Below are 72,089 nucleotides of genomic sequence, written 5' to 3' on the forward strand. Positions count from 1 at the left end.
AGGATGACCTATTGTCTTGGGCAATTTGACACAACTGGTTTGTGTACAGTATATCTTGACAAGGTATAACAACAATTTGTTATTACATTACCTTCATATGTTTAGGACACCTGAGATGTTCTTACTAAATTAAAATGTTCTAATTGATTGATCATGTATGTTCGTGTAATCCCCTGTGTGATAAGTCACACACTCACACCAATGTGCTCTGGACATGTGACTGTAATGGACATGAGAGCAGCAAATGATAACGGCTTTGGAAGAGGAGGGACTGTGAGGGAGAGGAGCCTGTAAATAAGGGGGGTGGTTATGTTTTGTTAGATCTGCACGGACTTGAGTGCTATCAGGTACAGTCGAGGTTTGCAGGGAGTGCACGTGTGCACTTTGCAGCAGAGCAGAGAGCTACAGTACCAGACGTAGAAGAGAGTTCAAGCGCCGTCGGAGGGGACCTTCAACAGTTATAAAGCACCATGGTACCGAAGCACAGGCCTACAAGAGTTAGTACACAACGAGCTCCCACGGTGTGCCGGCACCATCACAAGGCCAACATACCCAGGATTGGGTTGGCTAATACACTAATGATGCTGATTCAGACGCAGCGTTATTGTGGATTGTGTAGTAACCTGTATACTGTGTGTAGTGATCCTCGGCAGATACTAGTTGTATCGCCCATACTGTGTCTTTTTTCTTCCTTCCATCTGACCGTAGGCCACGTGTGGCCCTGTAAGTTAGTAATGGGGACTCAGGCCCCCGCCTCAGCTACAGTTAGATGTCTGACAGCTGAAAGTAGAAGGGTTACACTTGTGACACTTGATGTATAGTCGTAGAGCCCGAATTTGGTCTTGACGTGGTTAGCTCATTTTCTATATTGATGGGCATGCATTTACGTCCACATAGTCTACCTATTCTTGATTTTCTGGCATTGATTTTGACCCATAGCTATCTTTTTAATAGCAATGTCTACCTTCAGGTGAGAGGAATGGTGAGGCGGGCAGCTTTGCTCCAACTTACACAAGTATCTACTGTACCTGGGATTGTGGGAAAGTTGTTTTGTGTTCTTGGAGGATTTATCAATGTACATTGAGCCAGTTATGTGGGTCAGATTCACTGATGATATCATACCATAATGGAAAGGGTGATTTGGCCATATTATCACAGTCTGTTAAAGCTTTAAATAATATTGATTTAAATGTCAGTGGGAACTGACTATATACTGTATATATTTTTTCAATCCAATAATCCTGCAGGAAGCAGATGGAAGCATGCTACCAGCCACCATCCTCCTCATCAAATCTCATGTCATCCAGTAGGTCAGTTCCTACAAATTAAACACAACTGCTCAAACTATCAGTTGTTTAAAGGTGACGTTAATAAAATGAAAGAGGGATTCTCCAGTTGTGGGTATAGTAAAAGATCTATTAATAGAGCCTATAAAAGAGCAAAGATTACCCAAAGGGAGGATTTACTGAGTAACAAGGAGTGATTCATTCAAGATGATGTTGTGCAGGTTATTGGCACACATATTGGCCAATGGCATAAGCTTAAAAACATGTTTTCTAAATATATGTTTATTTTCACAGAGGACTCCAATTTGAGACCTGTCGTAGGAATAAGATCTGAATATTTGGGTGATATTCTTGTCCACGGCCATTATTTTACACATAAACTTACCTGTACAGCCAAGGGCAGAGTCGTAAGGCCATGGACATTGCAAAGTCTAGGAATTTATATCACTACTAATAAATTTTCACATTCCACTGGAATTACAGAACTAGTTGTGTTAGCTCATATTGCATGTACATATAATTATGTAGCTATGTGGAGAAGACTCACCGGGAACACAGATTGACCTGTCCATATAGTGTGTGACATTAAAAAGAGAATAAGAATAACACATCAGTTTCAAGATATGCCCAGAAATATGCCACAGCCTGATGGGACCCCCCCAAGAACTGCTCCCCTCTGCACAGGACCAGCGTGCTAAGGGTTAACATGTGCTTGTCCTTTGTTGAATGGGCAACCCCACCCACTGGAATGTTAATGAGCCATGGGGACACAAAGAAAATATCTTTTTGTTCACTCCAGCGTACATCTGCGTTGCCCCAAAGGCGCACAGCCTTTGGCGCAGCCGAAGGGCAGCCAAAGGGCGTGAGCCGTTTGCTGCCGTTCGCTGATGTTAGTTGATGTTAAAGCTGCTCTATTTCTATCTGAAACTCACAAGCCCTCTATCCCCTGTAACCAATTTTCCTACTCTATCTGTCCATGAAATGTTTGTTAAGTGACTGTTTGACCTCTGTTCTTTTATTGTAACCATGTATTTTTTATAACTCTGTGCCCAGGACATACTTGAAAACGAGAGGTATCTCTCAATGTATTACTTCCTGGTAAAATATTTTTATAAATAAATAAGTGTTAGAATAAACTTGGTCGGTACTGTACAGGTGCGCTGACGAGTATTCTAAACTTGCCTTAAACGGGACTGGGAAAATCTGGGGCTATCACCAACATGACTCAGGTACATGCTGGGTACATGCTGCAACATTTCTGTGACATTTCTGCAGAGATTAATGGCCCATCGGATTAACACAGCAGGTGTCCCTGACAGTCCCATTTAGCTTGAATGGGACTGCCAGGGACCCCCGCTGTTAATGGGCCATTAGTCTCTGCAGAAATGTCACTGAAATGTTGCAGCATGTACCCAGCATGTACCCAGCATGTACCCAGCATGTACCTGGGTCTTGTTGGTGATTGCCCCAGATTTGTTTTAGAATACTCGTCGGCACTACAGTATGATACCTTTTATTGGACCAACAAGTATTTAATTAACAATAAAAGGTATAATACCCCTACTCCCTCTCCCTCCTTTGTTACTACATGGAAGAAAGGACCAACACAGCGACGCACCCTTCTTTGCTCTCTTTTTGTAAGTATTGTGGTGTTCAGAGTAGGGCATTCGCAGAGGGGACATAGATTAAACCTCATTAACACCAGAAGCTAAATGCATTTAGGACTTATGAACCTTGAGCAAATGGGGTCTGAATGAAAGTTTTTTATTCTGCCTTTTTAGAATGATTGTATTTCATTGTGATGCAGGGAATATATTTATTTTCCTTTCCTGGGATTAAGATGAGAGACACGGCGAGCCTGGGGAGGGAGAGGCGTTATATTTATTTATTTTATTTATAAAATGTTTTACCAGGAACAAATGTTGAGCCCCCACAAAATATATATGTATATAAGTGTCAAAAAGGAGAGCTATTGAGCATGGCAAATGTATACAACAAGCGACAGAGAAGCCCAATGCTACATCCAATATGACAAAAATACACAGTAAATTACTTATATATTCTCTTGAAAAAGGGTCATTTAGTTTAAACCTTTGGCCAAAGCATTGTAAGCCTGTGAGCCACGACAAGGCAAACCCTGCTCACACAGATTGTGAATTGCCTGATTTTTCTCACAAAATGTGAGTATAACCATTGGAGTTATATCAGTCAATTTCCTAACGTCAGTATTTGCATACTACTCTATTGGTGTTTTTTTTCACACTTTCTTACATAACATATTGGACGTCCCCCGCTCCCTCATTTCTCTGGAGCCAACGTATCTGAAGAAACTGGGAAACCGTTTTTCTGTTGAAAGTTGAGTGGAGGACTCCATTTCACTTAATTTTGTGATTATTCAATTTCAATGTGAAAATCCCACAGCACTAGAACTATTGATGTTCACTATTTTCCTCTGTCACCATCCACGTTGAGTTCACGGCGCTTTGGTTACACAATGTCCAGACCTAGTGGAACTGGACATACAGTATGATGTTTTAATTTTATTTTCACAAAAATTTAACCACAAATTATCATCACTTGTCACTGTTTGTTGGACAGCACCATTCTAGCTCTTTGTGTATTTACCAGGAAGTAATACATTGAGAGTTACCTCTCGTTTTCAAGTATGTCCTAGTCACAGAGTTAAGATGACAGATACATGGTTACATATACATGGTTACATATACATTGTTATATTAAGTGACCAGGGCTATACATTATGTATAAAGACATTGCATGAACAGTTACAGATATTTTATCTTTTAGGCGTATGAAACAGTTACAGACCAGATTAAAATGTGAGACAGCTTTAGTTTTGAAAGAATTTAGACTGGTGGCGGCTGTGAGAGTCTCTGGTAGATTGTTCCAGTTTTGGGGTGCACGGTAAGAGGAGGTGCAGCCGGATACTTTGTTGAACCTTGGGACCGCGAACAGTCGTTTGGAGTCAGATCTCAGGTGATAAGTGCTGCATGTGGTAGGGGTGAGGAGCTTGTTCAGATAGGCGGGTAGCTTGCCCATAAAATATTTGAAGGCAAGGCAGGAAGATGAACTTTGCGGCTAGACTCAAGTCCCCATAGTCTATAATTGACATCTGCTGTGCAATACGCTTTGTGACCAGTGGGCTTAGGGAGGTTTTGTTCCTATAAAGTACACCTAGTTTGGCATAAGTTTTGGATGTCAGGGTATCATTGTGCAACCCAAATGTTAAATAGGAGTCAAACAAATGTCCAGATACTTAAATCTAGTAACAGGGGCTAGGCTGGTATTGTTCTGATCTGAAGCTCTGTCATTGGTAGCTTTAGAAATTTAGCCTTGGTCCGAAATACCATTGTTACAGTCTTGTCAGTGTTGAAGAGTGTATTGATATACACCTTAGCATAGTTCCTGACACTATTTCGGGGGGCAGCAGTGGAGAGGGGCATTGGGGAAATGAGCGGCTAGCTTGTATCAAGCTGTTTGTGTTTCCTTATTCTACTAGGACACCGACTTGTACCCATCTACAGGTTCTTCCCACCTGCTTCACTCACTACGGTGAGGTGTTACTGTGATGGGAAGGAACATTTGCTTGCTTATGTTTGGGGCTCTTGTATTTTCAGTGCTTTATTTCTGCTCTCAGCTTTCATTCTACAGTACTTGTATAATTACAGATAATCACTGGTTTGTATCCCATTTTTGTGTGTGGATTTTAACCCCTGCACCTCCTACACACTGAAGGGTTTCTGAGATATCTTTAGAGCTGGAGATGTGAATTAGGCATTGCATCTGTTTTCCCTGAAATAACCATGTCCAGGCCTGTATGATCTAGCTCCAATAAATTGCCGATCATTCGAAAGCTCTGTACACGATAATTGCACCTATGTGGAACGGTAATATTGATCTTGTAAACAGTATTACCCCCAAACAACAAATCTGAAGAAGCTGACCATATACGGGCGGTCCTCGGTTATCCGCCGGAATCCGTCCCGCAAACCGCCGTCGGATAGCAGAACGTCGGATGTTAATCTGTGGCAGCGAGTGTCGGATAACCCTTTCCGACGACGGACAATGCGTTCAGCGGAATGCATTATCCGGCGTCGGATAAGCCGTTCGAAGGATAACGCACCGTCATATAGCGAAGACGCCCTGCAACGAGGACGGGGTATTCAAAGCATCAGTCCACACTGACGGATTTATCGTCATTTGTTTTTCTCGTTTCTTTGGACTTATTCAATCTGCTGGACTTCCTGAGCTGCAAACAAAGAGCCATTTGAAAGTAAAGTAGAAATCCCCGAAGTTAAAAGGTTTAAACTAATATGAAAAATGTGAACTTTTGTTTTGATGGTAAATAAATGTTTTGAAGGTTTTAGAACCGTTAACCACCTGTTTTGGGGATAAGACGGTTTGGCAATTTAGAATGGTTTATTTGTTGGTACTTTGCAAAGCAACCCTAATGTGAACATTAGCAAAACCGGTAATAACTGAGATACGTGGGAATTCAGTAACACTGGAATTTCAAGTGGAGTGAAATAAACACATTTGGCAGGTTGGGTTAGAATAGGCCGGTGAGGTGAATCATATAGGAGAGTTCACTAATAAGATGCAGTGGGAGTTTGGGAAGGAAGGACTTGTCTGGAATCAACACCCTGATAGTCATCCCTGCATCAGCACACGCTGCAGCTGGGCGTGAAGGTGACCTACTGTACATTAGAGCCTTCACTAACAAGACAGGGAGGAGATTCTAAGAGCATATAGTATGTGAACAGGCATGCACAGACTTGGTAAAGGCAAGGGCAGAGAAAGACTTCCCCGTGTAATGTCTGAGTACTGAAGATCAGACGGATGTTGTAATGCACACACAGTACACGCGTGTTATTGCAGTATTTTAGGGGGAACACGGAATATAATTTGGCAGCTCACATTACAAGTGTGTCTACAGATTTGACATGAAGTCGATTTCATGCATTTAACTGAGGAGTGGCCAGCTCCAGTCCTCAAGGGTCACCAGCAGGTCAGGTTTTCAGGATATCCCTGCTTCAGCACAGGTGGCTCAATCATTGAGCCAGCTGTGGCGAAGCCATGACTAATTGAGCCACCTGTGCTGGGGCGGGGACTGATTGAGTCTCCTGTGCTGGGGCGGGGACTGATTGAGTCTCTTGTGCTGGGGCGGGGACTGATTGAGTCACCTGTGCTGAAGAAGGGATATCCTTAAAACCTGACCTATTGGTGGCCATTTGAGGACTGGAGTTGGCCACTCCTGATTTAACCCCTTCTCTGCATTTACATCATCACCAAAAGTTTACTCCAGGAACATATCACTTCTCTTAGCTGTTTTGGTCCCACATATGACATTTGAATGACAATTCCATCCTATCTTCATTAATGACAAAAATGAGTGTGTGGCAGTAATAATAATGGGATCAACTGGCAATTAGTTTATATGGTTTAAATGTCATTAGAATGGTCACCAGAGGATATACTGTAGTAAAGATTCAGGGGTCTTCATTAAGACAATTGTTGCTTAACGCACTGCACTATTTTGTTCATGGTTGTTGTTGATGTAAGAAGTTAAAACGGGTATGCCTATCCTGAAAGGCTCCAGAATAATTCCCAAATTTTTGTTAAGAAATCTATAAATCAGTAAAATATTTGGGCAAAGGCGGTTATTTCGCCGCTTGGAACATAGTGCATAATATTGAGAATCTTGTCAGAACGCAACCATTTTCTCCCTGTTGTGCAACATTCACCAAAAAATTTTTTAAAAAAATGTTACATATTTTTCAGATTTTTTTTGCCACCCATAAATAAATGTGAAAAATTTGCCAAATGTGTGATGTTGCCCTCAGTTTTACGCTTTATTAAGAAGCGTGTCCAGTATGTCAGATTTCTTATATTAGCAGCAAATTGTTACGTTTGAGAGTAGTGACACATAGCAGATACTGGCGGACTATTGCAGTGGGAGCTGATGCAATAACTTTGGAGGACCTGGATACACCTAGGGGAAGTTCCAAGTCTTTTCTTGAAGCATGGAAACGGGCCAGAAGAAAGGGTGTTTACCCCAAAATGTTGACCCCCTGTTAACTTGTTTTTTCTGTTTCCTCCCTGGGTTTTGGTTTCCTTTTGCTCCTCTTCATTAATTGCTTTATACCTTGGATATGATTTAGTATTTACATACCATGTAAAATCAACCCCCTCTCCTAACGCGTTACTAACCTGACTGTTGTAGGCTAGGCCCCACCCTGAACTGCTATGTGGACCCAGACGTCACGCAGGGGTATTTAAGGAGGAGGGACTATTCTAGAATGTGAGGTTCCAGGAGGACATGAGGAGAGGAGAGGAGCCTCGGGTGAGTATTGTATTGTATGTCTTTATTTATATAGCGCCATTTATGTACATAGCGCTTCACAGCAGTAATACACATGGTAATCAAATAAATAACAGATAATATAAATAACAGATCATGGGAATAAGTGCTTTAGACATAAAAGTAAAATTAAGGAAGAGGAGTCCCTGCCCCGAGGAGCTTACAGTCTAATTGGTAGGTAGGGAGAACGTACAGAGACAGTAGGAGGGAGTTCTGGTAAGTGCGTCTGCAGGGGGCCAAGCTTTACGTGTCATGTGTCTAGTAATATCCACAGTGCTATTCATATGCTTCTTTAAGCAAGTGTGTCTTAAGGTGGGTCTTAAAGGTGGATAGAGAGGGTGCTAGTCGGGTACTGAGGGGAAGGGCATTCCAGAGGTGTGGGGCAGTCAGTGAAAAAGGTTTAAGGCGGGAGAGGGCTTTAGATACAAAGGGGGTAGAAAGAAGACATCCTTGAGAAGAACGCAAGAGTCGGGATGGTGCATAGCGAGAAATTAGGGCTGAGATGTAAGGAGGGGCAGAAGAATGTAAAGCTTTAAAAGTGAGGAGAAGAATGGAGTGTGAGATGCGGGATTTGATTGGAAGCCAGGGGAGGGATTTCAGGAGGGGAGATGCTGAGACAGATCTAGGAAAGAGTAGAGTGATTCTGGCAGCAGTGTTTAGGATAGATTGTAGGGGAGACAGGTGAGAGGCAGGAAGGCCGGAGAGTAGGTAAGTAATGTTTATAAAGTACACTGGCGACACACTTTATTCGAGCTCGGCTAGTCCCACGAATTCGGGTATACCCGGGTGTATTGAGGTTTGTGACTGTTTTCTGCCCGAGTGCATTGAGGTATTTTCCAGGCAGGGATTGAAGCATTTTATTCCCGCTGGTTGCAATACTGCACAGTATATATATATATACTGCATTACAATTCATGAATTTATGCCATCTGGTAGACACGCGAAGCATTGCAGCCTATTAAATCCTAATCATTATCATTTAACAGATCAGCCGCCCATCAGCCAGGCATGAACCCAGGCTGGGAAGGCAAACGCAACGGGGCTTGTCAGAGGTGAGGAGCGGCGCATTCCAGGTATCTGCCAGGTACATACTGGGTATTTGCTCGAATAAAGTGTGTCGGTGCAGTAATAGTATAGACCAGGCCCCCCTGTTTATTATGTTGCAGATACAGAATAGACAGTACCCGTTAAGTTAGGATCTCCTAAAGACGGAATGGACTCCTGAATATGTAATAAAAAGGAATATGGCACGCCATAGAGGGCCTCAGGAAAGAGGGCTCCCGGTGCCGTCTGTCCAGCTCTAACCACGGATCCGCGCTAATATTCCTCAGCAGTCTGAGTGGAAGTAGCCATTCCCAATTAGGCACCAGGAAGCCGGTTAAGTAATAAAGGTACGTCAGGACTTTATTACGATGACAGTGAGGGAGAGTCACAGACTTTATTGTAATGACAGTGGTGGAGAATCACAGACTTTATTACAATGACAGTGATAGAGAATCACAGACTTTATTACAATGACAGTAATGGAGAATCACAGACTTTATTACAATGACAGTGATGGAGAATCACAGACTTTATTATAATGACAGTGATGGAGAGTCACAGACTTTATTACAGTGACAGTGATAGAGAATCACATACTTTATTATAATGACAGTGATGGAGAGTCACAGACTTTATTACAGTGACAGTGATAGAGAATCACAGACTTTATTACAATGACAGTAATGGAGAATCACAGACTTTATTACGATGACAGTGATGGAGAATCACAGACTTTATTACAGTGACAGTGATGGAGAATCACAGACTTTATTACAATGACAGTGATGGAGAATCACAGACTTTATTATAATGACAGTGATGGAGAATTACAGACTTTATTATAATGACAGTGATGGAGAGTCACAGACTTTATTATAATGACAGTGATGGAGAATCAGACTTTATTACAAAGACAGTGATGGAGAATCACAGACTTTATTATAATGACAGTGATGGAGAGTCACAGACTTTATTACAGTGACAGTGATAGAGAATCACAGACTTTATTACAATGACAGTAATGGAGAATCACAGACTTTATTACAATGACAGTAATGGAGAATCACAGACTTTATTATAATGACAGTGATGGAGAATCAGACTTTATTACAATGACAGTGATGGAGAATCACAGACTTTATTATAATGACAGTGATGGAGAGTCACAGACTTTATTACAGTGACAGTGATAGAGAATCACAGACTTTATTACAATGACAGTAATGGAGAATCACAGACTTTATTACAATGACAGTAATGGAGAATCACAGACTTTATTATAATGACAGTGATGGAGAGTCACAGACTTTATTACGATGACAGTGATGGAGAGTCACAGACTTTATTACAACGACAGTGATGGAGAATCACAGACTTTATTACAACGACAGTAATGGAGAATCACAGACTTTATTACAATGACAGTAATGGAGAATCACAGACTTTATTGCAATGACAGTGATGGAGAATCACAGACTTTATTATAATGACAGTGATGGAGAATCACAGACTTTATTATAATGACAGTGATGGAGAATCACAGACTTTATTATAATGACAGTGAGGGAGAGTCAAAGACTTTATTACGATGACAGTGATGGAGAATCACAGACTTTATTACAATGACAGTGAGGGAGAATCAGACTTTATTACAATGACAGTGAGGGAGAGTCACAGAATTTATTACAATGACAGTGAGGGAGAGTCACAGACTTTATTACAATGACAGTGATGGAGAATCACAGACTTTATTACGATGACAGTGATGGAGAATCACAGACTTTATTACAATGACAGTGAGGGAGAATCACAGACTTTATTACAATGACAGTGAGGGAGAATCACAGACTTTATTACAGTGACAGTGATGGAGAATCACAGACTTTATTACAGTGACAGTGATGGAGAATCACAGACTTTATTACAATGACAGTGAGGGAGAATCACAGACTTTATTACAATGACAGTGAGGGAGAATCACAGACTTTATTACAGTGACAGTGATAGAGAATCACATACTTTATTATAATGACAGTGATGGAGAGTCACAGACTTTATTACAGTGACAGTGATAGAGAATCACAGACTTTATTACAATGACAGTAATGGAGAATCACAGACTTTATTACGATGACAGTGATGGAGAATCACAGACTTTATTACAGTGACAGTGATGGAGAATCACAGACTTTATTACAATGACAGTAATGGAGAATCACAGACTTTATTACGATGACAGTGATGGAGAATCACAGACTTTATTACAGTGACAGTGATGGAGAATCACAGACTTTATTACAAAGACAGTGATGGAGAATCACAGACTTTATTATAATGACAGTGATGGAGAATTACAGACTTTATTATAATGACAGTGATGGAGAGTCACAGACTTTATTATAATGACAGTGATGGAGAATCAGACTTTATTACAATGACAGTGATGGAGAATCACAGACTTTATTATAATGACAGTGATGGAGAGTCACAGACTTTATTACAGTGACAGTGATAGAGAATCACAGACTTTATTACAATGACAGTAATGGAGAATCACAGACTTTATTACGATGACAGTGATGGAGAATCACAGACTTTATTACAGTGACAGTGATGGAGAATCACAGACTTTATTACAATGACAGTGATGGAGAATCACAGACTTTATTATAATGACAGTGATGGAGAATTACAGACTTTATTATAATGACAGTGATGGAGAGTCACAGACTTTATTATAATGACAGTGATGGAGAATCAGACTTTATTACAATGACAGTGATGGAGAATCACAGACTTTATTATAATGACAGTGATGGAGAGTCACAGACTTTATTACAGTGACAGTGATAGAGAATCACAGACTTTATTACAATGACAGTAATGGAGAATCACAGACTTTATTACAATGACAGTAATGGAGAATCACAGACTTTATTATAATGACAGTGATGGAGAATCAGACTTTATTACAATGACAGTGATGGAGAATCACAGACTTTATTATAATGACAGTGATGGAGAGTCACAGACTTTATTACAGTGACAGTGATAGAGAATCACAGACTTTATTACAATGACAGTAATGGAGAATCACAGACTTTATTACAATGACAGTAATGGAGAATCACAGACTTTATTATAATGACAGTGATGGAGAGTCACAGACTTTATTACGATGACAGTGATGGAGAGTCACAGACTTTATTACAACGACAGTGATGGAGAATCACAGACTTTATTACAACGACAGTAATGGAGAATCACAGACTTTATTACAATGACATTAATGGAGAATCACATACTTTATTACAATGACAGTGATGGAGAATCACAGACTTTATTACAGTGACAGTGATGGAGAATCACAGACTTTATTACAACGACAGTGATGGAGAATCACAGACTTTATTACAACGACAGTAATGGAGAATCACAGACTTTATTACAATGACAGTAATGGAGAATCACAGACTTTATTGCAATGACAGTGATGGAGAATCACAGACTTTATTATAATGACAGTGATGGAGAATCACAGACTTTATTATAATGACAGTGATGGAGAATCACAGACTTTATTATAATGACAGTGAGGGAGAGTCAAAGACTTTATTACGATGACAGTGATGGAGAATCACAGACTTTATTACAATGACAGTGAGGGAGAATCAGACTTTATTACAATGACAGTGAGGGAGAGTCACAGAATTTATTACAATGACAGTGAGGGAGAGTCACAGACTTTATTACAATGACAGTGATGGAGAATCACAGACTTTATTACGATGACAGTGATGGAGAATCACAGACTTTATTACAATGACAGTGAGGGAGAATCACAGACTTTATTACAATGACAGTGAGGGAGAATCACAGACTTTATTACAGTGACAGTGATGGAGAATCACAGACTTTATTACAGTGACAGTGATGGAGAATCACAGACTTTATTACAATGACAGTGAGGGAGAATCACAGACTTTATTACAATGACAGTAATGGAGAATCACAGACTTTATTACAGTGACAGTGATGGAGAATCACAGACTTTATTACAACGACAGTGATGGAGAATCACAGACTTTATTACAACGACAGTAATGGAGAATCACAGACTTTATTACAATGACAGTAATGGAGAATCACAGACTTTATTACAGTGACAGTGATGGAGAATCACAGACTTTATTACAATGACAGTGATGGAGAATCACAGACTTTATTATAATGACAGTGATGGAGAGTCACAGACTTTATTACAGTGACAGTGATAGAGAATCACAGACTTTATTACAATGACAGTAATGGAGAATCACAGACTTTATTACAATGACAGTAATGGAGAATCACAGACTTTATTACAATGACAGTGAGGGAGAATCACAGACTTTATTATAATGACAGTGATGGAGAGTCACAGACTTTATTACGATGACAGTGATGGAGAGTCACAGACTTTATTACAACGACAGTGATGGAGAATCACAGACTTTATTACAACGACAGTAATGGAGAATCACAGACTTTATTACAATGACAGTAATGGAGAATCACAGACTTTATTACAATGACAGTGATGGAGAATCACAGACTTTATTATAATGACAGTGATGGAGAGTCACAGACTTTATTACAGTGACAGTGATAGAGAATCACAGATTTTATTACAATGACAGTGATGGAGAATCACAGACTTTATTGCAATGACAGTGATGGAGAATCACAGACTTTATTGCAATGACAGTGATGGAGAATCACAGACTTTATTATAATGACAGTGATGGAGAATCACAGACTTTATTATAATGACAGTGATGGAGAATCACAGACTTTATTATAATGACAGTGAGGGAGAGTCAAAGACTTTATTACGATGACAGTGATGGAGAATCACAGACTTTATTACAATGACAGTGAGGGAGAATCAGACTTTATTACAATGACAGTGAGGGAGAGTCACAGAATTTATTACAATGACAGTGAGGGAGAGTCACAGACTTTATTACAATAACAGTGATGGAGAATCACAGACTTTATTACGATGACAGTGATGGAGAATCACAGACTTTATTACAATGACAGTGAGGGAGAATCACAGACTTTATTACAATGACAGTGAGGGAGAATCACAGACTTTATTACAGTGACAGTGATGGAGAGTCACAGACTTTATTACGATGACAGTAATTTAGAATCACAGACTTTATTACAGTGACAGTGATGGAGAATCACAGACTTTATTACGATGACAGTGATGGAGAGTCACAGATTTTATTACGATGACAGTGATGGAGAGTCAAAGACTTGATTAAGATGACAGTGATGGAGAATCACAGACTTTATTACAGTGACAGTGATGGAGAATCACAGACTTTATTACAATGACAGTGATGGAGAGTCACAGACTGTATTACGATGACAGTGATGGAGGAGTCACAGACTTTATTACAATGACAGTGATGGAGAATCACAGACTTTATTATAATGACAGTGAGGGAGAGTCACAGATTTTATTACAATGACAGTGATGGAGAGTCAAAGACTTGATTAAGATGACAGTGATGGAGAATCACAGACTTTATTATAATGACAGTGATGGAGAATCACAGACTTTATTACAATAACAGTAATGGAGAGTCACAGACTTTATTACAGTGACAGTGATGGAGAATCACAGACTTTATTACAATAACAGTAATGGAGAGTCACAGACTTTATTACAGTGACAGTGATGGAGAATCACAGAATTTATTATAATGACAGTGAGGGAGAATCACAGACTTTATTATAATGACAGTGATGGAGAATCACAGACTTTATTACAATGACAGTGAGGGAGAGTCACAGACTTTATTACAATGACAGTGATGGAGAATCACAGACTTTATTACAATGACAGTGATGGAGAATCACAGACTTTATTACAATGACAGTGATGGAGAATCACAGACTTTATTACGATGACAGTGATGGAGAATCACAGACTTTATTACAATGACAGTGATGGAGAGTCACAGACTTTATTACGATGACAGTGATGGAGAATCACAGACTTTATTACAATGACAGTAATGGAGAATCACAGACTTTATTACAGTGACAGTGATGGAGAATCACAGACTTTATTACAATGACAGTGATGGAGAATCACAGACTTTATTATAATGACAGTGATGGAGAGTCACAGACTTTATTACAGTGACAGTGATAGAGAATCACAGACTTTATTACAATGACAGTAATGGAGAATCACAGACATTATTACAATGACAGTAATGGAGAATCACAGACTTTATTACAATGACAGTGAGGGAGAATCACAGACTTTATTATAATGACAGTGATGGAGAGTCACAGACTTTATTACGATGACAGTGATGGAGAGTCACAGACTTTATTACAACGACAGTGATGGAGAATCACAGACTTTATTACAACGACAGTAATGGAGAATCACAGACTTTATTACAATGACAGTAATGGAGAATCACAGACTTTATTACAATGACAGTGATGGAGAATCACAGACTTTATTATAATGACAGTGATGGAGAGTCACAGACTTTATTACAGTGACAGTGATAGAGAATCACAGACTTTATTACAATGACAGTGATGGAGAATCACAGACTTTATTGCAATGACAGTGATGGAGAATCACAGACTTTATTGCAATGACAGTGATGGAGAATCACAGACTTTATTATAATGACAGTGATGGAGAATCACAGACTTTATTATAATGACAGTGATGGAGAATCACAGACTTTATTATAATGACAGTGAGGGAGAGTCAAAGACTTTATTACGATGACAGTGATGGAGAATCACAGACTTTATTACAATGACAGTGAGGGAGAATCAGACTTTATTACAATGACAGTGAGGGAGAGTCACAGAATTTATTACAATGACAGTGAGGGAGAGTCACAGACTTTATTACAATGACAGTGATGGAGAATCACAGACTTTATTACGATGACAGTGATGGAGAATCACAGACTTTATTACAATGACAGTGAGGGAGAATCACAGACTTTATTAAATGACAGTGAGGGAGAATCACAGACTTTATTACAGTGACAGTGATGGAGAGTCACAGACTTTATTACGATGACAGTGATGGAGAATCACAGACATTATTACAGTGACAGTGATGGAGAATCACAGACTTTATTACGATGACAGTGATGGAGAGTCACAGATTTTATTATGATAACAGTGATGGAGAGTCAAAGACTTGATTAAGATGACAGTGATGGAGAATCACAGACTTTATTACAGTGACAGTGATGGAGAATCACAGACTTTATTACAATGACAGTGATGGAGAGTCAAAGACTTGATTAAGATGACAGTGATGGAGAGTCACAGACTTTATTACAATGACAGTAATGGAGAGTCACAGACTTTATTACAGTGACAGTGATGGAGAATCACAGACTTTATTACAATAACAGTAATGGAGAGTCACAGACTTTATTACAGTGACAGTGATGGAGAATCACAGACTTTATTATAATGACAGTGAGGGAGAATCACAGACTTTATTATAATGACAGTGATGGAGAATCACAGACTTTATTACAATGACAGTGAGGGAGAGTCACAGACTTTATTACAATGACAGTGATGGAGAATCACAGACTTTATTACAATGACAGTGATGGAGAATCACAGACTTTATTACAATGACAGTGATGGAGAATCACAGACTTTATTACAATGACAGTGAGGGAGAGTCACAGACTTTATTACAATGACAGTGATGGAGAATCACAGACTTTATTACAATGACAGTGATGGAGAATCACAGACTTTATTACAATGACAGTGATGGAGAATCACAGACTTTATTACGATGACAGTGATGGAGAATCACAGACTTTATTACAATGACAGTGATGGAGAGTCACAGACTTTATTACGATGACAGTGATGGAGAATCACAGACTTTATTACAATGACAGTGAGGGAGAGTCACAGACTTTATTACAATGACAGTGAGGGAGAATCACAGACTTTATTACAGTGACAGTGATGGAGAATCACAGACTTTATTGCAATGACAGTGATGGAGAATCACAGACTTTATTATAATGACAGTGAGGGAGAGTCACAGACTTTATTATAATGACAGTGATGGAGAATCACAGACTTTATTACGATAACAGTGATGGAGAGTCAGACTTTATTACAATGACAGTGATGGAGAATCACAGACTTTATTACAATGACAGTGAGGGAGAGTCACAGACTTTATTACAATGACAGTGATGGAGAATCACAGACTTTATTACAGTGACAGTGATGGAGAATCACAGACTTAATTATAATGACAGTGAGGGAGAATCACAGACTTTATTACAATGACAGTGATGGAGAGTCACAGACTTTATTACAATGACAGTGATGGAGAATCACAGACTTTATTACAGTGACAGTGATGGAGAATCACAGAATTTATTAGAATGACAGTGATGGAGAGTCAGACTTTATTACAATGACAGTGATGTAGTGTCACAGACTTTATTACAATGACAGTTATGGAGTGTCACAGACTTTATTACAATGACAGTGATGGAGAATCAAAGACTTATTACAATGACAGTGATGGAGAATCACAGACTTTATTACGATGACAGTGATGGAGAGTCACAGACTTTATTTCGATGACAGTGATGGAGAATCACAGACTTTATTACAGTGACAGTGATGGAGAGTCACAGACTTTATTACAATGACAGTGATGGAGAATCACAGACTTTATTACGATGACAGTGAGGGAGAGTCACAGACTTTATTACGATGACAGTGAGGGAGAGTCACAGACTTTATTACGATGACAGTGAGGGAGAGTCACAGACTTTATTACGATGACAGTGAGGGAGAGTCACAGACTTTATTATAATGACAGTGAGGGAGAGTCACAGACTTTATTACGATGACAGTGATGGAGAATCACAGACTTTATTACGATGACAGTACGATGACAGTGATGAGAATCACAGACTTTATTACAGTGACAGTGATGGAGATTCACAGACTTTATTACAGTGACAGTGATGGAGTGTCACAGACTTTATTACAATGACAGTGATGGAGAATCACAGACTTTATTACAATGACAGTGATGGAGGATCACAGACTTTATTACAATGACAGTGATGGAGAATCACAGACTTTATTACGATGACAGTGATGGAGAGTCACAGACTTAATTACAATGACAGTGAGGGAGAGTCACAGACTTTATTACAATGACAGTGATGGAGAGTCACAGACTTTATTACGATGACAGTGATGGAGAGTCACAGACTTTATTACGATGACAGTGATGGAGAGTCACAGACTTTATTACAATGACAGTGATGGAGAGTCACAGACTTTATTACAATGACAGTGATGGAGAATCACAGACTTTATTACAGTGACAGTGATGAAGTGTCACAGACTTTATTACGATGACAGTGATGGAGAATCACAGACTTTATTACAATGACAGTGATGGAGAATCACAGACTATATTACGATGACAGTGATGGAGAATCACAGACTTTATTACAATGACAGTGATGGAGAATCACAGACTATATTACGATGACAGTGATGGAGAATCACAGACTATATTACGATGACAGTGATGGAGAGTCACAGACTTTATTACAGTGACAGTGATTGAGATTCACAGACTTTATTACAGTGACAGTGATGGAGAGTCATAGACTTTATTACAATGACAGTGATGGAGAATCACAGATTTTATTACGATGACAGTGATGGAGAATCACAGACTTTATTACAGTTACAGTGATGGAGAATCACAGACTTTATTACAATGACAGTGATGGAGAATCACAGACTTTATTACAATGACAGTGATGGAGAGTCACAGACTTTATTACAATGACAGTGATGGAGAATCACAGACTTTATTACAGTGACAGTGATGGAGAATCACAGACTTTATTATAATGACAGTGAGGGAGAATCACAGACTTTATTACAATGACAGTGATGGAGAGTCACAGACTTTATTACAATGACAGTGATGGAGAATCACAGACTTTTTTTTACAGTGACAGTGATGGAGAGTCACAGAATTTATTAGAATGACAGTGATGGAGAGTCAGACTTTATTACAATGACAGTGATGTAGTGTCACAGACTTTATTACAATGACAGTGAGGGAGTGTCACAGACTTTATTACAATGACAGTGATGGAGAATCAAAGACTTATTACAATGACAGTGATGGAGAATCACAGACTTTATTACGATGACAGTGATGGAGAGTCACAGACTTTATTTCGATGACAGTGATGGAGAATCACAGACTTTATTACGATGACAGTGAGGGAGAGTGACAGACTTTATTACGATGACAGTGAGGGAGAGTCACAGACTTTATTACGATGACAGTGAGGGAGAGTCACAGACTTTATTACGATGACAGTGAGGGAGAGTCACAGACTTTATTTCGATGACAGTGAGGGAGAGTCACAGACTTTATTACGATGACAGTGATGGAGAATCACAGACTTTATTACGATGACAGTACGATGACAGTAATGGAGAATCACAGACTTTATTACAGTGACAGTGATGGAGATTCACAGACTTTATTACAGTGACAGTGATGGAGAGTCACAGACTTTATTACAATGACAGTGATGGAGAATCACAGACTTTATTACAATGACAGTGATGGAGAATCACAGACTTTATTACAATGACAGTGATGGAGAATCACAGACTTTATTACGATGACAGTGATGGAGAGTCACAGACTTTATTACAATGACAGTGAGGGAGAGTCACAGACTTTATTACAATGACAGTGAGGGAGAGTCACAGACTTTATTACAATGACAGTGATGGAGAGTCACAGACTTTATTACGATGACAGTGATGGAGAATCACAGACTTTATTACAGTGACAGTGATGGAGAATCACAGACTTTATTACAATGACAGTGAGGGAGAGTCACAGACTTTATTACGATGACAGTGATGGAGCGTCACAGACTTTATTATAATGACAGTGAGGGAGAGTCACAGACTTTATTACAATGACAGTGATGGAGAATCAAAGACTATATTACAGTGACAGTGATGGAAAATCACAGACTTTATTGCAATGACAGTGATGGAGAATCACAAACTTTATTATAATGACAGTGAGGGAGAGTCACAGACTTTATTATAATGACAGTGATGGAGAATCACAGACTTTATTACGATGACAGTGATGGAGAGCCAGACTTTATTACAATGACAGTGAGGGAGAGTCACAGACTTTATTACGATGACAGTGATGGAGAATCACAGACTTTATTACAGTGACAGTGATGGAGAGTCACAGACTTTATTATAATGACAGTGAGGGAGAATCACAGACTTTATTACAGTGACAGTGATGGAGAATCACAGACTTTATTACAGTGACAGTGATGGAGAGTCACAGACTTTATTATAATGACAGTGAGTGAGAATCACAGACTTTATTACAGTGACAGTGATGGAGAATCACAGACTTTATTATAATGACAGTGATGGAGAGTCACAGACTTTATTATAATCACAGTGAGGGAGAATCATAGACTTTATTACAATGACAGTGAGGAAGAATCACAGACTTTATTACAATGACAGTGAGGGAGAATCACAGACTTTATTGCAATGACAGTGATGGAGAATCACAGACTTTATTACAATGACAGTGAGGGAGAGTCACAGACTTTATTACAATGACAGTAATGGAGAATCATAGACTTTATTACGATGATAGTGATGGAGAATCATAGACTTTATTACGATGATAGTGATGGAGAGTCAGACTTTTTTTTACGATGGGCTGGATCCACAAAGCTGGGTTAAATCAGGGTTTATAATGGGATGCTACTAATAATGGGAACAGACTTTATGTTCCCTCAGGTTATCCTCAAAATTAAATGATATGCAAACACAATGCCTTTTCTACCCCTCATTACCAAAGACTTAACGTCATGTTATTGCCGCATAACATTGCGTTATCTTCCAATAACATGGGGTTAAATAGGGATTTGACTCATGTTGAGAAAGTAAAGAAAGTAGAAGGAAATAAATCCTACTGTACCTACAGTACAGTAACTGTAGTGTTCCATCCAGGGCACTGCATCCTATGCAGGGTCTGGATGTGAGTAATCGCAGGCTTAGGTATGATGTAACTGACGCAGCGTTAAGTCATTAACCTTTAGTGATTATGTGATGTTTTGATAAGGTCTCATTTGCATGTACATCATGAGTCGGGAGGCCCCTATGATGTACATTGTACATCCTGCATTCTCCCTCCCTCCAGTCTGTAGAGGCTTTAAATCAGCCTCTGCTGGCTGAATCAGCTTATCTACCCTACAAGGAAGGATGAGCTGTAATAACACAGATCCCTAGAAGTGATCTATGTTACTTGAACTGAAAATAAAATATAAATGGAGGGGTCCCTCTGTGTTCCCACCTGCACTCAGATCCACTCCCTCCCTGTGCTTGTGGGAGGGGTTGGCAGTCATTGGGGGTCCAGGAGGTGGGGGGAAGCGGTAGGAATTATCCACAAAACAATTAACCCTTAAAACACCCATTATATGCCCCCTGCCAGTTCCCTACCTTGTATACCGCAGCGGGGGTATCATTGGCTTCTAGTGCTGGTTGGATCGCTTGTGCTGCTCCTCACATTGCTCTGTATGTGTGCGGAGACTGCCTGCATGCTGCTGCCGCTCTGCTCAGCTCCTCCGTGTAACATTGTTATGTGATCAGATTGGAGCAGAGCGGCGACAGCATGCAGGCAGTCACACAGAGCAGTGTGAGGAGCGGCAGAAGAGATCCAGCCAGCAATGGAAGCCAACAGGGTGGCATATCAGGGGTAAATGGGTTTTTAGGGTTCCCCCCGAATCCCAATGACTACCGATCCCCCTCCTTATCCCCCCCATCCCTGCCAGTTTTCTACCTTTTATACCGCAGGGGATGGGGGAATATAAGGGGTTTAAAAATTATTTGAGGAACCCAGCTCTTCCCCCTGACCAACAATGATGGTCGACCACCTCCACCCCCCCCCCCCACCTCCCGCTCCCCTCGTCCATTCCTACAAGCTTCAGGGGAGAGAACAGAGATGAAGTGGTGAGGGCCAAGAGGAGGGACCCTCTGGAGGTAAGGGGAGAGAGAGACACATTAGGTTGGTGCCTTGGGCAAATCAACTTGATATTGTTGGTATGGAAATCCTTTTAGGAAGTGTGGGATATGACTCAACTTTTGATGTGCTGTATAGTTTGCTAGGTTATGCCACAACACTGACACGAAAATTACCATGTAACAATGTATTGTAAGAATGAGAATGTGTCACAGGGGTGACTTCGAGGGAGTCAGGTGGCTGGGACAAACTAACAGGTGGGTGGCGATAGTCTGGAACGAAGCAGAGGTTAGAGCTGGCGGCAGGCGGAGGAGGGTCAGTAATAGGCAGAGTCCAGGACTGATGGAAGGCAGAGAGCGGTTGCCCATAAACAGGAGGTCTCGGCTGATCGGCTGCGTGAGATGGCCACACCGAAATGTTCTAAACCGTTAGATTAGTATTAAAGTCTATGGTTAAATCCCTTAAATGCCATATGTATTGTATTGTATTGTATGTCTTTATTTATATAGCGCCATTGATGTACATAGCGCTTCACAGTAGTAATACATGTGGTAATCGAATAAATAACAGATAATATAAATAACAGATCATGGGAATAAGTGCTTTAGACATAAACATAACATTAAGGAAGAGGAGTCCCTGCCCCGAGGAGCTTACAATCTAATTGGTAGGTAGGGAGAACGTACAGAGACAGTAGGAGGGAGTTCTGGTAAGTGCGGCTGCAGGGGGCCAAGCTTTATGTATCATGTGTTCAGAATGTTCACAGTGCTATTCGTATGCTTCTTTAAGCAAGTGTGTCTTAAGCTGGGTCTTAAAGGTGGATAGAGAGGGTGCTAGTCGGGTACTGAGGGGAAGGGCATTCCAGAGGTGTGGGGCAGTCAGTGAAAAAGGTTTAAGGTGGGAGAGGGCTTTAGATAAAAAGGGGGTAGAAAGAAGACATCCTTGAGCAGAACGCAAGAGTCGGGATGGTGCATAGCGAGAAATTAGGGCTGAGATGTAAGGAGGGGCAGAAGAGTGTAAAACTTTAAAAGTGAGGAGAAGAATGGAGTGTGAGATGCGGGATTTGATTGGAAGCCAGGAGAGGGATTTCAGGAGGGGAGACGCTGAGACAGATCTAGGAAAGAGTAGAGTGATTCAGGCAGCAGCATTTAGGATAGATTGTAGGGGAGACAGGTGAGAGGCAGGAAGGCCGGACAGCAGGAGGTTACAGTAATCAAGACGGGAGAGAATGAGGGCCTGAGTCAGAGTTTTAGCAGTCTAGCAACAGAGGAAAGGGCGTATCTTTGTTATATTGCGGAGGAAAAAGCGACAAGTTTTAGAAATGTTTTGAATGTGAGGGGCGAATGTGAGAGAGGAGTCGAGTGTGACCCCTAGGCAGCGTGCTTGGGCTACTGGGTGAATGATCGTAGTTCCAACAGTAATGTGCCGTGTCCTCCACATATCTGCTGCACTGTACCTTTTTGTATTGTGTTTCCCTCTCCCATATGGTAATTAAGGTGTCTATTTTTCATACGATCGTTTACATTGACACGGCGACCTTGTTAAGGTGACGAAGATATCAGTACCTGCAATCTTTTACATGTGTTCTTTTTTCTTGGAGGACTTTATACATGCTGAATCCCCCTTTTTGGATACTTTCCTCATTTGTGGTGACTATCTGGAGACTCCACATGTAGGGGCTCTATCTAACAGTCTGTTTTTGAGCTCTATATCCAGTTCTACACCTTGGGGACATAGGAGAGCCTTGACTTGCTAGTGAGCCACGGCAGTGCAGGTTATACAGTAGATGCAGGCGCCATTGCCTGGTTTATTTCAACTAGACAATGTATTTCCTATTCATAGGAGGGTGCCTGTTCTATTGTATTATGCTACGACCATTACATTCTTTCCCCTTTAAGGCAGTGTGAGACTTTGCTACAAGATTAAGTGGTATTAAAACTCTCATACGCTGCCTATTACTCGACATGTTTATGTTCCCCTCTAAGGATTTATGTAGTTGATGCCTTCCTAGGCATTAAATATGTGTGCATCGTCTTTCCCTTGCAGATCTAGCTCTATGTGACGTGCACAGGTGGAACTCCTGACTCCTGGCCATGTTTATATCTCGAAGATTTCATTTTAAGTAACATATATATCCTCACTCTCCTATACACTCTCTCACCCATTATGTTTCTCCCCCCCTCCCTCCCTTAGGACGATTAAAGACTTTTTGTATTAATGCCACTTGGCAAATATACTCTGCTTTCTTTGATATGTTTCAGAAGTTTATAAATCATAGTGTATATTAAGGAAATGCATATTATATAGAGTTATGTATTTTGGGGGAAGAGCTTGAAAAAACCCATAGCTAAGAACTTGATTGACACCATTTCAGGTTTTGAAGAGATAACCATGCAATCAGACCCTCTCACTAAAGGTTAAAATGTTTAAATCTCATTGTTACAGCCTGTTCACCCAACACGACACCACCTCCCCTCCCTTACCCTTTATAATCGCCTGGGGTCCACTGTGCTCTCACTTGTACTATACTATTTACCTGCTCTTAACCCTCAATGTCCCTATCCAGGGCAGGTAAAAAAAAACCTGTACAGTTATACACACTCAGGTTCTCTTCTCCCTTTTTCTTTTTACACCTACTTACCTTAGATGTATTTCAGTTACCCATCCGATGTACAGAGTTCTGCAGCGGATGCAGGTTAAAGAGATGGCAATTTGGCTTCTTACTGCTATTAAAACATAGACACATTTTACCTTACCTACTAATTAAAGTTATCTCGCGTGATACAAAAGGATTAAACAGTCCTAGAAAGTATAAATTAGCTATGTCGGAATATAAAAAAAACTTGCTGGGGATATAGTTTTCTTACAAGAAACACATTTGAGTGTGTAGCCTCATGTCCAAAATTCCTTGACAAACAATTCATATATATATATATTTTTTTTTATCCCTCAAATTTTATTGGGTTTTGTACATTTTGAATACTTAACATTTTCCAACAAGACATTTTCTTGTCTACATCAAAACTAACCCCTCCCATCCATATTGACATAGTGATTATCACAACGTGGGGTTAACATAGAGACTGACGACTAACTCTACTGACAACACACAGGTAAAAGCATAAGGGGGGGGGGTGGCATGAAGGTACGTATACGCATGCTCTCCTCTGGCGTCTCATTAGCCCGATTTTTCTTGGTGCAGATGTACTAAGTTCCTCCTTTCCCATCATTCCACATCCTACGAATAGGGACTCTACCTGTCCTGTCTATTTTCAAATTGACCATGTCAAAGGAGAACGCATTTTATTGTATCAAAGCCATACGGTGGCCTCACTTAATCCCGGGATGTCCATTTGTTCCAACCATGGAGTCCAGACTTGTAGAAAATGTGCGCGTGCCATTAACTAAGCTCGTTAATTTTCCCCTCTGGCAAACACACCAAATTCTGTTTCTGATTTTGGGGATGGATGGAATTTCTGAATTTCCCACAAGTATTTTTAGAATCAGCACCAGTAAAGAATAAAGGTGCAGCAGCCTTAAAAAAAAACCTAGATAAGATGAAAGCTGATAATGTTGGGAGATACATGGCCATGAGCTAACGTTGACAAATATATATGCTAATAATGTTAATAGACTGCATCTTTTTAGAAAGTTATTTTAAACAATGGGGCGTTTTTTTCTAAAGGCTGCCTTATTCTTGGTGGCGATCTCAATACAACACTTAAATGACACTATAGACAAATCAAAACCCTCCCCTAACCCTTTCTAGAAAGAAAGCTGATATTAGATCTGTTGCTAATGGACTGTCGGAATCTCAATGGGTTGGCGTTTGGCGATAACGGAGCCCCCAGCCAAAAGACTACTTTTTTTCCAGCTCAACTATGCACTCGAATTGATTATATATTTGTTGATTTCCTAATCCCTACAGTTGTACAAGCTAAAATACATGAAATATCATGGTCTGATCCCGCTCCCATAGAGGTACTTTTTATTTTAATTTTTTTATATCTCATTATTTATATTTTCATAATGTTTTCCATTTTAACAGTATACATTTTTAACATCAACTATCTTTTGACATTCAATATTGTGACAGATGGAAATACCATAGAAACAAAAAGAAAAAGGAGGGGGAAGGAAGGCGGTTAGGGGGGGCATAGGGGGTAATTGGAAAATCGTAATTTTGCCCATTACTGTACTGTATGTGTTGAGGGGGGTTGTTGGGGGATGAGGAGGTAGGTATTAGGGTTGTTGTATTTTAATGTTTCTGAGGGTAGAGGGATTGGGTGAAAGGGGTAGTTGCCCCAAGGATGGGTGGTTAGGCCTCTCGGGTGGGCAGCAGGAGTGGTTAACCCCATCATTACCATAGTGGTTACCACCGCTGTGGTAGTGAAGGGGTTAACTCCTCCCACAACCTTCCCGGCGGCCTAACCACCCACTCTGGGGCAACCCCCCTTCATCCACCACCTGCACCCCCAACAAACTGGGTACTCCGGTTTAACCCCTTCATTGCCTTAGCGGCTAACAGCTAAGGTAATTAAGCTATTTTAATTTACATTTTAATAATAGTGTATGGGAGCAGGGGGTCTCCGGAGCAGAACCACATTGATTTCAGCCCCTGGGACCCCCTGCTTCAGAGTTACAGGCCCTGGTATGGGGTGTCATTATCCCACTGCAATGTTTAAATCTCCCGCGTCACTTGACCGGGAGATTTAAACGCACAAGAGATGCTGGCACCCCATACCAGGAGCCTGAAACTCAGGAAGCAGGGGGTCCCCGGACCTGAAATCAATGCGGCTATGCTAATACTAGTACACTATTATTAAAATGTAATTAAAAGTAGTGTGATCGCCTGTGAGAGCTGTGCAGGGAGATGCGACTCTCTGTGTGCAGGGAGATCGCCTGTGAGAGCTGTGCAGGGAGAGACGGCTCTCTTTGTGCAGGGAGATCGCCTGTGAGAGCTGTGCAGGGAGAGGCGGCTCTCTGTGTGCAGGGAGATCGCCTGTGAGAGCTGTGCAGGGAGAGGCGGCTCTCTGTGCAGGGAGATCGCCTGCGAGAGCTGTGCAGGAAGAGGCGGCTCTCTGTGTGCAGGGAGATCGCCTGTGAGAGCTGTGCAGGAAGAGGCGGCTCTCTGTGTGCAGGGAGAATGCCTGTGAGAGCTGTGCAGGAAGAGGCGGCTCTCTGTGTGCAGGGAGATCGCCTGTGAGAGCTGTGCAGGAAGAGGCGGCTCTCTGTGCAGCTCTCGCTATGCAGCTCTTACAGACTGCGGCCAGATCGCACGGGGGAGAACTTGGAGAGAGGCTGAGATACCATCGCTGCTACGCCGAGCGGTATTGGCATTTTCCTACCTCACGGTTTGAGACTGGTGGAAATGGTTTCAGATTCTTTCTGAATACCAGGATAACACAAATGACAAACCGTTTGATGGGGTCATGCCACACCGTTCGAGGTGGCAGCAAAGTTATCGAAGCTACTATAACAGGCCCCTAAGTGTGATCCTAACAATTATTAACCCTTTTAGGTGCGTTTTCCTTTCCCTTTCAACTGGGCAAAATTTGTGGATCCACTTGCCCCCTCTATTAGCTCCCGCACCACCATTTGTTTTATCATCACATTATGTATATATACCCTCACACCCCATATACTCCCTTTTTATGAGCAAATACATTTTTGTTCTTTTCACAGTATATGGATTTAAGTGCCATTCAATATGAATGGTCTACACTCTATGGGATATTGAGACCCCGGGATACTGCATTTCCCACCCAACTTCCAAGAGTGAAACCTATAAACGATTCTTTTTTGGCTGATTTTTTTCAATCAACCAGTTTTTGTAGCGATACTCATTATCTTCCCTTTATGCACCATGTGAATATTATCCATTATACATGTCTGCTGTGTTTGGTTGAGCGGCAGGTATATATCTTGTATATAGTGTACATTAGTAAAAGATTCCTCAAGATCATAAAGCCGTTTACCATGTTACCCATGCCTGGGCAAATTCTTTATTGTATCCAAGATATCTAAAGGTTTTTTTTCTAAAATATGTCAGTGCTGCTGTTATTAGCAGCAATTTATAGCAAATAAAGGCAAGATTTTATAAATCAGTTCTCAAGACAGCTGTTGGATTTACTTGTTACCACCAGGTACAGGTTTCTCAAGATCCCAGTCTAGTTTACCACCAGCATGATACATTTGCTTGAACGAAAGCAGGATTCATTAATAAAGGATGTATTAATAATTGTGTTAGTGGATAACCCATTACAGTGCATGAAAAATCATCCATTCCCAAGCCACATGCATGCACAGGATGTGACTTCCCAAGGAGTTTCTCAATGTGGTTTATTGTAGTGTATATGAAATGAGAATACCTTTGGGTGGCCACACACATACACACACACACACACATACACACATACACACACACATACACACATACACACACACATACACACACACACATACCACAGACTGAGCGGTAGCGGTGCAAAAACATAGTTTTCACAGTCTTCTCCCCTATCGGCCGGCTCCACGCTCACTGCCGTGTGTGCGGCGGCCCTAGCATAGAATGGCTGGCTAACAATAGCCAATTAGAGTGCCACGCGCGCATAGTGCAGCAAACGCGCCCACTATAATACGGGCCTTTCCCAACCAGAGCCCACAGTAGTGCAGGTTGCCCACCTCCTGGGAGGCCTCTGAAGCAGCAGTAGCCCCCCAGGTGGGGCCTGCAGGGCAAGAGGATGCATAAAATTGGTCTACGTCAGCCTTCAGCCTAGCAATCTCCTCCTGCAACATAAAGAAGTGACTACATATGGGACAGTACTGAACCTCCACAATGCCTCACAGAACAACACTGCCTTACATCCACTGTGCTGAACATCAAACTGTGTCAGCGTGTCAGCGTGTCAGCGTGTCAGCGTGTTACTCCTTCTGTCTTCCAACTCCTGCTTGTTACAATCCCAGATGGTATATAAATAAAGTTATGATTATTATTATTATTATTACTGTTATCCTTTTCTTGATCTAACTTTGTACAAGTGTAATACTCATATTTACTCCCTTCATTTTACACCCGCAGTAATTATACTGCAATCATTACCCAAACAATTAAATGTAGAGGACAATTAATAACTGAGAATTACAATTTTCCTAACGAAAAGAAAAACTATTTTTTTACTTGACACAAAATAGTGACTGGAAATAATGATTTGTTAAATCGGCACGTTGTTTTGAAAAACTATTGTCCAAATACTCAATTTACAGATTGTTGCAATAAAAGGCATTATTTCATACAAGGGTTAATTAAAATCACATCCTTTTTGCCAGTTATGTACAAACTTGAGCGTAACGTTGGTATCTGATGAGAGCGCCCGACGCTTTTCGTGACCATACGCGTAACTTCCTTAAAGGGGTTAATACAACTAAATGACATATATACAATTACATAGATAACATTACAAAAAGAAACTTAGTATTGAATAACATTATAATAGTAAAAACGCAAACCCACAACAATCACATGCTCATTTCTCAAAAGACAAAGCTAACATAATTAAAACCAGTCTACCATCTCCTTTATGAAACATACAGAAATACTCAAAGTAAATAAAAATACAAGTATACTGTATAATTCACCTTTGGCGGATATAGAATAAGCCCCTAAATATGGGTCTTCTCAGTGGGACTTCCGTTTTAAACGGTATATCCTCATTCTTCAACCTCGCATTTTAATCTGGTCTGTAACTGTTACGTCTATAATCATATATTATCTGTAACTGTTCATGAAAATGTCTTTAAACATGATGTAGAACCTCTGTTCATTTAATGTAACCATGTATTTGTCATCATAACCCTGTGCCCAGGACAGACTTGAAAACGAGAGGCAACTCTCAATGTATTAATTCCTGGTAACACATTTGATAAATAAATAAATAAAACCTGATTTCAAGGGGGTCGATTGAAACAAGTTATGTGAGCCAAAAGTATTGTACTATCCACAATACTCACGCGTACAAAGCTGAACTCAAATGAACTGCCTTTAATAACATAACAATGGAAAGGGGTGGGGTTGGGTGATGGCCACACTCTGTCCAACTGGTAACAGTTCTATTAACAAAGCTACTGCGATAGTTTTGTTTTTCTTTATACATTGTTTCCCACTATTCTTTCTGCTCATGTTCAACGTTTTTTTGCAGACTGCCACCTGTCTTCTGGGTTAACCTTTTGCCGGCTTGGTGAGGGCTGTCGGCAACACTTTGACTAAACATGCTCCATAATAGCGACAGCGACACACAATTAACATAGGTCACCAGTTATATTTCTGCGTTCATTAATAATTATGTGGTCAACATTTTGGTCCTTGCAGCGACCTCATCAGGGCAGATTAAAAAATGAATCATATCTTACATGCTTATACTAAACATATTATTGACAAAGGGGGGAGAGTTGGGACGTGTCCCGGGCACGGTGGATGTGGTGGGCCTGGCCGGTGCTGGAAGTTGGGCCCGAACTTCTGCGGCCTCTGGTTGCTGCCGTGGGGCCCTGGCTCTCCCCAGCAGCTGCCTGCCTCTTCCCATGCCAGGCTTCTTCCACCGGTGCGCACTGGAAGCTTGGTGTACCCAGAAGTCAGGCCCAGCTTCTGGCGCACACCGGCGTGGAGAGAGGCGGCAGAAGCTTGGGAGAACCGGGTCCAGGCAGCGGCAACCAGAGGTAAGTGGCAATTGATGTTGGAGGGGTGCTGATTGTATTTGGGGGGGTGGTGGTAATTGTATTTGGAAGGGGGGAGGTAATTGTATCTGGGGCAGTAGTAATAATTGTATCTGGGGGGTAGTAGTGGTAATTGTATCTGGGGGGTAGTGGTAATTGTATCTGGGTGGAGGTACTGGTATATTTGAGGGTGGAGGTAATTGTATCTGAGGGTAGTAGTAATTGTATCTGGGTGGTAGCAGTAGTAATTGTACTGGGGAGGTAGTGATTATTCTATCTGGGGGAGATAGTCATAATTGTATCTGGGGGGAGGTAGTAGTGGTGTTTGTATCTGGTGGGGGGGTATTTGCATCTGGGATGTGTGTAGTGGTGTTTGTATCTGCTGGGGGGGGGTATTTATATCTGGGGTGGGTGTTTGCATCTTGGATGTGTGTAGTGGCGTTTGTATCTGGGGGGAGGGTGTAGCGGGGTCTGTATTTGGAGGGTAGTGTTGTCAGTATTGGGGTGGGTGTGGACTGTGTGGTAGGGGGAATTGTATGAGTTTTAGCTGGAATTGTGTGTGGGGGGGGCCGGGGGAGGAGTGGGAAATGAGTGTGAGGAGGTGGGGGATTGAGGGAGCAGGATTGAGTGATAGCAGAGTGGGATGGAAGGAGGGTGAGCGTTTAAGAGGGGGGGAGAATAAGTTGGGGAGAGTGAGAGACGGATGGAGGAGAGAAATACAGGTGTTAATAGGGAGGGCTCGCAAGGCCGCTCACACGGGGACTGGAGGGTGGAACGCTAATCCGGGGCCAGAGGAGATCAGGTGGCCCTGATTATAGAGTATTCAGATCAGCAAGAAATGCCTTGTGTTACCTGGTATAGTGGGGTGCAGCTCCCCCAAAATCTTTAGACTGAACACAATGTGAGGCATTTTAGAGCCAATTCCAAATCTTATTTTAATACATTTTTGCTAGCTATTTTTTATTTTATTGGCATATTTATAGAAAGAGGTCAGAAGCCTGCAGTAGAGAGTCCACATCGCAAGGTTGTCAATCTCTTCTTATTATTCTCGCTAGATCTAGCCAGGGTCGCAAATGTGGGGCCCTGTGCGATATCCCGTGCAAGGTCCTCCGTCCCGTGGACTCACTGTTATTGGTCCTGCCCATGAAACATGTGGCCAGCGACTGATATTGGTGAATACCAAATAAAGTAATTATATCTACTTCCTCTCCTTAAAACACACACACCGCTCTCTCCTCTTCCTCCTCCTCTCTCCCTCCCCAACACTTCCTCCTTCCCTTCTATCTCCCCCCACACATTCTTTCTCTCTCTTGCTCATCTCTCCTCCCTCCTCTTCCCTCTCTCTCCTCTTTTCTCTCCAGCTTCCCTTGCCTTCTCTCTTTCTCTCCAGATCCCCATCTCTTCAATCTCTCCATTTCTTCTCTCTTCCTTTTTCCTTCTCCCTCTTGCTCAAAAAACTGAACGCCCTCCCATGCAAGGGGGTGCTCTTGCGGATTTGGGCCAAATAGTTTTATCAAAGAAGCACAAGATGATGCAGTTAACTTGACTAATCTCTGAAGTCTACAAGTGAAGGGAACTCCCCATCTCCTAAATAGTTGCCTAAAAGGGGAGAGGAAACACTTATTTCAGTGACATGCTTTTTGCTTCCTTTAATTCCAGAGAAATAAACAAAAACATTTTTTCTTTAGCTGATGAATTTAAGGATAGTTTCTTTAAAGCAACAATACTACTTTCCACCTTTATTTTTTTCTTATTTGTGTATGTAAAGCACGTGACAATGTATCATTCTACTTTCTTACCTAAGCGAGCAATCGTTTGGTGCTCCTGCTATACATCTGTAAAAATCCTGATTGTGTGCCTAACATAATGGCCGCCTTTCAGTTCCAATCAATTCTTCAGTCAGTAACTCAGCAGCTACAGCAGCTACAATGTATCCTTATATTACTAAGGTAATATTGACTATTGTTACAGTTTACAGCTCAAACTGCTGGGAACATTGGCAACAAATTATCACAAACAGGAAAGTGTTGCACTGAACTTGCACTGCTGAAGACGTGCTAAAACCAGGATGCTCAGTATATTAAAACTCATTAAAATGGCATTAAATATACAGACCAAGTAATATCCTACATGTGTGTGTTTTTTTTAAAATAAATCAGTTCTGTACTATGAGAAAATACTTAAAAAAATTTCTGAATTACATTTTTAATGTATTATATTGTAACAAGCCTTTTTTTGTTTTTATAGCAGTAATTTACAAAGTCACATCCCTTTCCTCTTCTGAAACAGGCTCTGGCATGCCCCTTTTTGTGCCCTGCCCTCTCTCTAGCAGTGCACCAACTGTATCTAGTGACTGCCTGGTCACATGATCTTCCCCACAGAACTTTGCATCTTTGATCCTCTTCTGCTGCACTGACAGCCAGTTAGTGAACGCCCGAGCCGAATCTTCGCCGATCGATCACAGGAGAACGGATTTATCGGCAATTTAGCTAATTACTTAGCATTGTGTGAGTTGTATTGATGCACATATTAAATTGAAAAAAATTAAATGTAAAAAAAAAAAATGGCAGCTTGGACTCCTGCTTTAGTTTAATAAAAAAAAAACTGTCACTCTTATTTAATACAATAGAATGATGTAGGAGCGCTCACATCACGGTTAGGAAACTTCCGCGGGTGCATGGCTACACCCCGCAGGGGTAATCCGTGAAGAAAGTCCTCCTGTAACGGCGCTGCATAGGTGTTTTGCAAAAATATAAAAACTGTTCTTTGTAGACTGATCAACATTTCGGTCCAAATACAGACCTTTCTCTGACCGATCGTCAATCAGTCACCAAAGAAAAGTTTTATATTTTTGCAAAAGTCCTACAGTATTCAGGGCTGGCCTTCCGTGACAGAATAACCTTCTCCACTAGTATCTAATACTACAGAACTGATGTATTTAAAACATTTTTAAAAAAAACCTCATAAGATTTCACATGTTTTGCTGCTTTAAGTGTTAAAAGACATCGTTATTACCAATTCAACTCCAAGATGTTGTTTTCGTTAGCTCAGTGGAACTGCACCTTCAGAGCATAGCTTTCCACCACGTGGGTTGGTTCCCGTGTCCCACACGGAACACCGAGCTTTGGTTCGGAATCCACATGAGAATGGTTTAATATATCCAAGGACGGCAAATGTACAGTCACAGTTATGATAATCCCTCTGCTCCCAGAGGGGCCAGCAATGTATACAACTGAAACAGTTTATTATTGTCCGTTCTGGCAGCGAATCGCGTTTGCCAAAATGGTATTCATTTTGGAGTTATTTCGAAGGTCGCAAAATAAATTGGCTGCATAATCAAATAAACTCCAGAAAGTTTCAGTTCACAGGAACAAATCCTTGCTAGTACTGCATGTTTTTTTCGGCTTTTTTAGTAAGTAGACTAAACAAGCGAAGCTGGCTGTGAAAGATAAGCTTCGATGCTCCGAGGTTTTCTGCTATTTCATTCCTGAAGCCTAATAGTTGCTATTTAATTTAGACGATGGATTCTGCTTTTCCTTCAGTCTAGTACTTTGGTCGTCCTTGGCACACTTCGGATATCAAGTAATTCTACTTAATTGCCTAATATTTGCACAGCTCAACGTGAAAATCCATAGGCATTAAATAAATAATTGCTTGAGGGGCGGAAGAAATCTTGTTTTGCCAAATGATGCTGTATTGACTCATGCACTCACACCTTATTAGTTCTGTAGTGATGAGTTGTTAAGTAACCAAATATAGAGACATCATATGCCTGATTTCCTGTCTTCAGGCGCTGTGTATTACAGCCAAATTGAATCATCTGCTCCTCAAAAAACAAACGTAAACTGTTGTTATTTTCTCAAGAGCCAAATAGATAAGATGGTAACTCTTGTGACCTACAATGACTGTACTGTAGTTCCCCAAATAAAATGTACCTATGATTAAATGAAAGGCTGCAATAAGGCTGGGAGAGCAGAGGCCCTTGCTCTACAGATGGAACATGGACAACACAGGCGTAAGTCACTGTACTACAACAGCTGCTAGGGATTCTGGGAAGCCATTTGAGAAGCCTAGTGGTGAGTGACAATTTGGTTATGCTGGGTTATGACTGAGCTGGGGGCATTCGTGCTGGCCTAACAACACAAGCTCTTTAGTAGTGTTATCTTCTAAACAAATTGTCTGCACACTGGACACTCCTAATTTCTCTACTGTAGACTAACTAGGAAAGGTCAGTCTTTTTAATAACTGTCTGAAGACTCCGGTTGTATCTGTTTGTATGGTCTCTGTGAACCATGGTCTAATATTAAAAAGTGCATGTTTATTTTTAACTGTTATTTTAAAAGATGTCCTATCCCATAGAGTGTCTCAAGTTTTCCCCTGCTCACTCATGTTTACATTGCGCTTTTTTTTGTTTAAAAAAGTGCTCCGAAAACTAAAAGGAACATGGCTGCTAAATTCCGTACATTCCAGGTTTTTTCACCAGTCTTACCACAGTTTTTATGGAGACTTTGATTAATGACTGCCATATGATTTTAACAAAGTCCGTTACATATACTGAATTTTAGCACCCAGTCCCAAGAAACTATCATTTCAAAGAGAGTGGTTACTGAAGCTTTTCCATATACAACCATTCGTACAAAACCATCTACAGCAGAGGTTCTCAACTCCAGTTCTCAAGGACCACTAACTGTGCAGGTTGTCAGGATATCCTCTCATTAGCACAGGAGGCCCAATCATTTTGACTGAACCGGCTGTGCTCAAGCCGGGGTGTACTTAAAACCTGCACTCTAGTGATCCTTGAGGAGTCTAGAACATCTGCTCTAGACAACCCCAGTGACTGTTGTGTAGGGCAGTTTGATGGTCAGCTACAGGTATACAAAATGCATCTTGAGATCAGTTTTCCCACATGACCTGCGGCCGCGTCCATGCCTGATTGCGCGGGCGCAACTGAGCGCCGTGATGTCACGCGCGCTAGTAATTGCTGAGATCCGTGGCTTGCAGTGTTGCGCAAGGGGGGATGGGGCGTGCCGGGGGCGTGCCCGTGACGTTACTTGAGTGGTTTACCCTCATTGGCTGAACCACCAACGTGACCCACGACAAAGACAAAAAAGTTTGTCTCCGCACGCGACGCTCCTACCCACGCTCCCACGCGCGCGATCAGCATGGACAAGCCATTAAGAAAGTTGAGTCATATATTGCCTGGCAGGGTCATTTCTTCCGCTCATTGTCACCTTTTTGCTGTGATACACGTAGAGGTTAAAAGAAAAATCCGACTGACATGTTTGTTTTGCTTGAAGCTGGAACCTGGGGTAATACTCACATGGTCGTGTCTGTTCTTGATAATTTAATCCTCGCGTAGAGAATGGAAAATGTGTGTCAGCTTCTCCGCCACAGTTTTTAAAGGCGGGGCAGGTGGTTTTTTTGACAGATTAATTAAGCCAGTAATTGTTCTGGTTTGTTATGGCTGTCACACTAACCATGGCTAAACTTTTCATGCCCTACTAGAAAAAAAGACCAGCGCCAGGAACGGCACTGCCTTTAAATCATGCTCACAAGAGAAAGTGTTTGCTGCCTTAGCTATGGATGTATAGCAGGAAGTGTTTACATTTTAATGGCATGTCCCTTCCAATATGATTTAAGCTATGCATGCTGCTGCTTGACTGGAAACCAGTCTACACATTATAAATCATTGTCACGGGATCGACATTTGTGAGTTTTAGGGGTTCTGGACCAAAACGTGATTGTAATGGTACCGGAAGGAATTGATGTCTATAAGGCAGGGGTGGCCAACTCTGGTCAACTCTGAGCCACTGATTGAGCCACCTGTGCTGAAGCAGGGATATCCTGAAAACCTGACCTGTTGGTGTCCCTTGAGGACTGGAGTTAGCCACCCCTGCTATAAGGCCTCGCACGGCTGGGAATTCAAACCAAACACAACTGCTAAGCACAATGCCACGTTGCCCGAATTCTGCTGTACAGTAGCCTTCATCTTCCAACCTTCTTTATGATTCACATTTTCCCCCTTTACAGCTGAGATTTGTTCTCTGCATTCACCAAGCTTCGTCCTTGTTCAGGGGCACTCTTTTCATATAATGGATCGACCTAGTCGCCTCCTTCCTTAACCCTCACCCTGGCAATGAGGTCAGATAGGTTGTACACTTTCTGTTCAGTCTTGTGCTTGTATTATGAACTAATGATGTCACTGTGACCTGCAGGAAGTGAGGCTGCACAATTAACAGAGCGGTTTTTTTAGGTGAAGGGATTATTTGCTGAATGGAATACTAGATGCAGCCTTACCAGACCCCAGGCTACAGAGTTATGAAAGGGTTGCATTTATTTCTTTATTTTATGAAAGGAGTGCTGCCTTCATTCAGAGAATGCCGAGGGTGAACCGAACACAGGAGAGTGGGCCGTTTGCAAAGATTGGCTTCAGTTTGGCATACTGAAATAGAGAAAATAATGGGACGTGAACTGTTTAGTTAGAAAAAAATATACAAGTGACAGCAAATGTTTGCACACTTAGTGGAGATGTGTGAAATGTTCATGGAAGTTTGCGAACTAGAATGAATTTGGCATAAATTCTCCAAAATAATATTTTACCAGCATTAACCCTTTGAGTGTTGGGGGAGGGGCGCAGCAACAGAGGGTCATAGCACTTCTGGCCCGCTCCGATGATCTGATCGCTCCTTGTAACGATCACATGATCCCAGGGTCACTAATGACGCAAATACAACAGAACGTCAACGCCCTTAGAAACCGCCCAAAAAGCCCATCACAGGGCTGCCCCCTGGAGGGCCAGAGCCATTGATGGAGTATTATGTGCATCATCGGGAACGCAAGGGGTTAAAATTCAATGTGCAGGTTACATGACCCTATACATTCTTCCATGTCTGCCAAAAAATTGCATTACCGGTAAAATAGCGGCCAAATCTCATGGGATTAACCTATGTGCTAAAGTATATAGGCCTGGGAACATCTTTAACCCTTCTTTATGTATAATTTGAGGCTAAAGCTGTAAAATTCCGGCCATTATTGAAATCCCTGCCCTCTGATTGGTTAAAATGCCAGGAATTTTTGGCAACTTGCCCACTCTAATTTCGGAGATGCAGGGGGCGCGCTTTTGGCAACTTGCCCACTCTAATTTCGGAGATGCAGGGGGCGCGCAATGAAAATCTGAAATAAAACACTCTCACTCTCTCTCTCTCTCTCTCTCTCTCTCTCTCTCTCTCTCTCTCTCTCTCTCTCTCTCTCTCTCTCTCTCTCTCTCTCTCTCATCCCCATCACCTCTATCCTGTCCCCCCTCACCTTTCTCTCTCCTCCCACCCCTCATCTTTCTCTCCCCTCCCACCCCCTCATCTTTCTCTCCCCTCCCACCCCCTCATCTTTCTCTCCCCTCCCACCCCCTCATCTTTCTCTCCCCCCTCACCTCTCTCCCCTCACCTCTCTCCCCCCTCACCTCTCTCCCCTCACCTCTCTCCCCCCTCAGCTCCCCTCACCCCTCTCCTATCTCTTCTCTAGCCCTCCCTCACCTCTCTCTCCTTCTCCCCCCTTTACCTCTCTCTCCTCACCCCTCAACGCTCTCCTCCGACCCCCTCACCACTCTCTCTCCTCCCACCACCTCACCTCTTTCCTCCCACCCCCTCACCTCTCTCTTCCCCCCCATCACCTCTCTCCCCTCTCATTTGCTACTTTACTTCTTTTTCCTACATAGGTGCATCAGCGTAGTTCCGATTTATATATCTTTACAAAAGTGTCTATTATTTAATGAAAAAAGCCTACATTTAGCCTATCATACTAATAATCCCCTCAGAACAGGGCATTACTGGCCAATAATGCCCTGGCTGGGTTAAAGTCCCTTGGCTTCACCTCGGGCCTTCAACTCTTCCAGCCAGGGCATTGTTAGCCAGTATAAACATGATGCCGGGGAAGATGGCGGTGGCGATCGGGTGGGGTCCATTCCTCTTAATGGGACATCCCACCGCATCACGGAAAAACTTACACCAGCTACATCTGTATGTTATTTAACAGTAGCGCTCCTGAAAAGAATAGCTAAGGATATAACGCATGCGTTATTTAACGTGTTATTTTGTGTCTCGTTTTGTGCTAAACGGCGGAAATAACACCTGCTACCTCTGCATAAGGGGATTTATGTGGTGTTGTACTCGCTTTTCTCACGTCCTTGCTAGAAATGAGTCCCCATGTTACCGGCACGCTCGGCTCTCCCCGTGAGCTTGCGCAATGATAACTGACAAAAGAAAACAGAGAGCAGTCAAGAAGCCGCCCCTGCAGTGTGAAGCCAAGTAAACATTCCCTCCTCTGTGAGCGGTCTGAGATTGCATAAAGGAAAGTTCTCAGGGAAATGTGCTAGGACCTGCAGAGTGATCGGGTTGGGACTGAGCACAGGTAGTTTACTGTTTTACGTGGTGACAGATGTCCCAGACCTGAGTTCATTAAACCATATCGGAGTGTTAGATTACTTAGCAACTGCTAACTCCTTTGCTGTTTTATAGACATGCAACACAATGCATTGCGCAGCAAAGTATTTAAAGACCGGCACTAGTAACCTGTGAAAGTTGTTTTTTGTATTGCTATTTTAATTATTTTTTTTTTTAATCGACATTGTCATATAGTTTGTTGTTTATTGTACAGGATTTTACACAAAATAAAAATGCAGGGATGTACATGTACTGAATGAAAAAATAGCAACACTTGTTTTATTAGGTTCATGAACACAAACTTTGTAGTCCCCAACGGGGTGGCCATCAGGGTACCACTAGTGTTAGGAGTTCCTGAAATGGAAAGGAGATGGACACAAGACCATTTGCAGAGGAGAAAGTCCTCCTGGAACTTTCAAAGCTGAAAGTGGACAAGTCGATGGGGCCAGATGGCATAAATCCAAGGATATTGGAAGACCCTAGGGGCGTGCTGGCAAAACCATTCACAGATCTATTTAACCAGGCACTATCGACAGGTGTAGTTCTAGATGACTGGAGAAGAGCAAGTGCACCTCATAAAAGGGTAAGTAAGGAAAAGGCAGGTAACTACAGTCCTGTGAGTCTGGCATCAGTAGTAGGGAAATTAATGGAAAGATAGTCAACAATTCTATCTAAAGTCCACCAACCTACAAGATCCCAGGCAGCCTGGGTTTACTGGGGGGAGATCATGTCAAACAAACCTAATTGGTTTTTTTGAGTAGGTGACTAAGGTAATAGATCAGGGTGGAGCCGAAGATGTAGCTACACAGATGACTGATAAACAAATAAACAAGTTGTAAGGCTTGGGAAGGGAAGTACGGTAAGTGCAACTGGCAACAAACAAAGGTAAGGATTGTGTTAAAGATATGAGTCAGTTATAGCAAAAATAGAAAGTTCTGCACTGGTAAAAAATACAAGGAAGTTGTGTGCAAATATCCCATCGTATGGTATAAATAGAGCAGGTGATATTAATATCACTAGAACCATAGGAAAAACATAGGAAAACACTGATCTCAAAAAAGGGGGAATATGTACAGAATATATATATACAGAATATAACATATCAAGAAAAATAGGCAAAAGGAGAGGACTATGACCGATCATACCGCGACAAATTGGGAACCATCGTATTAAATTTCCTAATCCATTTCGTCTCTTTCTGGAGTACGAGTATTTTCAAGATGTTGCCACTTCTACGTGTTTTTTCCACGCTGTCAATCGCACGATACCTCAATTGGCTCCCAATGTGCCCAGCATTTGGCAAGTGGTGGGCCACTGTAGACTCTGCATCACACCTGCGACTAGCAGCTTTGTGCTGTCGGATCCTGTCCTTGACACTTTGGGTGGTCTCACCCACATAACCCAGTCCGCATGGGCATTTGATTAAATAAACCACATTTTTGGAAAGACGTCAGTATTTGTTAATAAAGAATTTCTTGCCTGTAAGGGGGTGATAGAATTCATTGCCCTCCTGTGCTCTCACAATGGGAAACAGCTGCAGCATCTAAACATCCCAGCTTTAGGGGGGCCTAAAAGGGACTGGGGTGCAGATTTCCCACCCATGTCAGACAATCCCTAACATGTTTGCTCCTATATGAAAAAAGGGGCTTGTGCAAGAATCAACCAGGGTCTCCGGGTTTCCCCCCACACCCCCACCCCTCGATTAATGATTTGTTCTTTTCTGCCAGCTCCTTTTTTTTTTGTACGCTTCCTTTTCTGGGGTCTTCACAGTTTGCCTCTTTTTACCCAGCATCGTTTTTTTTTGTGTATGTTTAAATCTCTCATCTTATCCTGATCTGAAGTGTCACCATCTCCCTGATACTACATAGTGGATCAGTATCAGATTGTATATACAGTACAGCAGTAGTGTTTATTTCTGTATATATTCTGTACACATTTCCCCCTTTGTTGAGATCAATGTTTTCCTATGGTGCTAGTGACGTTAATATCACCTATCCTATTTATACCATAGGATGCAATAGATGCTCCAGATGGGATGATGTCCTTGATGTAGGTGGATACACCGTCTGAAATAACAGATAAAAAGACACACCTGATTGCGCAGTGTGTTACAGCAATCAGAGCCCTATCTGAGATGTGAAAGAATCCTACTCACATAATAAACGCCAATATATTCAGTGGAGAGGATCTGTGCTTGCTCCCCTTCTAATCCGCTCCTCACACGAACCCCACGTGGAGACAGCTTACTGGGGACAGCTTACAGGGTACACCCTCTATCCTCAATGGCGTCGGGGTTGCGTCCGTGACGACACCTTCACCAATGTGAGACAGGAATATGTACAAGGTAGTGTAGTATGAACAGACCTTTATTCCTTAAAACACTATAAAACGTGATAAAATACACTCACATGGTGCAATAACAGATGGTATTGCTCAATATGCCGTCCGCAGCTTGCATTTCCTGATGCCACACCGGAGAGAATCACTGCACACAGACACGCTGTCGACTTGGCGTGTGACGTCAGTGCTATAGGAAGCTCTCCCTGCGGCAGGACTACAATAGCTGGGATGGTCCAAAAGACTAAGCTCCTCCTCCCTACGCGTTTCGTGACACGTGGTCACTTCGTCAGGGGATGGTGGAGCTTAGTGTGTGATGCCTTATATGCAAACCCAGATGGAGAGATACTCCTACTGGGGGTGGGGCTTAGCTGCAATGTCGGTCACGGGGGATCAGCTCTGTCAGACAGCGCGATCGGGGTTAATGCCTTGCCAATATTAAACATATATACCCACATACTGTGCAATAAATGGGAACAATACAATGAATAAATTAAGAACAAAATAAAAGTAATAAAACAATCATACTTACATATAAACAGCCATGTATTACCATGGTATAGATCACATCTTTATAAAATTAATAAATTCAATATGCAATCCCTGAATGTTTTACACAAAATATCCCATTCTGATTAGCTAGGATAAATTAAGAGTCCTTCAAAAAGGCTGCAAGGTCAAAATCAATGTTAAGGCCTAGGGGGGTCAAGGTCTTAAGTGTGTAAATCCAATAACTTTCTCTTTTGGAGACTGTATTGAGCCTGTCCCCCCCACGCCAACTACTTTTGGGATTATCAATCCCTATACATACTAAACCTTCTGGACTCTGATGATGATGTAGTCTGAAATGGTTTGAGACACTGTGTGTCTCGAGACCCCTCTTAATGTTGTAAACGTGTTCAGCGAACCTTCGTTTGAGGGGTCTCCCAGTGCGGCTCACATATTGGAGTCCGCATGGGCATTCCAGCAAATAGACACAGAAGTTGGTTTTACAATTGATGAAGGTTTTTATGTTAAAGTTTTTTCCTGTCACATTAGATTTAAAAGTCTTTGTTTTTTTACTGTGTTTACAACCGATGCAACTTTGGCATGTATAGTAGCCTTTAAGATCATTTAACCATGTAACATGGTGATCTCTCAGGCCATCTAACGGACAGCTAGGTGATAAGGAGGATTTCAAATTCTTTGCTCTTTTAAACACTATTTTAGGTTTACTGGGTAGGATGCTCTTAAGGATTGGATCTCTTTGGAGAATGCCCCAATGTTTGATCAGCGTCTTAGATATGATGGGAGCTATACCACTATACTGTGTGATGAAAAATGGAAACTTGGCCTGACCATTCTCAGCCATTTTCCCTTTTCCACACAGCAAGGACGCTCTGTCGGTATTGTTAACCTCTTTGATCGCAAGATCCAATTCATGATTTTTATACTCCCGTTCAATGAATTTAGTTTTCAACTCCTTAATTTGCTGTTGGTACACGGAGTTTTCCGAACAATTCCTCTTAATTCTAAGTGCTTGCCCCTTGGGGATGTTACGTAACCAATTGGGGTGGTGGTGACTGGATGCCAAAAGGTAAGTGTTGGCATCTACTTCTTTATGGAAGGTTTTAGTGTGGATGATGCCATTCACTACATAAAGGAAGAGGTCAAGAAAGTTTATTGAAGTTCTATCCTGATTGAACGTGAATCTAAGATTCCGCGTATTGTCGTTCAAATATAATTTGAATTCCTCCAGTCGGTCCAGTGGTCCCCTCCAGACACACAGCACATCGTCGATGTATCTTTTCCAGAGCACCAAGTTTGCACCAAATGGGTTAGAGGACCTGATATGGTCCTCCTCCCAGATAGACATAAACAGATTAGCATAACTAGGTGCAAACCTGGTGCCCATGGCAGTGCCGCACGTCTGGAGGAAGAACCTGTGGTCATGACTGAAGAAATTATGCGTCAGAATAAACCTGATTCCATCCAGAATGAAATTTTTTAACTTCTCATCCACTCCAATATCCTGTTCTAGGACTCTTTTGATAGCATCTAGTCCCATCTGATGGTCAATGACCGTATACAGCGAGACCACATCGCAGGTGACCCAGCACAGATCTTCCCCCCATGTAAGGTCCTGCACAAGGTTTAATACCTGCGATGTATCCCTTAAATATGACGGGACCTGTACTACATATTTTTGAAGTAGATGGTCTAGGAATTGGGAAAGGTTGGAGGTGAGTGAACGGATCCCAGAAATTATTGGCCGACCAGGGGGTCTGGTGAGACTCTTATGGATCTTCGGGATGAAATAGAACACTGGGATTCTAGGCTGTTCGATCATAAGGAATTCCATTTCCCTAGTGCTAATAATTTCATCCCGAAGGCCCTGATCCAAAAGAGCTGCCATCTCTTCTCTGAAGGAGTCTGTTGGATTGGACTCTAATTCCTGATAGGTGGCGTTATCTCCCAGAATTCTAAGAGACTCCTCTCTATAGTATGAGGAGTTCATCACCACGACCCCCCCCCCCTTTGTCGGCTGATTTAATTACTATCTGGGAATTGGACTCAAGAGATTTAACTGCCGCCTTTTCTTCCTTACTTAGGTTTTGTTTGCGGCATTTGAAATCATTACTGGCTTCCTCTAAGTCAGAAATAACCATTTCGGCAAAGGTATCTACAAAGTTTCCCTTCATACCTCTTGGGTAAAAGGTGGACGGTTTTTTAAATGGAGTGAGGGGAGGTTTTATCACCGTTGGATTGGTATTGGGTAGTATCACAGATCTACTTACTGCGTCCTTTAGATAGTATTTCTTGAGGGAAATTTTCCTCAGAAATCTATGGACATCAACATAGATGTTAAACATGTTGGGTCCGCTTACTGGGGCAAAATTCAAACCTCGAGATAACACATCTAGCTCTACTGGTTTTAAATCAATGCTACTTATATTGAACACATTGCTCTTTACCAATCCCTTTTCTGGTTTGGCCTTCTTTTTTCCCTTTCTCTTCCTTGTGCCTCCTCTTTTTCCTCGAACTCTTCCAATCTCTGCCTTTTCTTTTCTACCCTTACTTGTTCGTGCCTGTCTGGTTTGGCTCTTGTGTCTCTCCACTGTTCCCGCATTGGTGCTCTGCCCTGGCGCTGTTCTAAAAAAGAATTCTTATTTTGAGTATTTGTCTCAAAGTTTTCTCTATGGGTCCTATCTATGGGTGATCTTTCACGATAGTGATGACCCTCATACTTTCTGTCAACCGGCGATCTGTCCCTATATTCATACCCTACGTGGTGTTGTTCTTCTTGAAAACTTTTATGCAAACTTTGATCTCTCTCATCTTGCTTATTAGACTTCTTTTTTCCTTTACCAGGGTTAGAGCTAAGTTTGTTAACTTTAATTAAAGATTCTCCTTTCCTTTCCACTATTATATCCTCTGTTTTTTCACTCCTGGTGGAATCTATCCTACCTCTAGGTGTACCGGATAATTGATTTATCTCTTGACCTCCCGTTTCTGTTTCTACAATTGTAATTGTCTTTTCTATTTTCCAGTTCCTCTGTCTATTTTCATCATAGTCCTTTTTGTCCCTGATGAATTTTTTATGCTTTGTCAATTTCACCTCTTTTTCAACCTTATCAATCCGTGACGATGTCTTTTCTTCTAGGCTTTTATACTCTGGAAGCTCTATGAAGGGTTCCAACTGTTCTTTAATGGAATTTATTTGTCCATCCAGAGCCTCCAGTGTAACTGCCCTACGCTTGATAAGGTGTAGCATGAGATTGACTGAGCATGTGTCTAGTATACAATTCCATTCTTTCAGGAATTCCTCATCCTCATAGTCAGATGTTGGTGGTTTCAGGACTCTGAGCCCTCTGGGAATCCTTTTATTCTCAAGATACTGTTTGAGAGTAAATGTTTCCCAGATCTGCCTCATCTCCTGCGTCAGTAGTTTTTCTAGCTTGGAAAACTGAGTTTCCAGGCTTCTTTATCTGTTTCCATAAGATCATTGGCATCATTAAAGAAGCCGGCTAAGGTCTGTCCCCTCAGCGCTCTATTGGTGAACAGTGCCATAAATTGTGTGGTTTGCTGCTGAGGGTTTAAGGAACACAAAAATGAACAAAACAAAGAAAATAACCCCTCCAAAAGCACTAACCTACACTAAACTAAGTGCTAACAATATTGTGCTTAAAACAATGATAAGTGCTCGTGCAACATCAAATTAATATCAAAGTGACTTACACAATGCTGTGAGAAAAAAAAAAACAGCAGCTAGGTGACAATAATGACAGGTATTTCCAAACCTGATAATCACAGTGAACAAACAAATATAAAGTCCCAGCGCTAAAGTCCAAGATACCGTGATCTTTAAGGCAGTCTCTAGTCTTTAAGGTGGTAGTTGGGCTCTGATATAGATGCTCCAGATGGGATGATGTCCTTGATGTAGGTGGATACACCGTCTGAAATAACAGATAAAAAGACACACCTGATTGCGCAGTGTGTTACAGCAATCAGAGCCCTATCTGAGATGTGAAAGAATCCTACTCACATAATAAACGCCAATATATTCAGTGGAGAGGATCTGTGCTTGCTCCCCTTCTAATCCGCTCCTCACACGAACCCCACGTGGAGACAGCTTACTGGGGACAGCTTACAGGGTACACCCTCTATCCTCAATGGAGTCGGGGTTGCGTCCGTGACGACACCTCCACCAATGTGAGACAGGAATATGTACAAGGTAGTGTAGTATGAACAGACCTTTATTCCTTAAAACACTATAAAACGTGATAAAATACACTCACATGGTGCAATAACAGATGGTATTGCTCAATATGCCGTCCGCAGCTTGCATTTCCTGATGCCACACCGGAGAGAATCACTGCACACAGACACGCTGTCGACTTGGCGTGTGACGTCAGTGCTATAGGAAGCTCTCCCTGCGGCAGGACTACAATAGCTGGGATGGTCCAAAAGACTAAGCTCCTCCTCCCTACGCGTTTCGTGACACGTGGTCACTTCGTCAGGGGGTGGTGGAGCTTAGTGTGTGATGCCTTATATGCAAACCCAGATGGAGAGATACTCCTACTGGGGGTGGGGCTTAGCTGCAATGTCGGTCACGGGGGATCAGCTCTGTCACTAACAGCGCGATCGGGGTTAATGCCTTGCCAATATTAAACATATATACCCACATACTGTGCAATAAATGGGAACAATACAATGAATAAATTAAGAACAAAATAAAAATAATAAAACAATCATACTTACATATAAACAGCCATGTATTACCATGGTATAGATCACATCTTTATAAAATTAATAAATTGAATATGCAATCCCTGAATGTTTTACACAAAATATCCCATTCTGATTAGCTAGGATAAATTAAGAGTCCTTCAAAAAGGCTGCAAGGTCAAAATCAATGTTAAGGCCTAGGGGGGTCAAGGTCTTAAGTGTGTAAATCCAATAACTTTCTCTTTTGGAGACTGTATTGAGCCTGTCCCCCCCACGCCAACTACTTTTGGGATTATCAATCCCTATACATACTAAACCTTCTGGACTCTGATGATGATGTAGTCTGAAATGGTTTGAGACACTGTGTGTCTCGAGACCCCTCTTAATGTTGTAAACGTGTTCAGCGAACCTTCGTTTGAGGGGTCTCCCAGTGCGGCCCACATATTGGAGTCCGCATGGGCATTCCAGCAAATAGACACAGAAGTTGGTTTTACAATTGATGAAGGTTTTTATGTTAAAGTTTTTTCCTGTCACATTAGATTTAAAAGTCTTTGTTTTTTTACTGTGTTTACAACCGATGCAACTTTGGCATGTATAGTAGCCTATATGTAAGTATGATTGTTTTATTATTTTTATTTTGTTCTTAATTTATTCATTGTATTGTTCCCATTTATTGCACAGTATGTGGGTATATATATTTAATATTGGCAAGGCATTAACCCCGATCGCGCTGTTAGTGACAGAGCTGATCCCCCGTGACCGACATTGCAGCTAAGCCCCACCCCCAGTAGGAGTATCTCTCCATCTGGGTTTGCATATAAGGCATCACACACTAAGCTCCACCATCCCCTGCCGAAGTGACCACGTGTCACGAAACGCGTAGGGAGGAGGAGCTTAGTCTTTTGGACCATCCCAGCTATTGTAGTCCTGCCGCAGGGAGAGCTTCCTATAGCACTGACGTCACACGCCAAGTCGACAGCGTGTCTGTGTGCAGTGATTCTCTCCGGTGTGGCATCAGGAAATGCAAGCTGCGGACGGCATATTGAGCAATACCATCTGTTATTGCACCATGTGAGTGTATTTTATCACGTTTTATAGTGTTTTAAGGAATAAAGGTCTGTTCATACTACACTACCTTGTACATATTCCTGTCTCACATTGGTGGAGGTGTCGTCACGGACGCAACCCCGACGCCATTGAGGATAGAGGGTATACCCTGTAAGCTGTCCCCAGTAAGCTGTCTCCACATGGGGTTCGTGTGAGGAGCGGATTAGAAGGGGAGCAAGCACAGATCCTCTCCACTGAATATATTGGCGTTTATTATGTGAGTAGGATTCTTTCACATCTCAGATAGGGCTCTGATTGCTGTAACACACTGCGCAATCAGGTGTGTCTTTTTATCTGTTATTTCAGACGGTGTATCCACCTACATCAAGGACATCATCCCATCTGGAGCATCTATATCAGAGCCCAACTACCACCTTAAAGACTAGAGACTGCCTTAAAGATCACGGTATCTTGGACTTTAGCGCTGGGGACTTTATATTTGTTTGTTCACTGTGATTATCAGGTTTGGAAATACCTGTCATTATTGTCACCTAGCTGCTGTTTTTTTTTTTCTCACAGCATTGTGTAAGTCACTTTGATATTAATTTGATGTTGCACGAGCACTTATCATTGTTTTAAGCACAATATTGTTAGCACTTAGTTTAGTGTAGGTTAGTGCTTTTGGAGGGGTTATTTTCTTTGTTTTGTTCATTTTTGTGTTCCTTAAACCCTCAGCAGCAAACCACACAATTTATGGCACTGTTCACCAATAGAGCGCTGAGGGGACAGACCTTAGCCGGCTTCTTTAATGATGCCAATGATCTTATGGAAACAGATAAAGAAAGCCTGGAAACTCAGTTTTCCAAGCTAGAAAAACTACTGACGCAGGAGATGAGGCAGATCTGGGAAACATTTACTCTCAAACAGTATCTTGAGAATAAAAGGATTCCCAGAGGGCTCAGAGTCCTGAAACCACCAACATCTGACTATGAGGATGAGGAATTCCTGAAAGAATGGAATTGTATACTAGACACATGCTCAGTCAATCTCATGCTACACCTTATCAAGCGTAGGGCAGTTACACTGGAGGCTCTGGATGGACAAATAAATTCCATTAAAGAACAGTTGGAACCCTTCATTGAGCTTCCAGAGTATAAAAGCCTAGAAGAAAAGACATCGTCACGGATTGATAAGGTTGAAAAAGAGGTGAAATTGACAAAGCATAAAAAATTCATCAGGGACAAAAAGGACTATGATGAAAATAGACAGAGGAACTGGAAAATAGAAAAGACAATTACAATTGTAGAAACAGAAACGGGAGATCAAGAGATAAATCAATTATCCGGTACACCTAGAGGTAGGATAGATTCCACCAGGAGTGAAAAAACAGAGGATATAATAGTGGAAAGGAAAGGAGAATCTTTAATTAAAGTTAACAAACTTAGCTCTAACCCTGGTAAAGGAAAAAAGAAGTCTAATAAGCAAGATGAGAGAGATCAAAGTTTGCATAAAAGTTTTCAAGAAGAACAACACCACGTAGGGTATGAATATAGGGACAGATCGCCGGTTGACAGAAAGTATGAGGGTCATCACTATCGTGAAAGATCACCCATAGATAGGACCCATAGAGAAAACTTTGAGACAAATACTCAAAATAAGAATTCTTTTTTTAGAACAGCGCCAGGGCAGAGCACCAATGCGGGAACAGTGGAGAGACACAAGAGCCAAACCAGACAGGCACGAACAAGTAAGGGTAGAAAAGAAAAGGCAGAGATTGGAAGAGTTCGAGGAAAAAGAGGAGGCACAAGGAAGAGAAAGGGAAAAAAGAAGGCCAAACCAGAAAAGGGATTGGTAAAGAGCAATGTGTTCAATATAAGTAGCATTGATTTAAAACCAGTAGAGCTAGATGTGTTATCTCGAGGTTTGAATTTTGCCCCAGTAAGCGGACCCAACATGTTTAACATCTATGTTGATGTCCATAGATTTCTGAGGAAAATTTCCCTCAAGAAATACTATCTAAAGGACGCAGTAAGTAGATCTGTGATACTACCCAATACCAATCCAACGGTGATAAAACCTCCCCTCACTCCATTTAAAAAACCGTCCACCTTTTACCCAAGAGGTATGAAGGGAAACTTTGTAGATACCTTTGCCGAAATGGTTATTTCTGACTTAGAGGAAGTCAGTAATGATTTCAAATGCCGCAAACAAAACCTAAGTAAGGAAGAAAAGGCGGCAGTTAAATCTCTTGAGTCCAATTCCCAGATAGTAATTAAATCAGCCGACAAAGGGGGGGGGGTCGTGGTGATGAACTCCTCATACTATAGAGAGGAGTCTCTTAGAATTCTGGGAGATAACGCCACCTATCAGGAATTAGAGTCCAATCCAACAGACTCCTTCAGAGAAGAGATGGCAGCTCTTTTGGATCAGGGCCTTCGGGATGAAATTATTAGCACTAGGGAAATGGAATTCCTTATGATCGAACAGCCTAGAATCCCAGTGTTCTATTTCATCCCGAAGATCCATAAGAGTCTCACCAGACCCCCTGGTCGGCCAATAATTTCTGGGATCCGTTCACTCACCTCCAACCTTTCCCAATTCCTAGACCATCTACTTCAAAAATATGTAGTACAGGTCCCGTCATATTTAAGGGATACATCGCAGGTATTAAACCTTGTGCAGGACCTTACGTGGGGGGAAGATCTGTGCTGGGTCACCTGCGATGTGGTCTCGCTGTATACGGTCATTGACCATCAGATGGGACTAGATGCTATCAAAAGAGTCCTAGAACAGGATATTGGAGTGGATGAGAAGTTAAAAAATTTCATTCTGGATGGAATCAGGTTTATTCTGACGCATAATTTCTTCAGTCATGACCACAGGTTCTTCCTCCAGACGTGCGGCGCTGCCATGGGCACCAGGTTTGCACCTAGTTATGCTAATCTGTTTATGTCTATCTGGGAGTGGGACCATATCAGGTCCTCTAACCCATTTGGTGCAAACTTGGTGCTCTGGAAAAGATACATCGACGATGTGCTGTGTGTCTGGAGGGGACCACTGGACCGACTGGAGGAATTCAAATTATATTTGAACGACAATACGCGGAATCTTAGATTCACGTTCAATCAGGATAGAACTTCAATAAACTTTCTTGACCTCTCCCTTTATGTAGTGAATGGCATCATCCACACTAAAACCTTCCATAAAGAAGTAGATGCCAACACTTACCTTTTGGCATCCAGTCACCACCACCCCAATTGGTTACGTAACATCCCCAAGGGGCAAGCACTTAGAATTAAGAGGAATTGTTCGGAAAACTCCGTGTACCAACAGCAAATTAAGGAGTTGAAAACTAAATTCATTGAACGGGAGTATAAAAATCATGAATTGGATCTTGCGATCAAAGAGGTTAACAATACCGACAGAGCGTCCTTGCTGTGTGGAAAAGGGAAAATGGCTGAGAATGGTCAGGCCAAGTTTCCATTTTTCATCACACAGTATAGTGGTATAGCTCCCATCATATCTAAGACGCTGATCAAACATTGGGGCATTCTCCAAAGAGATCCAATCCTTAAGAGCATCCTACCCAGTAAACCTAAAATAGTGTTTAAAAGAGCAAAGAATTTGAAATCCTCCTTATCACCTAGCTGTCCGTTAGATGGCCTGAGAGATCACCATGTTACATGGTTAAATGATCTTAAAGGCTACTATACATGCCAAAGTTGCATCGGTTGTAAACACAGTAAAAAAACAAAGACTTTTAAATCTAATGTGACAGGAAAAAACTTTAACATAAAAACCTTCATCAATTGTAAAACCAACTTCTGTGTCTATTTGCTGGAATGCCCATGCGGACTCCAATATGTGGGCCGCACTGGGAGACCCCTCAAACGAAGGTTCGCTGAACACGTTTACAACATTAAGAGGGGTCTCGAGACACACAGTGTCTCAAACCATTTCAGACTACATCATCATCAGAGTCCAGAAGGTTTAGTATGTATAGGGATTGATAATCCCAAAAGTAGTTGGCGTGGGGGGGACAGGCTCAATACAGTCTCCAAAAGAGAAAGTTATTGGATTTACACACTTAAGACCTTGACCCCCCTAGGCCTTAACATTGATTTTGACCTTGCAGCCTTTTTGAAGGACTCTTAATTTATCCTAGCTAATCAGAATGGGATATTTTGTGTAAAACATTCAGGGATTGCATATTCAATTTATTAATTTTATAAAGATGTGATCTATACCATGGTAATACATGGCTGTTTATATGTAAGTATGATTGTTTTATTATTTTTATTTTGTTCTTAATTTATTCATTGTATTGTTCCCATTTATTGCACAGTATGTGGGTATATATGTTTAATATTGGCAAGGCATTAACCCCGATCGCGCTGTTAGTGACAGCGCTGATCCCCCGTGACCGACATTGCAGCTAAGCCCCACCCCCAGTAGGAGTATCTCTCCATCTGGGTTTGCATATAAGGCATCACACACTAAGCTCCACCATCCCCTGACGAAGTGACCATGTGTCACGAAACGCGTAGGGAGGAGGAGCTTAGTCTTTTGGACCATCCCAGCTATTGTAGTCCTGCCGCAGGGAGAGCTTCCTATAGCACTGACGTCACACGCCAAGTCGACAGCGTGTCTGTGTGCAGTGATTCTCTCCGGTGTGGCATCAGGAAATGCAAGCTGCGGACGGCATATTGAGCAATACCATCTGTTATTGCACCATGTGAGTGTATTTTATCACGTTTTATAGTGTTTTAAGGAATAAAGGTCTGTTCATACTACACTACCTTGTACATATTCCTGTCTCACATTGGTGGAGGTGTCGTCACGGACGCAACCCCGACGCCATTGAGGATAGAGGGTGTACCCTGTAAGCTGTCCCCAGTAAGCTGTCTCCACGTGGGGTTCGTGTGAGGAGCGGATTAGAAGGGGAGCAAGCACAGATCCTCTCCACTGAATATATTGGCGTTTATTATGTGAGTAGGATTCTTTCACATCTCAGATAGGGCTCTGATTGCTGTAACACACTGCGCAATCAGGTGTGTCTTTTTATCTGTTATTTCAGACGGTGTATCCACCTACATCAAGGACATCATCCCATCTGGAGCATCTATATCAGAGCCCAACTACCACCTTAAAGACTAGAGACTGCCTTAAAGATCACGGTATCTTGGACTTTAGCGCTGGGGACTTTATATTTGTTTGTTCACTGTGATTATCAGGTTTGGAAATACCTGTCATTATTGTCACCTAGCTGCTGTTTTTTTTTTTCTCACAGCATTGTGTAAGTCACTTTGATATTAATTTGATGTTGCACGAGCACTTATCATTGTTTTAAGCACAATATTGTTAGCACTTAGTTTAGTGTAGGTTAGCGCTTTTGGAGGGGTTATTTTCTTTGTTTTGTTCATAGGATGCAATAGTTGCACATGTTTTTGTAAAGACCTTCCTTGTATTTTTTACCAGTACAGAACTTTCTATTTTGCTACAACTGACTCACGTCTTTAATACAATCCTTACCTTGTTGTTTGAGTGCTGGGAAGTACCTTTGTTTGGTACCATTATTCTAGAGGAAATAATGGTCCCTCTTTTGTTCACTTTGCACCTACTGTATATCGTTGTATCTTTCTTTTTAATGAATCTCAGAGGTTGTGCTGTCTGACCAATATATTTTTGATTAAGTGCAACCGTGTAGCAAAGGGATAAAATGCAAAGTTAAAGTACCTTAGGCTTATCAACCCTATATAGTTGGTATAGAAATCCTTTTAGGAAGTGTGGGATGGGACGCATTAAAATATACTTAGCCATTAGCATATCTACAAGCCGGGTACCTCAGGTGTGCTCCTTTCTCAGCACAGACATGTCTCCCTAATTTATTTGGAGGGACGTTTGAGGGGATATGTATTGAACTGGAGACACTACTAAATGTGACTCCATCCTCTCCCTCCACTCTCTCTCTCTCCCTCCCTCCCTCCCCCGTCTTCCTCCCCCCCCTCTTCCTCCCTCCCCCCCCCTCTTCCTCCCTCCCCCCCCCCTCTTCCTCCCTCCCCCCTCCTCCTCCTCCCTCTTCCTCCCTCCATCCCCTCTCCCTCCCTCCATCCCACCTCCCCCTCTCCCGGAATGAATCCGCTTAGCTTTTTTAGTACCCAATTTGCAGATGAATTTTAATCGAAACAATCAGAGAGAAAAGGAGGCATGCCTGGGTGCATATGAGTAAGGGTTCAGTGAAAGATTGGAGGTGCATATGAGTATAGACAGAAAAAACCCTAGGCGCTCTCTTATTAAAATCGTGACTTTATTGAAAGGGAATAATATAATGCGCATACAATTATAAACAGGTGAATAGTGATGAACACACAAATAATATTGGAGCAAATGATACGCCGCCCGACCAATGAGGATCCTCTTCGAACCTTTGTATAGTGGATGATGTTGTGTTTAGGGAGCGCAGAATCCTATAAATAAGTTAAAGAAAGAATGCATATAGTGCAGGATGGCATATAATCCAAAAGTGTTATGTAGATGGGTATCTGTATAAGTGAGCAATGCCACAACTCACATGGCCCAGTCAGGACAGAAGGCACTGAAAGGTATCGTTAGTGGATGGATCTCTGTCTGCCTCAGTCCCCTCTGGGTCCCCTGGAGATGGTCAGTGGAAGGAGGCCCTCTCGTATGGTGGTGGAGGGGCAATGCTCCCTTGTCATGGTGTAGTGCGTTCCTCGCACAGATGAGACGATACATGAAGGGAATGTACGTCTTAAAATATGTTTATGTATAAAACAATTAAAATAAATATCTGCACTTAAATATAAGTATTTGCGCGGTGGCCCAAATCAGAGCAAGCAGCAGAACAACAGATGGCGCAATGTTGGTTCGGAGACATCAGCTGCGGGAACTCTCCACTTCCGCGTTCGGGTTGCAGGCTAAATACATCATCCAGGTGCGGCGTATGAGTGTAATCTTTGTATATAGTGTCATGTATACAGCCCTTTGCAAAGATATTATACAGGACATAAAACAAAGAAGTATAAACCAAATAACGAAACACGCATCAAATATAGATGTAAAAGAGACTTGGGATTGACAGGATGAGTAAGATATTGTGGCTCTGTCTATCTAATTGTATTAGCAAACAGTAAGAAAATGCATTAATCATATCACCAACTCAATGCAATGGTACATGATACCAATGGATTATTGTAATTATTATTAATCTTAGAATTTATTTATAAAGTGCTAGCAGGTTTAACAGCACAGTACAATTGTGATAAAATAACAATCATAACAAACAGATTAACTTCAATGTATGAACAATAACACAGCAGGAGCCTGATCCAAGGAGCTTACAATCTAAGGAGGTGATAATGCAAAGGAGGATACAAGGGGATAACTGGGAATGAGGGCTGGTGGTGAGAGAATGCATAATGTGAGCTAAAAATGATTGTTAATAGCTAAAAGGATATCGGGAGGATGTTGGATAGACCACTTAGTCAAAAAAAATTTCTAGGGAGCTTTTAATGTGGGAAGGATAGGGGAGATTCAGACAGTGAAGCCCGGGAGACTGGGGTGGAGTGAGAAGAAGATGAGTAATCATAGACAGAGGGGAGTGAAACGTGTGGGAGTGCACTTACAGATGAGGTCTTAGACCTGTTGTGAGGACTAGAATTTCTCATTTGATTCTAAAATATTAACGTAGCCAGTGCGGGGATTTGCACACTGGATCAGCAGAAGATAAGTGTGTGAAGCAAATGAGTCTAGCATGCTCTTCTAATTCCACAGTGACACGGTTCTCATCAGACTCTCAAAATACTGCAGGAGTTGGGTGAGCTTAGCAAAACCTACAAAACTTTCATAAAGGCTCAAAAATCTCCCACTGGGTCTTTTCTATTCCTAAGTACAGGAGACCTATCCTGTCCACGGTCAGTAAAAGTGGGTTTTCTCTGGGCAAGAGGAGGAACAAGGGAATAGCAGACTCCAGTGCAAGGATATTTTGGGTCCCTGTCCTTCCACTGTTCTACCCAGAATTCATAAAGGCGCCGCAAGAGACCACCATGGAGCGTGTCCTAAAGTTTGGGGGGCCCCATGCATTGCACCTGTTGCCCTGCCCATTGTTCTGTCACTATGGGGGAGATACATCAAAGTCCTTTTAGTGTAAGTGTAAACCCCTTTCCCTATGCCTAAGGGAACCCGCAGGGCGATTACGCGTGCTGCTGTTACCTGTGAGGCTCACAGGAGGCCAAAGTCTCTGCTTGCCTGGGGTACTATATCTCGTGGTGCAGCGCCTCCACCTATGAGGATCCCAGCGTGAGTGGGATGACTCCTCATAGGAACCGATACAAAGAAATTACCACAACACAGCAATAGTAATAACAATATCCTTTACCATCAGGTCCCTGCTCATAACACTATAACACAGTAACACAGTAACACAGTAACACAGTAACACGCAATACAGTACCCCTGGGAGTTCCCCCCAAAGTACTGAGTGTGCCCTGGGCACCTAGAACCCCGGTGTCCACAGAACAATTCCCACCCCAAAGTGAAGGTAGCGCTACCCTCCCAGAAGTGTGGTGGTGCACGGGGGTCTCCTTCAGACGTATCTTGCAGGAAGGACTTCAGGTTTACAAGATTGGACATTGTATATGGTCAGATACTGTATATTATCTGTCACTTTATTTAGATTTGTTTTAGGCGCCGAATTATTTGTTTGTATTTGTCTATTTATGATCTGATTGGTCATTTGTCCCTGGCAGCCTTTCTTATAGATATATATGGTTATAACCACGAGTGTGTCAGTTACACTTATAATGTTATAATAGCATTAGCGCTATTAACACATCACTTTTTTTCAGGTGCACAGTGGTACCTTCCTGGCTACGACCAGGGAATTTGAGGGATCCTCTGTTAGCAGAGCCACATCCGTAGCCACATCCGTAGTCCCACGATGTGGGGTCTGCAAAACTCCCCTCACGCCTTACAGGTGTTGGTCACATGCGGTTTCGTTCAAAGGCCACAGGTCACAGGTCGCCGCATGGACGTCTGTCCGACGGTGTGGTGGCGCGTGTTGTGGATCTCTAAGAGGGAGAGTCCCTATTTAGGGCCTCCCCTACAATACTACTCTCAGTAGGGATCGGGGCCTTACTCGGGCCTTAGCTCAAAGTTCTGGCCTAGTCCAGGGGCTTGCTTGCTCCCTGGACACATCCGTCCTCCTTGCTGGCTCCCTCAGGACTGACTCGCGGGCTCCCTGTCCACGGAGGAAATCCTGCTCCTCAGCCCCCCCTTTCCAGCTTCGCCAATCCCAAAATGGCCACCGCTGCACACAGTCCCATAGAGTTGCATGTGGCACCAACCCCAAGATGGCCGTCGCAACTTTCACCCGATGTCCCGATCACACGGAGCTTCGGTAAGGGTAGGTAAGGGGGACCCCGCTACATAAGATTTGTGCTAATAGGGGGTTATTTATTAATGTCTCCTGGCTGCAAAACTTGGGCTAACCCAGTGCAAAAAACAGCACCATATTTATTAATAATAGGAATCCCATTGAAATAATTTGAGTATCTCCGATGATGCCATTCTTTTGCACAGATTTTGCACCAGGTTTTCTGCAAGGATACTTCAGTAAATACCTTTTATATGGGTTTATTCATTAAAGCAGGGGTGCACAAACTTTTTTGTCTGCGCCCCCCTGCCTGCTCTCTCCCCATGCTCGGGCCCCACCCCCCCCCCCCCCACACCTTTTCTCTGGCGTTTTCTGATGCCGTGATGTCACGTGACGTCCTGTTGTGTGTGACCCCGTGGCGTCATTTGACGCTACATTGCCATGACGACGTGTCGCCAGAAGCCGCCGGAGACAAGGTAAGGGGCTCCCCTGGCATTTCATTAAAATGTTCTGGGAAAAGCGTGGGGCTTCTGTTAGCGCCACGCACCCCAGTTTGCGCACCCCTGCCTTAAGGTACGATAGTGCCACCCCGGTCACAATCGCATGGGATCTTCAGATGCAGTTTATGTACAACAGTGCCCTGATTAGCACTATTGCAGTTTAATAAATAACCCCTATAGTTTAATTTGTATCTCGGGTCTCTTTACGTCACTGTACATGACCTTTGCTCCACTTTTTTTCACGAGTGTCTAACTTATATGTGTAAATTAAGTCAAGTCTATTGTATGACTCAAAAGCCAGGTAGTAATTTGAGATTTGAGTAGGAGTAGTTAATAGGTAATTTTATACAGATTACCTAATGCTATTACATAACATTATTAGGGCATATAAATAATGACTTTATGTTGTTGTTTTTTTTTTTTTGCAGGGATGTTGATATTGTGTATTTTAAAATAGTCCTTCAAACATAAGGAAGAAAGCCATATTTTGTCAGAGTAAAAGAATGTCATAACATGCTTGTAGCCCTTGGACCCCCACCCTAAGTGAGATTAGGTCCGCTACTCCATATAAGTGGTGGTGTGGTGCGTACCTGTGAGGTAACAAGGGGGCTGAGTTGCTCCGCGGTGGTGTGGGGAGAACAGGACAGGGTTTACAGGGTACCTTATTCGTGGTTACAGCGCCTCCAGTCACCATGGGTCCTTTGGATGGAAGGAGAGTCCATACTGACACCTTTCTTTGTCCTTAGACAGTGAATCACACTGTGATGGTACAACAGTGTTTATTGTAGGTTCTGATCTTACAGCATTGCATAACTTTCCCTCTGCATGGTGCTCCTCCTGAGGCCTCTTAGTGAGACCCAGGGTAGCTGGTACTCACTCCACAGGGGGAAGAAAGAGACACCCCTACTTTTAGGAAAGTGGCCAGTATTTATACCCTGAGATGATGCTTGTAACCCCGCCCCATAAAAGGGCAGGTCTGGATACTGAAAGGCCATCACATCCAGCATGTGATCCAACCAGTATCCACCTCTCGAGCTGACACTTTCTGGCTGTTGCTAGGCCCGCCCTTGGATACGTCCAATGTATCTATGGCCTGGGACATAGTAAAGTAGGCTGTGCTGAGCCGTGCTGAGCAGATGCACTTACCCCCTGCATCTGTCATCAGCGCGGCTTTAGCAGCCGCTTCCGCACGCTTCTGCATGCGTGCGGAGGCTCAGATATTTTGAGCAGACAAGCAAGTTTAAAATTTGCCGCTCAGGGGAGCGGAGGAGTGGTCACGTGACCGCTCACATCCAATGGGAGCGAGGGACTAGCCCCGCCTCCTGCCACGCCTCAGTTCCGCTGCCGACACGCCTTTGCCCCGCCCCCAAAGCGCGCTCACTGCCTCGCCTGCCAGGACACAAAAAAGCTCCAGTTTGAGCAGGCGAACACAAAAAAGCTCCAGTTTAAGCAGGCGAGGCAGAGGAGGATCGCGGAACAGCACGGCCCGAGGCACCATGCTCGAGGCCTAAGGCTGCAAAAGCACACAAGGCCTTTCTGAAGGAATTAACCCATCCACTGCCTGCACCTTAGATAACTTACACTGGTAGGGCCCAGGAAAATAGGTAGCAGCCGGGAGGCTATGATACATACTGTAGTGAAGTTTATGCACAGTAAGTAACTGCAACTACTCTGAGTTGCATGTAATAAGAATGATGTGATCTGGACAAATATGAGATGTGTTGAGAACTGTAAATATTTTAAAGATGTCAAAATACAACCTTATTACCAAATTATTTCGGCATAATAAGGGATATATTTCCTACCAGGGGATTTATTGGTGACCACGGAGCACTTGCATGGAAGAAGGAGAGGTAACGTGAGGGAAAGTGAAGAATGTATGAAATTATAGCAGCGGATAAACTAGTCATCTGTTGCAATGTCGACTCCTAGACAATGAGGTCACTGGTAGACCTATAGTAGGATCCCCTCGAAGATCTATTTCCTGCAGTCCTTGCAGGGCGTAGAATGGAGAATAGAACACACGTGGAGATGGTTAAAATGTTAATATATTAGTTCTACTCTAGGAAAACCTGCATTGTATTAGCTGTGTTGGTCTTTGTCGATGGATTGTAGGCTGTGTTACCTGTACCTTTTTATTGGAATAGCATTAGAAGTCTTGATAGATATTGCTCTCAGCACATGAAGAAGAGACACAAGATTTTGAAAACATGTAGCGAACTGGCATGGTATCTGCAGGAGATTGGGAGTCTCTACATTCTAAGGGGGACACCCCTAGGAACCACGTGGAATACTCCTAAGGGGAAAGCAAAAGGGACTTGTGAGCTCCTGGTTGATTTAAGCACTAGCCGTGACAAAGGTTTCATACCTTTCTATGTAGGAAGAGATGCCCTGTCTGTAGCATAGATGCACTAAATGTTGCTAAATTAAAAAATTGGTGTTAGCAGTATTTAATGCCAATTTTATATATCAACAAACTCGCTAAAATCATATCAACAGTTGTGAAGCAGAAATAACAGGCTTTTTAGGGCAAAGATATTTATTCAATACTTTTAACGCGTGCACAGGCAAATGGGTAACGAATGGCTAGTTACAGCACTTATTCACATATGGTTGATTAAATACCTGGCAAAATCCTACACCACCACATACTAGCACAGGTTTTTTTATCACCTACCCCAGGCTGGCGTTAGGCCTATATTGCCAAGTATCTATTGGCCACTATATACATATGCAATATAAAATTACCCGACCGAGAATAGACGATCCAATAGACATTATTAACAATGTAAAACATACCTGGCAGTGTTTTTTTGCGCATGTGCAAGCACAACGCACGATGGGCGCGAGCGACAGAGCGTGCCTAATAGTACCGTGACGTCACTCGTGTTTAGTTTAGTGACTAGCCCTGCATATTATAGAGCAGCGCAAACTGGGGGGCGCGCCCCCGGGGTGTGGGAGAATTTGTAGGGGGGACGTGGGCGGTTGCAGAGGCCCCACACTCATCGCCACAGCATCTTAATATATAAAATCGAAAGGTTAGTGCTAGATGCGGTGAATCTGATTGGTCGTCAGCCTCTGGCCAATCAGATTGGTGGCTCTATGACGTCACACAACTGCCACTCTCTACACACACACACACACACACACACACACACACACACACACACACACACACACACACACACACACACACACACACACACACACACACACACTACATTACATCACGTGCAACACCGGGTATATCAGCTAGTTTAAATTAAATGCCGGGGGAGGCGTGAGGCCTCTGTAACTCACTTACCTGCTTTCTGCTGGTCTTCCGGGACGTGTCGCCATGGCAGCGAGGCATCAAATGACGCGGCGGGGTCACATGACATCACATGATCCACAACGTCATTTGACGCCGAGTCATTGGGAGAGAGGGGGGGGGGCGCGAACGCTGCGGCTCCCGGGCAGGGGGGGGCGCAGCTCAAGAAGTTTGCGCACCCCTGTCATGCAGATGGTCCTGTGGCAGTCAGCTGTCTTTTCCCTGTCTCTCCTAAATGGTACATTCCCAGGTAACATGTTATTTTGAATAAAAACATGTCCCATTATTTTTAAATCAATCGATGTTTTCATATAGCCAAATTCATTTGTACGTAAGCCAAGGACATTGCACATTCGTCAGCACTGAATTCCCCAAACCATCATTATTCTACAGTTCTGTCCAAGCTCAGCCTGCAACAAGTGTAACAATTCTACTAGTAATAGCAAGACATTGTGCAATGCACTGAAGCAGGCTCAGCTACAGTATGCTACTGCATGAACCAAGCAGAGCTTTCGTAAGATGTATGGAGGTGCGTAGCCTTACTATTGTACCATAAAATACCATGAATTCCCCTATATTTCTTCAATACACACTAAATGTCCTGACTGACTGCATTAGCAATAATTACAATCTATAAAAAGGACAAGTTAATAACAAGTTTGCAGAACAAAACATTAGAGTGGTTTTATGCAACATCGCCTAAGATAAAATGAGTAGCTTTTAGTTATAATTAGCAGCCAACGAGACATAATTAATGACTCTGAAAGGCCTTTTCATATACTGTAATGAAGTGGTATTATTGTTGATAATAATTAGTACATGTTTTATTGCTTTTAAGTGTAATATTGGGGTGGTGTTAGATGCCTGCAATGCCCCATGCCATGGCCGGCTGATCGGGTCACTTCTGCCACTCATAGGAATTTAACAAAAACTCAGTGAACTGATCTATGATTACTTGGCATCCTTGTTACATAAATTGATACTTGCTTAGGAAACCTAAGGCGGTTTACTAAGTCACCATGAGGCAAGTAAGATAGAAAATAAAGGGTATTGTCTAGACAGCGAGAGCAAGTTAGAACAAAGTTATTTACTCAATACAAACCTAATTACAGAGACAAAGAAGAACTATGGGCTATCGTATTTCCACCCCGTACCAAATTGATAATGACTTGTTTGAGCGAAACGTAAATGATCTTTTTATTTATATAGAAAATGTTGTTGTGGTTGAGAAAGCTTCGAACCTGCCAGTTCTTCTGCTTTGGCCACGGACCTCACATGCAGTGCAAAACAACAGCACCAGGTCGATCCAAAAAACTATTCCTTTTAATGATAAATGGTGCAAGATATCTGTAAGACAGAAGCGCCAGAGAACACCTGCATAGTGCAGACTTGCATAGTGCTAATAAGGCATAATGCAAAAGAACACACTCACAAACATAACATCAAAGAGACCTCCTCTGTGTGCGTACTGGTATCCACGTCCTCGCTCTGTACACATGTGGGGGAGGGGGCTGCTAGTACTGCCATGCTGCTGCAATGCATGGCACTTCCATGTTCCACTCCTTTCAGTCTTCGGAGCGCCACCACTTCTGTGTTTTGTCAGAGTGCTGCTGGCTTCTCACTGGGGCTCTGGATCCTCTGATAGCAACAAGGGCCAATAATCACCCAGTGAAACGCGTTCACTCAGAGTTCTACTGGCAGTGTTCTGCTACGAGTAGTAGCTAGAGACAATAATCACCCAGCAAAACGCGTTCATTCAGAGTTTTACTGGCAGTGTTCTACTACGAGTAGTACCTAGAGACAATAATCACCCAGCAAAACGCGTTCATTCAGAGTTTTACTGGCAGTGTTCTACTACGAGTAGTAGCGAAATACAATAATCACCCAGCGAAACGTGTTCACTCAGAGTTCTACTGGCAGTGTTCTACTACGAGTAGTAGCTAGAGACAATAATCACCCAGCAAAACGTGTTCACTCAGAGTTCTACTGGCAGTGTTCTACTACGAGTAGTACCTAGAGACAATAATCACCCAGCAAAACGCGTTCATTCAGAGTTTTACTGGCAGTGTTCTACTACGAGTAGCAGCAAAATACAATAATCACCCAGCGAAACGTGTTCACTCAGAGTTCTACTGGCAGTGTTCTACTACGAGTAGTAGCTAGAGACAATAATCACCCAGCAAAACGTGTTCACTCAAAGTTCTACTGGCAGTGTTCTACAACGAGTAGCTAAAGACAATAATCACCCGACGTGTTTTGCTGACATAATGCAGCTTCCTCAGTGTATGGGTTTGCATAGGCAGTCTCTAAAGGTTTCATTGGTAACCCCACAAGCTGGGTGTGCAGACTGGGCAGGCTCCCCTGATGTCCCTGAAACGGTTTTGCAGTGAGAAGGAGGCAGAAGCTGCTGTGCAGTTTGTTTGCACCAGTTTTTCACCCAGGAGATTTTGAGAAACAGACCCCCACAGACTCTTGCCAGGACTGACATCTGGATATCTTGCCATGCCATATCTACTGTGATAACCTGAATGAGGATCCAAGGTCACAAAAATAGTTTAATTATTGCCACATGGAAGTGATTATGGTGCATTAGCGGTGGGCACTGTGCAAAAAGAACCAACAAAGCGTTAGGGGTTGTCCCTCTTAATATCCCTTTGGGAGGTCAGAAGTATATAGCTAAACACAGTTTTACTTTTCACTGCAACATGTCAATTTTAAGTTAAGTACTACCCAGTAAGGTCCATTCAGGAAATTGTTACCCACTGACTTCCCTAATACTTTCAAAAGCGGTCCCCTCAAGGCTTGCAATTCTCTTGTGATATCACTGAGGCCTGGAACATGGTGCAGAGAGGAGCGCTGGGCAGCGCTGACGCTCGTGCTCTCCTGCTCAAGCAGGAGATTTTTCTTGTCCCTGCATGAGCGCCAGCGAGCGCGCTTGTGTGCCGGATGGGAGGCTTTCGGGAGGCGGGTCTGGAGGCGGAGTGGGATGCGGGGCTAGCGCGCCACGTCACGGCGCCGACGTCACGGACTGCCATTGGCTTCTGGCAGTCACGTGACCGGCCCTGCGCTTCCCACAGCGGGAAAACTACAATTGGGTTGTCGGCTGAAATTCCACACGCCTCCGCATGCCTGCGGAAGCGCCGTCTAAAGCCGCGCTGATAGGGATAATGTTTCCCCTCAGCGCGGCTCAGCGCGGCTCAGCGCGCCTCAGCACAGTCTTTTTGACCATGTCCGAGGCCTTAGCCATTACACTGTATCATCTTTACCCTCTCACCCCTATTTGTTATTTTTACATCCTGGCAATGGCAACCTGTTGACTTCTGTCCACTGGCCAACTGAACATTTCAGACGAGGTTCAACCAGCAGGTTGGGTTCATGGCTAAACCCTGTTGGGTGTTGTGTACCAATAGGCAACTTCAGACCACAAAACACAAAGACTATTGTGTTGCTCATGCTCTCCTCTTTGCCATCATCTGCAGCAGGACACTAAGAGGTTTGCTTGGACCCAGCCCGTCTTCTGCATAACATCACCCATAGACCCACAGGACTACAGGTTCCATATTACTCTCATGTCAATCAAATGCATTTTTGGAGCTAATTACATAATCCTCTTAGTTTAGTGTATGTCTATGCAGCTGACGAAAGAGGCAGGTAGCTCTTGAAACGTTGTGCTTTTCTGTCTCGACTGAGCCACTGATTGAGCCACCTGTGCTGAAGCAGGCAAATCCTGAAAACCTGACCTGTTGGTAGCTCGTGAGGACTGGAGTTGTCTACCCCTGTCCTGGCTGCATCCAATCATGTTGTCAACAAAAGTCAGCATGTGCTCCTCACCCTTTCAGACTCCTATCCCACCAGCAATAAAGATGTAATCATCTCTGAGGCTGCAGTAAAAGGACCAGTTCAAGCTGTTGTTTAAAAAAAAGGAAAAAAAAATGTTCATTCAATATGTGCATCAATACAATCTGCACCCTGACAAGTGATTAGCTAAGTTTCCGATCGATCCGTTCTATCGATCGGTGAAGATTCGGCTGGGGGTTTCACTAAATGCATCCTGCGTCCTCTTCTGCTGCACCGACAGCCAAAGTTCTGTGACGAAGATCATGTGACCAGGCAGGCACTATATTCAATTGGTTCACTGCTATAGAGGGCAGGGCTCAAAAAAGTTTCAGAAGGGGAAGGGGGTGTGACTTTGTATATGGTTGCTATAGAAACAAAAATGTCTGTTACATTAGAATACATTAAAATGTCTTTAAAATTGATTTTTTTTTTTATTTTTTTTTAATTTTTTTTTTAAATGCTACAAGTATTTTCTCATAGTACAGAACTGATTTACTAAAAAAAAAATACACATGTACAGTAAGATATTGCTTGAACTGCAGCTTTAAACGTTGTTACGTGTTTGGGGGAAAGTGGATAGATTACCCTTTGGAGCAAGCATTGGAAGTTCTACAGTGTGCACCAGAAAATCTTTTTGGTTTTTTGCTCCCCAGATTAGCTCCCACACTAAGGAGAAAATAGGCATCAAATATCATATGTAGAGAAAAACGTTGTGAAGGGCACTCATAATAATAACTAGATGTGAATACAAAGGGATAATTATTATCTAGGGTAATTATCCCTTTGTATTCACATCTAGTTATAATAACCCTAGATAATAATTGTGCATAAATAAATATAAGTATTAATCTAAGTGTTATATACAAAAAGGATATATATATATATAAAAAAAAAAGATATATCTCAAGTGAATAAAGTGCAATCACAAGAGGGGAAAAAGGGGATAATATATAAATTAATATGAATGCCATATTCATCAATTGTTAATGTTAATTAACTTATCACCTGAGATCAGACTCCAAAAGACTGTTCATGGTCCCAAGGCTCAACAAAGTATCCGGACGTTCCTCCTTCTCCTACCGTGCACCCCAAAACTGGAACAACCTACCAGAGACTCTCATATCCACCACCAGTTTAAGTTCTTTCAAATCTAAGGCTGTCTCACACTTTAATCTGGTCTGTAACTGTTTCATACGCCCATAATATATATTTTCTTTAACTGTGCACGCAATGTCTTGTATATAATGTATACCTTGTTCATTTATGTAACAGTACTTGTAACCATGTATTATTTGTTTTACTCTGTGCCCAGGACATAATTGAAAACGAGAGGTAACTCTCAATGTATTACTTCCTGGTAAAATATTTTATAAATAAATAAATAAAAATAAATAATTAACTATGCAAAGAGTGGAGAAAGAATTATTCATAACATGTATTAACCCCTGGATTTAATGCTGCTCTTAATTACAGATAGACCAGTCTGCGGGTTGATACGGGGGGGGGGGGGAGGGAGGAAGAAAAGAGGGCCCAGAATCCAAATATCTGGAATGCAAACTGATGACTGACAAATACATTGAACCAGATAATAAACACAGCATAAAACACAGAATTGAACAATGTATCTGCTCGTAACCTTGTTTTTTGGTCACAAGCAGATACATTGTTCAACGTTGTGTTTTATACTGTGTTTTTTGCTGTGTTTATTATTTGGTTCAATGTATTTGTCTCACCAGTAAATTGTTTGCATTCCAAATATATGGATTCTGGGCGCTCTTTTTTTGCTTTCCCCTCTGTATCAAATATCATATACAGTATATTTAAATACATATTATATGTATTTCACTTATGGATGTGTATACTTGGATACTTCACCCAATTAGTTCCAGTATGTTAACAGTTAATACTGCTTGATTAGCTTGGGGTTTGTGTGTTTGTGTGTGTGTCCGTGTACACACACACACACACACACACACACGCACGCACACACACACACACACACACACACACACACACACACACACACACACACACACACACACACACAATAATTAGACAGGCAGAGGTTTTACCATCAGACTTGTCTCTCTCCTTGGTATATCTTGGTTTACACCAACTCAGTTCCAGTTGGGTAAAAAGTTAACACTGTTTGTTTACCTTGGGGTGTATCATATATTTGTTATTGTATCGGGTAGGCAAAGATTGCACCTCAATCTGACTTGTTCCTCTACCAGTGTGCCTTCCCCACCTGGTCAGTGGGAGTTGGGATAATACCAATAATGTAACTTGGGGTATAATAGCTTATTAATGGGTGGGCAGAGATTATTCCGTGATCTGACCTCTCTCTGCATTTTTCTGGTGCTTTTGTCTTATACATATTATGTATCAGCATTCTTTGGTCCAATGTTGCCACATTTTCCCTAGCTTCCTACTTGGGAAGTGTTAATAGGAGAAGTTGGGGAGCAGTTACAGTAAAGGGGTACAGAGACCATATCGGAAGTGGTTGAGTCTCAAAATTCAGATGTAAAAAAATTATTGCAAATGATGCAACTTTGCTCCAAAAAACCAAACAGTATCTCAAAACAGACTTTTCTCTGAATTGATACATAGACCCCTTAATTAGGAAGTTAAAAAACAGATCCAGATGACATTATTTTCTAAACAAATTTTGACCACACTTACATCTTCATAATAATGCAAAACCAGAACCAAAAATCAGAAAAACGTTTACAGGCAAAACCAAAATATCAGGGTCATTGAGCATCTCATACAAGAAACAAAGTAGCAGCACGCTACCACATACTGTACCTAGCGGAGAGCTCATGGATATCAGTGGAACAATACAATATAACTCACATTTATTCACTCATGGATAAGAAACCTCCGATGCGTTTCGCACACCCTGGCATTTTAGCAGGGCGTACATCTCTTTGAGACACTGCTGTACATACCTGTCTCAGTGAGAATGGCTCAACTTGACAAATGTCATCAATTTCAAAAATCTTAAAAAGGGAATCAAACAACCACCACACAGTCTTTATGTGTGTCCCAGAACTGTAATGTATACCAGGTTGGATACAGTTGTGTGGTCCAGTCTGCTATCCTACTGAATTACTGTATTATAAAAGTCTGTTATCACATCCTCCCTTTTGCTTTTAGATTAGCTTGGTAAGCACATATTGTCTTTATTTAAGGTTTTCACCAGACCAAGTATATCTTTTTTCTGACATCCCTTTTATGTGTGGAGTAAAACAAAGAGAGCAGACCCTATACTACTCCAAGGGAGGCTTAGCCGGGGGTTAGTCTGTTGTGAGACGTTTAAACCAAAGCAATGTATCACAAGATTATTTTACACTCGTACTTCCCACATAATTCTTTTGTTTTCACGCAGTTCCTTTTGGCAGATTAACTGTATGTCTAAAATGGATTAATGTAGAAAAGGGACAATGAGAGTGATTGCATTTTCTTATAACAATATTGGGCTTATGTATCAAAGACTCAGAACTGAAAAACCAGGACCAAAGTGGAGCAATATAACAGCACCAGAATAATCAATCCAAAACCCCCCACTGATTAATTCTGCTCGTACTGTAATCCTGTTGTCATTTCTTGCTTCACCTTAGCCCAGATTTTGCAGCTTTGAAACATACTTTGTATAGTTGATATATTGTCTCCCACCGCATCGCTTTCAAACATTTTGAGCTGAGGAGCGACTTTGAGTTACAACATTTGGTTAACCCCCTCCCCCAAGCAACACAAAATAAATACAAGTAAATGAATGTGTGACAACTGTGACAGAAACCAGGGGTTGGTAATAAACTCCATATACAGGGCTCCCAGGATACTGAACAGTTTCTGTCCTGTCTAAGCTGAACAGGGCAGCCTCGTGGTACAGGCACTCCATTCCACAGTTTGTCTGCTGCCTGTTTTCTGTCACCTGTCATGCTGATTAGAGTTCAGGTATATAAGACCTGTTTCCTGTTTCCTCTGGGCCCCGCCCAAGAGCCTGGAAGGCTGCTGAACTGCAGAGGGGTGAGAAAGCCTCTTTCCCAAATTGCTTCATTCATTCTGTTAGTTTGTCTAAAGACTGCAAAGGTACTTATTTTGTTGGTGGAAGTGGACAAGCCACTTCCAACTCTGAGTCAGGGACATCTAAGTTTAAGTTATCGCTCAGACGAGCAGCTTTTTGTTTGGCTTTGTTTTCTGTTTAAACTGTGGCAGTCTCAGTGCCTGGGACTGAATAAACCAGGCATAGCCTGTTTAAAGGAACAGTACGTGACGTCTCATCATTTAACCTACCCTAAAAGACCGTGTTCTAACAGTCCCGGACAGACGGCGGAGCCCCGGAGTAAGCCGTTTGTCACATATGGTGGAGAATGCGGGCAGAACACTGAAAGGTCTGGGGGTTAAAGAACTTTAAAAAAAAAAAAAAAAAGAAGGTTTTTTTCTCTCTCTCCAAACAAGATGGAAGACGTGGTGAGTGCGCTGGTACGCAATGTCGCTGTCCAGAAAGACGCGAATGAAGCCCTGCAACAGGCGAATGCAAACCAGCAAGAGACAAACCGCTTGCTGAGAGAGGAGCAACAGCGGCTCGCTCAGGGCTTACAGCAGGAACTCGAGATCCTGAGGGGGACTATCAGTAACCTTCCACTGGCAGCGGCAGCCCCAGTTCCGAAAATGACCAGGGCAAGCCACTACCTTCAGAAGATGGGACCCTCGGATGATGTGGAAGCCTATCTTCTCACGTTTGAACGCACGGCACAGAGAGAGGGATGGCCAGAAGCTGAGTGGGCTGGTCTAATCGCACCCTTCCTAAGCGGCGAACCCCAGAAGGCTTACTTTGATCTAGAGCCAGCCGAAGCTAACGTCTATGCAAAATTGAAGTTCGAGATCCTCGCCCGCCTCGGCGTAACCACGGCTGTTCGCGCCCAAAGGTTTCACGCATGGTCCTTCACGATGGATAAAGCCACCCGAAGCCAGATGTATGACCTCATCCACCTCGCCCGGAAGTGGCTACAACCCGAGATCAACTCAGCAAGCCACATCGTGGAACGGTTGGTCATGGACCAGTTCTTGAGGAAACTTCCCTCTGCCTTACGCCATTGGGTCAGTCGGAGTGACCCCCACAATGCGGATGAGCTTGTGGCCCTCGTAGAAAGGTACAATGCAGCAGGAGAGCACCCGCAACCCACAGTCGTGGAGCAACCCCACTACCCGAGGTTCCAGGACTCTTCCAGAGACGGTAAAAGGGTACCGGGGTTAAGGGGAGCTGAAGAGCGGCGACCACCTTCACGCAGCACCAGCAACAGTGGTTCGCACACTAAGGGCAATAGCCAACATGGGGAGCCGGGAAAAGGCTCTAAGTGGGACACAGACTATGTACCTAAATGTGTAAATTGTCATGAGAGGGGCCACACAGCAAAAATCTGCCCACTAAATGATGAGCCCATGCAATGCAACAGCGTGGAACCTTATTCGCTGTTGTCCCAATGTATGGGCCCTAGCCCAGAGGACCCCTTGAATAACCATCTGTGGGCATTTGTAAAGGTTAATGGTAAGAGGGTTCGGGCACTTCTTGACTCTGGGAGTATGGTCACACTAGTGTCCGAATACCTATTGCCCATTAAGAAGAAACAGGTAAACAGTTCACAAAGAGTGGCAATTTGTTGTATACATGGGGATAATCATGAATATTCCACTGTTGATGTTTTTTTTGAAACAGAATTTGGTTCTTTAGATTTCAAGGTGGGTGTTGTACCCAAACTGGCACATGATGTGTTAATAGGGACCGACTTTCCCCATTTTCTAAAAATGTGGTCCCCAGCTCAGAATAGCGCCCAGAGTTCAATAGCAGACCATAACGAAGTGTTAGAAGAAACAAATCCTTTCCCTTTTTCAGAAATGGAGGTTGACGAGGGCCCAAATAAGAAGGGGGAAAAGGAGGAGTGCTGTGAAATTCCCTTCCCCATCACTACTTTGGTAGGGAATACCCCAAATCAAGATGTTGATCAGGCACTTACCACCCCAGTACAGGATAAGACCCTCGCTGACCTAGAGGTCAGTCCTGGGAGTTTTAAGAAGGCCCAGTGGGAGGACCCCACATTAGCGGTAGCAAGGGGAAATATACGGGACCAGAATAGTACTCATGGCCAACCAGATAGGTCACTTGCTTACCCCTACTTCGAGGTAGAGAACGACCTAGTATATCGGGTTGATAAAAGAAAATCAGTTACAACTAAACAATTGTTGGTACCACGGACATTCCGTAACGTAGTATTACACCTCGCACATAGTCATCCATTGGGGGGACACCTAGGGGTGGAAAAGACAAAAGAAAAGGTTCTCCGAAGCTTTTATTGGCCTGGGGTTCTGGCAGAAATTACAAACTATTGTTCCTCATGCCCAGTATGTCAGATCACCGCCCCGTTCAAAGCATACCGCAGCCCATTGGTACCCCTTCCCATAATAGAGGTACCATTTGACCGGATTGCTATGGATCTAGTAGGACCCCTAATAAAGTCTGCTAGGGGACATCAGCATATATTGGTAATATTAGATTATGCTACCCGATATCCGGAGGCAGTTCCCCTACGTAGCACCTCTGCTAAAAACATAGCAAAAGAGTTAGTACTTCTGTTTTCCCGGGTCGGAATTCCTAAAGAGATCTTATCTGACCAGGGAACACCATTTATGTCCCAAGTAACAAAAGAGCTATGTAAACTCCTAAAAATCAAGCATCTCAGAACCTCAGTCTATCATCCACAAACAGATGGTTTAGTGGAAAGGTTCAATAAAACCTTAAAGAGCATGTTACGCCGGGCAGTCGATAAGGATGGGAAAAACTGGGACTGTTTGTTACCATACCTGTTATTTGCCATTAGGGAAGTTCCCCAGTCATCCACAGGCTTCTCCCCGTTTGAACTATTGTATGGCCGACATCCAAGGGGCTTACTGGATATAGCCAAAGAAACTTGGGAACACGAGGTTACCCCTTACAGAAGTGTAATAGAGCATGTTGCCCAAATGCAGGACCGCATTGCTGCAGTCCTACCCATAGTGAGGGAACACATGGAGAAAGCTCAAGAAGCACAAAGGAATACGTATAATAAGGGTGCTAGGGTCAGAATTTTTTTTCCAGGTGATAGGGTACTAGTTCTGGTTCCCACCGTGGAGAGTAAATTCCTTGCTAAATGGCATGGGCCATATGAGGTCTTGGAAAGAGTGGGAGAAGTAAATTATAGGGTAAGGCAGCCAGGTAGGAGGAAACCTGAGCAAATTTACCATATAAACCTACTCAAGCCCTGGAAAGATAGAGAGGTCTTGTTAACCCTAGTACCCCCAGGTCCGTCAGAGAATCAAGAAACTGACCCAGAGGTTAGCATAGCTGAAACACTGTCCGTGCATCAGAAACGAGAGGTCCAGAGTTTAGTGAGAAGGAACAAAGAAA

The sequence above is a fragment of the Ascaphus truei genome, chromosome 5, assembly GCF_040206685.1.
Source record: "Ascaphus truei isolate aAscTru1 chromosome 5, aAscTru1.hap1, whole genome shotgun sequence".
Taxonomy (NCBI): Eukaryota; Metazoa; Chordata; class Amphibia; order Anura; family Ascaphidae; genus Ascaphus; species Ascaphus truei.